At 40.5% G+C, this 60,948-nt stretch overlaps 1 pseudogene and 4 gene segments (V, D, J or C); all 5 read right to left on the reverse strand.

The window, feature by feature from the left end:
* Positions 1-4,301: 4,301 nt before the first annotated feature.
* On the reverse strand, positions 4,302-4,832 carry LOC132656269 (T cell receptor alpha variable 22-like; annotated as a pseudogene).
* A 13,794-nt stretch (positions 4,833-18,626) lies between these two features.
* LOC132656270 (T-cell receptor alpha chain V region 2B4-like) lies at positions 18,627-19,220 on the reverse strand. The segment is given in 2 exon segments: positions 18,627-18,976; positions 19,172-19,220. Coding segments are annotated over 2 exon segments (399 nt in total).
* Positions 19,221-41,149: 21,929 nt separating this feature from the next.
* Positions 41,150-41,663, reverse strand: LOC132656271 (T cell receptor alpha variable 9-2-like). The segment is given in 2 exon segments: positions 41,150-41,490; positions 41,606-41,663. Coding segments are annotated over 2 exon segments (399 nt in total).
* An 8,424-nt stretch (positions 41,664-50,087) lies between these two features.
* On the reverse strand, positions 50,088-50,718 carry LOC110544799 (T cell receptor alpha variable 13-1-like). The segment is given in 2 exon segments: positions 50,088-50,503; positions 50,667-50,718. Coding segments are annotated over 2 exon segments (468 nt in total).
* A 7,342-nt stretch (positions 50,719-58,060) lies between these two features.
* Positions 58,061-58,630, reverse strand: LOC132656272 (T cell receptor alpha variable 22-like). The segment is given in 2 exon segments: positions 58,061-58,407; positions 58,579-58,630. Coding segments are annotated over 2 exon segments (399 nt in total).
* Positions 58,631-60,948: the final 2,318 nt, after the last annotated feature.

The raw sequence follows: 60,948 nt of genomic DNA on the forward strand, positions 1-60,948 counted from the left end.
TGCACCAATATTCCTTCCAATAGAAAAGGCTTTGTCCTTGTTGAGAGCAGAGGTTTTGTGCTTTCTGTCCTGTACTGAGGTGTGCCTCACCGAGATCTGGCATACTTGCTTCGGATACCAGACACACTTGGGACCAACAATGTCTCTGCAGTGTGACATATGCACCACACCTGCCCTGAGGTCTTTGCAGAGCACACAGTGGGCTCTCAAGTTCTATCACTGTCTATGCTCCCTTTCCTCCCATGTTAAAATCAAGTCAGCATGAGCCATTCACACTGACAAAACATGGTCTTATAGAGACTTTAAATTTAGATAATTTTAAGTGATAATTTTAAGCACTCTATATAGTTCTTTTGTCCATGTTTTTTCTTTCAGAAAAATCTAAACAGTAGAAAGATGGCTAGAATTGAGAGGGGTTATATTTTGTTGACCCCTAAAGTAGAGTACCTTTTCAGGCAGTTATTAGTAAGCCACACTCATTATGAAAAAAATTTATCCTTTTCCAAACTGGTTCTTCTTTCTCTTTCAGTGAATTAGAACTTTGTACATATTATATCTAAAGTTATTTGAACAATATATTTCAAATTATTTCTCCTGATTGCTTGTTTGGCATTCTGTTTTCTCAAAGATCCCTATTCCTCTTCCCTCTCCCAAAATTCAAAACAATATTAACTAAAGTTGAACAAAGATAGGTAAATAGAAAGATAAATCACAATAATAAGTTAGAAGATTCAATAGCTTTAGTTTTCCCCAAGGCCTACTAAAAATTCAATGAAATATCAAAAGAATTCCCACAAAATTGTTTTCATAAGAAAATAATTAACTAGAGACTTATGAATAAGAAGGTAGACTAGAGGATTTTTGTTTGTGTGAGCTAGTAAGATAAAGTCAGATTAAGAAAAATGTAGAATTAATCTCAAAGACAAAATCAGAGGAAGAGCTTCAGAATCTACAAAACAATTAAATAGAAGTAGAATAGACAGTGGAAGAGGCAAAGGGGAAGGATCAAGACAGGAGCCTATCATAGCTGTCCTCCAGAGGCACCAACCATCAGTGGATTGAAACAGGTGCCGAGACTCAGAGCCAAACACTAGGCTTTGGGTGAAGCATCGGGAGTCTTATGGAAAATTGAGAGGAAGAAGGATCTGGAGGTGCCAGGATCTCCAGAAGAAGAGCATCAGAGCCAACTAACCAGGGCCCAGAGGGCTTTGTGAAGCACCAATGAAGGAACATGTGTAACAGGACCTAGGACCTCTACAGAGATGTAGCAGATGGGCAGCTCAGGCTTCATGTGGATTCCCTAGTAAGAAGATCAAGGGCTGTCTCTGACAGGACTCTGTTGCCTGCTTTCTGATCATGCCCCCCCACCCCCAGTTGGGGGCTGCCTCACCAGGCCACAGGGAAAGAGGATAAGCTCAATCCTGATCCCATTGAATTGAGCAGAAGTGAGGGAGGGAAGTGAATAAATAAATTAAAATATAAAACGGCTCCCTGCAAAGGGAAAAGGGGAACCCAATTAGGTCACCTGAACAACTTTGTCCATGAAATTCTCTGGTTGGGGTCAAAGGGCCCAGAGCAGGTGTTTATTTTACTTGAATATTTTTTTTCCACAATAAATTCTGATCATGGTTTCCCCTCTCCCAACTCCTCCCCAGAGCAGCTTCTAGAAGGTAAACAGCTCTATCATCTTGGGAAGCCCACAGCAGTAACAAGCCACAAGTACAGCTTATGGATATCCATGAGACAGTGACTCATCCAGTGAACAGGTGGTGGAGAGAAATCCCATTTTGTTATAACTTGGGGTAGAGGTCCAGTACTTCTTTAAAAGAGTCTATGATTTAATAGTGAACTACTTGGGATCATAACTAGCCAAGAAGCCATAATTTGGCCAAATGTTGGGTAAAGAAAGGTCCAGTGAAGAAGTTTTGAAGAGCAGAAAAGTTGGACACCAAGGAGCCAAAATGTGTAGGTGTCAGGAGAATCATAAAATGCATGTGGATTTTGGACCCCCTCTCCATGGCCGAGAAGAGACCTCATCATCTGAGAACAACATGGGGTTTGACAGCTCTAAGACTGGGGATATTCAGACTCTGGAGACACCAATCTATCATTCCTGGATACAGAGATCAAAGATTCTGAAGTTTCAGGAGAGATCAGGAGATCTCCATATGTCCCTCAAGCACGATTATTCTCAGGAGGTCTTGAAAGGACAAGGACCAATCCTGTGGTTGTAGGATCTCAAGGCTGTGCTGTTTCCCATGCTCCTAAGGCACTTGAGACATAGCCCCCAAACTAAACATTACGTGCCCCACATGGCACCCAACATGGGGAGACTTGAGAGAGTAAGAAAATCTGCCTAATCCACAGAACCCGAAGGCTAAATGCATACAGCAGAGGATCCTGGTACACAGAGCAGACCGATACACAAAGAAGCAATGAAGACCCCTCCATTGGGTATCAGACTCTTGCTTGCTCAGTGTGGGATCAGCAGCAGCATAAAGCGTAGGAAAGAGTGTGAGTCCACAAGTTCAGTGACCATCTGCCCATGGATACAACAGTCTCCACCTTTCTGGCTCCTGGAAGAGGCTGCTTCAGCACCTCCTCTTTTTCATCTTTCATTTATTTTAACCCTCATGACTTTCTTTTTCAATGAAACATTTATCAGGATCTTTCTTTATATTTCAAAAAGCTGGTATTTTCATTTCTTTTAAGGATTATTTTGTTATTCCTTGAAAATTTCACATACCTCCCACTTCCTTTTGCCATACCAAACATCTCTCCCTCTGACTTTATTGTTTCTCTTTCTCCTTTTCTTTCCCCCTAAGTCCAGTTCTTTCTGCTGACATTTGATGGGTGTGGGGCCATCCACTGGGACACTGGACATCTGCCGGGACCCATATCCTCAAAGAAGACTCTTCCTCCCTCATCATATATCAACAGACAATAGCTCCTCACTAAGGACTGGGACCTTTTCCCCACTTATGTATACATTTTGGTCGGCTTGGCTTTTCTAGCATCTGTGGAACCCTGGGTTGAATCCTCAGAAAAAAGAAAGAAGGTGATCTATGAGGAAAATGGAATGCTTTTAAACATAAGAACAGTGTTATACAGGGGTCCTAGCCCAGTGAAACTCCAAGAATATGAAGACACAAAGGAGGGAAAAATACACTGTAAGTACTGCTCACATCTGTTTAGCAGCATAGAAACATGTGGGGTGTTTCCGCATCAATAGGCCAGACACATGTGCCTGCCATTGCTGGCCTCCACCATGGTCAGGACTGAATGTGCTTGAGACAGCAGTGTCCACAGCAGAGTTTGCATGGATGACAGCTTTGGATTTTCATTTCTTCTGCTTTGCACATTTTGGGAGGTCAGGGCATTGTGGCTTAAATGTTCACATTGCCCCTGTGGGCTTTTCCCTGTCCAGTTTGGCATGTCCACTGACACCATGCTTGTTTAGCTCATGTTTGAGCACTCATATTGGTGAGACTTTATGTGTTCAGCTTTCTGGTGCTACCAATGCTACTAGAAGACACAGCAACCTTCTTCATCCTCTGGCTCTTGCAATCTTTCTGCCCTCTCTTCCACACTGTTACCTGAGCCTTAGCTGTGAGTGTGTGTGTGTGTGTGTGTGTGTGTGTGTGTGTGTTGTACATATATCCACCAGGGCTGGGCTCTACAGCTCTGTGTTTTAATTGGTTGTGGTCATCTATACTGGTCTCCATTTACTGTAAAGAGAATTTTCTTTGATGGGGGTGAAGAGTACACTTGTCTATGAGTATAAAGACAAATATTTGTAGGTTGAAGCTCAATACTGTGGTTGCCCAGTGCCAAATGATCAACCCTGAAAAGACATATAACATATATACAAACAACATTATATGGACAAAACAGGTTATATTTAGTAATAGACATACATATATACATATATATACATACATAATATACATGTATATTATTTTAAAAGAGGTCATGCCTCTGATGGATAAAAGAGAGGGTTATACGAGAGCCTTTGGAGGGAGGAAAGGGAAAGGAGAAATGTTGAAATTACATTATAATCCCTCCAAAAAGTTCATGTTTGTTTATTCTTCCCATAAGCTTCTCTGTTAGTCCCAAGTTGGACATGTACTTCAGGAGTGAGTATATATTGAGAAATGAAGATTAAGACCAAAGTCCTGAACCAGTGAGGCCAAAAGCTTAACTGAGGATGAAACACTGCCAGAACTGGAAAGAGACATTGAATTAGACAGATGTTCTTTTAGGCTTCCTGATTTCTTGTGAGTGGTAAGGGCCACACCCACCTAGCTGAAGGTTTGCGTACAAGCTGCAGGTGTGTGGGGAGCACTGTGGCTCCACAGCACAGAAATAAGTGCCTGAGTCTGTGGTCTGGGAGGAGGAAATGTACAAAGAGCTGCGAAGTTCCATAGTGACTGTCGTGGATGTTAGTCTTCCACTCTGCTTTGTTCCAGAAGGATTGTAAAACAGGCTGATGAGAGGTCCCCCAGGGCTTTGGTAAAACCACTGCAGCTGGGTTGCTGTGGAGGAAAAGTTGCACTGCAGTGTTGCGTTTTCTCCTTCCTGCAGAGCCAAGGTCGCAGGTCTCTGCTCCACTTGTTGCCCTTTTACCCCTGATTGGAAACAGAGACACAGATGGCTGTCATTGCAGTGTCCCCTGAGCCCTGAAGGCACCCCCATGTCCTCTGAGAAGGTGGGAGCTCTGCAGGACTCCTGAGCTGCTTTCCCCACCTCAGGTGCCCTGAATGTGGACAGCCAGACTCACAGCAAACCTGGGTGCACAGAAGCCCCAGCAGAGAGCACAGCAGCCTCTTCATGGTGCTGGTGGGACTGCTGGAGACAGAAGCAAGCAACCACCCCCTGGCTGTGGGGGCTGTTGAAGTGTCTGTCCTCCTGCAGTCAGCTCCACCCAGAACCCTGCCAAGCCAGACCCTGCTGAGTTCCCTCCCAGCCTTGAGAGTCTGAAGCTCCTCCCACACCAGACCTGCCTGAGAGTCTGGGTGGAACATAGTTGGAGGGGGGTGTGAACATTTGAAATGGCTGAGATTATAAGCATTGTGAATGATCTTTGAGGAAATTTGTCTTAACTGCAAAACAAGGATACTTTACACAAATCCTTAACAGAGTTTACAAAGGAGTAAGTCATTGGATGCAACCTACATGAAATGGAGAGCATTTTAATGGAGAACATTAAAAAGAGGAACAACTAAATTTTTTCACCTGGAAACTGATGCGTGTTCTGAAAGAATCTTTGTGACCTATGAGTTAAATAAAGTGAGGTATATTCCAATCATGCAAAGTAAAATGCTTCTAACCGTTTTTAATGATTCCCAGTCTTGGAAGAGATGAAATGTGTGTTGTGCCAAACACATCTAAAAATATCTCTTACACTCTAAGAGACTGAAACTTTTTCTGGACCTCACACAAGAGTTATTAACATACCTTATGGTTCCTTAAGACTTATAGCTATTATTCTAGAGTGTACTGAGCCTGTTTATTTAACCTCCCTTTAAGAGAACAATGTAACAACCAACATTACTTGCCTTGGATTCCACTGTAATCAAGTTTTACAACCTAAGTTAATGCATAGCTCTGATGTTAATTATGGATACTTCCATGCTTCCAACACAAAATAATGCATGTGTATGCATGTTATAAAAATAAATGCCAGAAACAGCAAACATAGGTTGAAATCAATCTTATAAAATAATAGCTGCCATATATGTTAAAGACAACATACAGATATTGTTTAATAATGTCTGTTTGCTTGTGATCTGGGGCATTTGGTGTAGGTTGGAATCAATGACTTATCCCTTTATAAAACTCTGCTAAAGATTTGTGTAAAGTATCCTTCATTCCTTCTCCATGTGATGCTTTTTGTGCTGTTCAATAAATATAGAACAGAACCCCTTTGTTGGAGACATACCTACACAGACACGAACTCAGGAACAAGCAAGGCAAGAAAGCATCTAGGGATAAACAGGTAGAGACTCATACAACAGACAGATACATGCATTATGGAATGATGGAAGTCACAGGGAGGGAGAAGCAGGGAGTTCAAATCCAGGTCTGGCCTTAAATTACACCATGGGGGTGCTTTTTAAATGTTTTTTCCTTAAGGCAGCATTGAAACATTTTGGGTAATCAGAGGCTATTTTATTAAAGTGTTCAAACAGATGCAATGTTTATCTGAAATGACATTTAACCTTTGCTATAATTTGAGTGTCAATTTGTCAAATGACTCCATAAGGAGGAAGAGGAAAACTAATGCAGGAGTGCTGTGTTCCAGAGTGACATCAGACAGTGCTGCTGTGCTATTGGTGCTTGGTGACTGCAGGGAATAATGTACTGTGCATTCACAGCAATAAAGAAGTATTTTTTAAAGTTCTTACTACAAATGTGATGGCTCAAGAAATGAAACTAATAAAGTAAAGGAAACCCAGAATTTGCTGTGAAACAACTCACAGCCAATCTTACACCATCTCAGCTCATCATTGCCACAAATGGTACTGGGACAACTCATGTGCTCAAGTTCAAAGAGAACTCTGTAGGATAATTGGGGTAGACTTTTGATATGGGTGTAAATGTCCTTCAGGAATAAGATCTTTTCTTTGCAAAATGAGAAAAAAGTAAGGGGCAACTAAGTTCTATCCTGTGGGAAGGAAGCAGTTCCCAAGATCCCAATCTGTCTGTACCGTCGCCCCCAGGGAACATGCCAACTCCCTGGAAGTGCTGATGCTGGTATCCTGGTGTCTTGCTCTGCAGGGGGGCGTTCAGGTGGTTTGCGTCCAGTCCAGGTGGTTGGTGTCCAGTTCTGCAGAGGATCACCTAGCTCTCTCATTCCCACTGTCTGGCGGTCCTCAGGTGGAAAGATTTTCATCCTTCCCGCGCTCAGTCTGAAAGCCCTCCACTACTGAGACAGGCTCACTTCCTGCTGTAAGCTTCAGGAGGCACTGGGGACCCAGGTGAGGTTGTCACACATTCAGGAAAGGATTCTGAGGGGCAAGAAATGAGCAGCTGCCCCTCAGCCCCAGAGCAGCTGCAGCACATGCGCAGATGCAGCCATCAGGTCGGGTAGCCCCTGGGCTCTGCATTCTCCTGCTGCATCAGTGCTGTGTGGACTCAGCCACAGGTGGGTCTCTGTCCTGAGTGAAGCCGCACCATGCTCTTTCTGTGAAGATGAACTACAGCAGAGACATACTCACAGAGCACTCCAAGCCCAGGATGCTCAGCAAGGTCAGCAAGGGGAGCAGGAAGCAGCTCCCTCCTCCTGGGAGAGTCCCAGGAAACAAAGCCAAAGAGTGAGAGAGGAAGACAGAGGGATTTAGATACCTTCTCTGCAGCAACATTGGTTGAACTATTATGAAATGTCATTCTTGGCCAGTCTGAGACCATTCTGTCACTGTTTAATATATGTTTAGTGAAAACAACCATTTGACTTGTACATACATTAGGTTTTGGTGTCTTTGATCTAATCTGCATAAAAGCCCTATCCTCTCCTTAGAATGCAGTGTTCCCTAGGGGCCAAATTGAGAAATACAATTTCACCATTTCTGTGTGTTTCTTTCTCACTGTCTTTCTAGGATTGAATTTCAAAGCTTCTTGATCATAAGCTGAACAAGAGCAGTTCTTTCTATGGCATAAAATCTGTGATTTTTTTTAAAAAAATAGAATATAAAGTTGCAAACTGAAAATGGAACAAACTGTTTTAGTTTGAGACAATTATAACACCTTTACATATTTTAAAGAAACTCTCAGAAAAACCCCAGTATTCAGAAAAATCACATGATGTTATACTGCTAAAGTCGAAATGACATAATCAAGGTGCTCCATGAGTACACAGTTTGACCGAAGCAAATAGAGACAGCATTTTCTCTTTCTCTCCACAGGGAACTTGAAAAAAATGTGTTGCCATAAGAAGAGCCAGCTAGGAACTGCGACAAAATCATTCACCTAAATGTCTCAAGAAAATAACATACTCAGATAGCCTGCCACAGATAATCTGCATTTTTGAGAAACTCAAAGTCAAATTCATCATGTATCAGGATGATTAGACTTATGCAAAATCTTGTTGCCTTTTTTTAATGAAATGTAACCCAATCTCAAGAGGGATGGCTGTCATATCTTAGGTCCTTCCAACTGCAGGAGACTGTGACATGAATGCACACTAGAGGGCAGGCACTGTGAGTATCTCCCTCCAATCTCACTACCACGTTTAGTGTCCTCATTCTTGGGATGTACTTTGAATGTTCCATTGTGCAAAAAAGTACATATATTCTAAGACTTAACAGGTACCTTTCAAATGAGGCAATTTTGTGCCCAAGGAAGAACACAAAGGACAGAATCCTCTTTAGACAGATCAGCGTGCATAGTGAGATAGCAGCGAACAGTGAGAGCAGAAAGAATATTGGAAGTAGGTGGACAGGAGAAAGGTCCCAACACCAAAACTGGAAATAAACCAACATAACTTTGAATTAAGGAACCAAGAAGCAAAAACTTATAATGTAAACCAGAGTTAGCTAAAGGCTGCGAAATCTTGGTGGCAACTCCTAAGTCTACAACAAAGAGGTGGTGAGTTACATGAATAAGTCCAACTCAGCCATTCACCCTGGCCATATCCAAATATGTTTAAGGCTGCTTTATCATCACCTGGCAAATAAAAATGTAATAGAGAGGAATGTGAAGGGGAAAATCCTTCAAAATGTTTCACTTTTTGAGAATGAAAACTTCAGACCATGTGAGCACACTTCTGGGCTCTTCTCAGGCCTTGGACCCTTTTGAGAAAAGGGTCTGATAGCTCACATTGAATGTCCAATCACAAGGAAGTATTCTGGGGAGCTTTTCACCTACATGTCCTAAAAAAGGTACCTTCTTTCATTAAATTAGTGTATTTCATCTATTTCCTTTTACAAAATCATTTAATCAAATATTTTCACATCCATATAAACGTGATTGGATCTAATCAACCCCCATCCTCATCTTTCATATTCCTGTCCTATTTACCACTTTTCCCTTCCAATTTGGCGCATACTCTCTCTCTCTTTCTACCAAGTTCATTTAGTGCTGTCAAGTATGTGCATGGCCATGTGGCCACCTAGTGTCTGAAGAAAAGTGACTTTTACCTTCCCAGTAGCCATTAATTGCCAATAGTTTCTCAAGTAGGGGGAGGCTCCATGAGCCCCACCCCGCTCACACAGGGATTTTGTGCATGAAATCCCAGCCACTGTGAGTTCATGTGAGCAGTTGTACTGTTGTGTGTTGGTATAATGTTCTTTTAAAATGTATATACCTTACCCTTGTTAATTCAAATGCTGATTTCCCCACCCCCAACTCTCTGGTTTCAATCTGGATATTGCATTGTGATACTCACTATAAGCATCCTGTCTCAACTCTTGTGTAAACAGGACACAAATAAAGCAACTAGATACAATGTTGTGCAATGGGAGGAGCCAGAGGACAGGAAAGAGGGGAGGAGCTAGAGAACAGGAAGGGGCGAGAAGGAGGAGGAGCAGGAGGAGAAGAGAGCAGGAGGAGAGCAGAGCTGGAGGAGAGAGCTTGGAGGACTTGGAGCATGAACCAGAACTAAGATTTCACAAAAAGCAAGTATCATGTGGGAAATATAAATGTTAGGAAACTGAGGGCTTGGAGGTTTAGGAGGGAGTAAATATTGCTCAGCATTGTGTTCTAGGTTAACTAAAAACCCAGTCTCTGTGTGGTGATTTGCTTATATAGCTGCTGAGGATTAACAGCAGCATTACTAGAAGATAAACCTATAGTAGATATTGATAATCAACTACAACAGTTGTGTCTTAGAAATAATGTTTCTCTACAGACATCTAATCTTCTGGCTCTTATACTTTTCCTTACTTCTCTGCTATGATACCTGAACTTCTGGGTGAAGTGTATGATACAGTTTCCCATTTACTGCTGAACACTCTACAATCTCTTATTCTATGCACCCCAAAGGACAGCTTGTTTCTGTATTAATAGCAACTACTGAAAAATAGAAGCTTCTCTGGTAAAGGTTGAGAGATGCACTAATCCATAGGTATCAGGTAAGAAGTTAAGGGAGAGTTTATTGCTAAGTCTATTTATAGCAGAATAGTAGTGTCCTAGGATCTCTCCTTGGGCTCTTTTCTGCTACTTTCCCTCCCAATTGCATGCACTGTCTCTCTTCCTAGCAAGTTCATTCAGTGCTGGCAAGTACGTGCATTGCCGGGGGACCACGGCCCCTCAGGGCCTCCATCTCTGAAGACATGACTCACCAAGTCATGGTACCAGGCAGAGATCCCATCTTGTGGATCAGGCTTTAAATGCAATCAGAAACCATCTGATTACTCCCATATAACATATGTGACACGGTGACTATAGTTGTGGTTTCTGGATAGCTAGAGCTGAAGAATCAGCTGTGGTTAACTTAACAAGAAACAAGAAAAAATGAAGTGAAAAATTTGCTTTACTGTGACAATTGATCCTTGTTATCTTGGGCTGCAAAATCAGTTGTGATTTAAAAGAGACCAGCATCACTGAGAAAAATAAAATCTGGGGAGTATTTCCTCTGTATGATGTCCTGGTCCAGAGAAAGCCAAGACCACACTAAAAACCAAACTTAGTAAAGTGTAAGAGCCTTCCATGTGGTGGTGTTTTTGGCAATATGGAAGGTGGTGGATTGAAGAGAAACAGGCTTAGAAAGATGTGGCATGGTTTAGGTCTCTGAAGAGGAAAGGAGAGGACACTGGTGAAGGTGCAGCCTAAGTTTTAGTGAAGACCCCAGTGTATTGGAGATGCCAGGACTGCAGGATGACTGCGGAGAACCAAGGCAGCTGTGTAGTGGAGCAGGCCTGAGCCTAACTGATAAGCTACCTGTATTGTGCATGGCAGAGCAGAACTTTGAGGCTAGCCAGACCCCTGGCAGCCCACGATCATGAGTGAGTCTTAGATACTGAGCACTGAGCTACAGAATTTGATTGTTACTGCTCGGCTTTAGTTCGCCGGCCCGTGTTTGTATCTTCAGCCTCTGTGAGCCCATGTGACCCCTGCTTAGTTGATTCAGTGGGCCATGTTCTCCTGGTGTTCTCCATTTCCTCAGATTCCAACAGTCTCCTCTCCTCCTATTCTGTGGGATTTCCAGAGCTCCTAGGAAAGAAACCTAATAGAGACCACCAATATAGACTCATTCTCTCATTAAAATGTCTGGCTGTGGGTCTTTGCACCCACTTCCATATGCTGCCAGAGGAAGGCCCTCTGATGATGACTAGACAAGGTACCATGGATATATCAGAATATCGTTAGGAATTATGTAATTGATTTTTTTTTTGCCAGTCATGTTTGCTTCTACTCTAGGTCTCTTGTCTATCCAGTCTCCAGTTCCTGGCCTTATACTTAGTGTAGGTCATGGACTCCCTTTCATGTCCTGGGCCTCAAGTCAAATGCAACAAGTAAATTTCTTGAATGTTTGCATCTTGAAAAAATATTCCAAGCAAATAAACCTAAGAAGCAAGACAGTGTAGATATTTTAATATCTGACAAAATAAACTTCAAACCAAAACTAATCAGAAGGGATGGAAGAACACTATATAGTCATCAAAGGAAAAATCCACCAAGAGGCTAGTGCAATTCTAAACACTATGTACCAGACACAAGGGCACCCACGTTCCTTAAAGAAACATCACTACAGTTAGAATCACACATTGACCCTCACATAGTTAGAGTTGGTAATTTCAATACCTCCCTCTCACCAATAGACAGAATAGCCAGACAAAAACTAAACCTAGAAACGCTGGAATTACATGACATTCTAGATCAGGTGGACTAGTAGATATTTACAGAAAACTTCACCTAAACACAAAAGAACATACATTCTTAGTACCTCATGGAATATTCTTCATAAATGACCACATACTTGGATGTGCAAGTCTCAACAGATATAAAAACAATTAAAGTAACACCCTCAATTCTAACTGTCCACCATGGGTTAAAGCTGGATACCAGCAACAGAATGTTTACAAACTCATAGAAACGGAGCAACTCACTACTGAATGAAAAATGGGTCAAGGCAGAAATTAAAATCTTTTAGAATTGAATAAAAATAAAAGCAAAAACCTATGGGACACAGTAAAAATGGTTCTATGAGGCAAGTTCATACCATTACAAATCTATATTAAAAATGATAATTGGGGAAATTTCATATTAGCAGTTTGTTGTCATACCTGAAATCCCTGGAACAAAAAGAAAAAATTACACCTGAAAAGAGTACTTGGCAAGAAATAATCAAAGTCAGTACTGAAGTCCATAAAATAGAAACAAAACAATAGAAAGAATTAACGAAGTGAAGAGTTAGTTTTTTGAGATTGATAGTCTTACCAAACAAACAAAAGACAGAGAAAATCGATCCAAATTAATAGTTTTAGAGGCAATTAAGAAGCATCATAACAGATACCAAGGAAATCCAAAGAAATATGATGACATACTTTAAAAATCTGTACTCCAAGAAGACAACTCAGCCACTCCTGATCAGACCTAATTGACTAGGATCAGAAGGAAGGAAAAGAAGTCCTCCCCTACCATTGGACTTGGGGAGGGGCATGCAGAGGGTGGAGGGAGAGAGCGATTGGGACGGAAGGAGGGAAAGACCCACATGGGGGATACAAAGTGAATAAAGTGTAGTTAATAAAGAAAAAAAAGCAGAAAAAATAAAATAAAATTTGGGGAAATTGTAAAAAAATTATGTACTCCACTAAACAAGAAAAATTAAATACATAAATACATTTCTTGATCTATATTAGATCTCAAAATCAAGATCAGATAAACAATTTAAAAAGACCCAGAACCCTGGTTAGATAGAAGCAGTAATTAAAAGTCTCCCAAACAAAAAAAGGCCTATGCCAGATGGATTCAGGTCAGAATTCTACCAGAGTTTAAAAGAATAATTAAATCCAATATTCCCCCAAATATTCTGTATAATAGAAAATTTTCTTTAAAAGCCCATATTTACCCTGATACCTAAACCACCAAAAGGTCCAACAAAAGAAAATTACAAATCAATATCACTTATAAACATAGATGATAAAAAATTTCAATAACATATTTCCAAACCAAATTCAAAAACGCATCAAGAAGATTATCTACTGTGATGAAGTAGGCTTTATCCAACAGGTGCAGGGATAGCACAACATACATAAATCAATAAACATAAGCACATAAACATGGTGGAAGACAAAAACATATGATCATTTCATTAGATGCAGAAATGGCCTATGACAAAATTCAACACCCTTTCATGATAAAAGTCTTAAAGAATCTAGGGGTACAAGGAACATACCTCAACACAAAAAAAAGCAGTTTACAGCAAGCCCATAACCAATATCAAACCAAAGGAGAGAAACTCAAAAGCATTTCCACTAAAACCTGAAGCAAGACAATGATGTTCACTCTCTTTGTATCTATTCAACATCATACTTGAATTCTTAGCTGGAGCAACAAGACAACTGAAGGAGGGCAAGGAGATAGAAATAGATCAAAGAAGATTTCTACGTATCTTTATTGAGAGATTGAAGGGACTCCAGTCAGCCCAAGTATGGGAAACATGGCTCTGGCAGGCCTTGCCCTTCTCTCCTACTCACTCTGCCTTGCTAAAACCCATTAGATTCCATGGGATGGATCTTAGGATTGGGCCTGGCATTGGTTGGACAGTCCCTCAATCTCTGCTCTATCTGTGCTATCTTTGTGCTAGCTGGTCTTGGAGGTATGGTAAGTTTTGGATTGAGGCTTTTTCCAGTGGGTTGGTGATCTCCTCCATCCATTAGGAGACTTGTCTAGATAAAGGGTGTCTCTTCAGTCTTAGGCACTAGGAGTCTTTGCTAGAATACTCTCATATTCTCCTAGAGGCCTCTTCTGATTTAGGTCTGCAGCTTGTCACAGAGATGCCCCCACCTACCTTTTTTTTTCTCTGCAGGTCCTCTGCCCTCCTGCCCCTATTCTCTCCAGGTCTGATCTCTACCCTTATTTCTCTCTGTGCTACCTTTTCTACCTGTTCCACTCTTTAACCACTACTCCTTTCTATTTTATTTTCCCTTTCTGGGTAAGATTTATGCATCCTCCCTTTGGTCCTCCTTGATACTTGTCTCCTTGGGGCTTGTGCATTGTGAAATGTCTATCCTCTAATATAGGAAAAAAAGCTGCTTATATGTATACATCTCAGTCATAGGCTTCTCCCTCCTCTCCTCCCAGTCCCACTCCCTTATCCCCCTATTCTTTAGAATAGGAGATCCCCCTACCATGTGTATATACAATGTGTGTCTCTCTGGGTCTGCGTTACCTCACTCAGGATGATCTTTTCTAGTTCCATCCATCTGTACTCAAATTTCATGATTTCCTTATTTTTAATGGTTGAGTAATATTCCATTGTATAAATGTACCACAGTTTCTTTAACCATTCTTTGGTTAAGGGACATCTACGTTGTTTCCAGTTTCTGGCTATTACAAATAAAGCTGTCATGAACATGGCTGACCAAATGTCTTTGTTATATCTTTCGGGTATATGCCCAGGAATGGTTAGTTAGGTCTTGAGATATGGCTATTCCCAGTTTTCTGAGAAAGCACCAGATTGATTTCCAAAGTGGTTATACAAGTTTGCACTCCCACAAGCAATGGAGGAGTGTTCTCCCTTTTCCACATCCTTGTCAGCATGTGAAGCCAACGTCTATTACTATTAACGATACTCTGGTATGCCTGCAGACAGGAGCCTACCAGAGTTGTCTTCTTAGAGCCTCCAACCAGCAATGACTCAAAACAGATACTGAGACTCAGAACCAAACATTGGGCAAAGCATGGGAAGTCTACTGGAAAAGAGAGGCGGGGGAGGGTGGGAGGAGAGATGGTCCTACAGGTGACAAAAGCTCCACAAGAGTATCATCAGAGCCAATCAACAGGACCCAGAGGAGCCCATGGAGTCTGAAGCACTAACCAAGTACAGTGCATGGGATGGTCCTAGGTCTTCTATATATAAGCAGCTGATGGGCATCATAGGCTTCATGTGGACCCACTAGTTAGGAGAGTGGGGAGTATCTCTGACATAGACTATGTTGCCTGATTTTTGATCACTTTCCCCTGATGGGAACACCCTACCAGGCCACAGGGGAGGAAGCTAAACTTAATCCTCAGGTTAAGAGATGAGCTGGGGTGTCTGGGTAGGGGGAATCTCCTATTCTAAGGAATAGGGGAGGGGGAATATGAGAAGGAGGGTGGGGCTAGAAGGAGAGGAGGTAGGAGCCTATGACTGAGATGTAAGTTGAATTAATTAATAAAAATGAAAAAAGAGCCATTAGATTACTTTCCTAAAGTTAACCACGAAGGTCCATTCCCTTATTTGGCCACTTTCTGCTCCTGAGGCTGATTACCAAGATCCAGCTATTAATGTATTGAAGTCCATCAGTCAAAAGCCTCCTTTGACTCACCTAATTAACGTGCCTAATTAAAATGAAACACATCATCCTAACATGGAGTTTTCTCTTTATAAACTGTCATTTGCCTATGGGCCAATTCTATTCTCTCTTTATCTAGAGACAGTCCTTTGTCCCCTCCCCCACAATCCCTCATCTGTCCTTTCTTTATCTCTTAATCCCTGATCTTTGTCCCTCTGGTGTAAATAAATCTTCTTTGTGTTCTGAACTTAGTCTTGGGGGTCCTTACAGAGATAATATAATTTTATACATAAAAGACCCTAAGAACTCCACAAACAACAACAACAAAAACTTCTACAGGTGATAAACACAAATGGTGCTGGCCAAATGAATGGCTGCATGTAGAAGAATGCAAATAGATCCATACCCATCACCCTGCACAAAACTCAACTCCACATGGATCAAGAACCTCAGAACCAACATAAAACTGCATATGCTGAACATGATAGAAGAGAAAGTCGGAATAGTCTTGAACTCTGTAGCACAGGAAAAAGACTTTCTGAAGAGGGCATTGATAGCACAGGCACTGAGACCAACCATGTTAATAATACATAAATAATATAAAAAATGGGACCTCATGAAACTGAAAAGCTTCTTAGCAGCAAACGTCTTAGAAATTCAGACAAAGGAGAGTGCCACAGAATGGGAAAATATCTTTACCAATTACACATATGACAGAGACTTAGTATCTAAAATATATAAAGAACTAAAAAGACTGAACATGGAAGAAAACAAATAATTAAATAAAAAAGCTACAGAACTAAACAGAGTTATCAAGAGATCCTTAAAGAAATGTTCAATAACCTTACCAATCATGGAAATGTAAATTAGAAAAATACTTTGAGGTTTCAACTTAGAACAGTTAGAATGGTCAAGGTCAATAAAACAAATGATAGCAAATGTTGTCAAGCAAACGGGGTATGGGGAACAATCATCCATTGGCGGGGGGAGTGCAAACCTTTATGTCTACTACAGAGTCAGTATATTGCTTCCTCTAAAAGCTGGAAACAGATCTTCCTCAAGATCCAGTTATACCACTCTTGATCATATACCCATAGGAATCTACAACTTACTACAGAAACACCTGCTCACCCATGCTCAAGGCTGCTCTATTAGTAATATTCAGAAACTGGAAACAGACTAGATATCCATCAACAGATGTATGGATAATGAAATGTGTTACATTTACACAATGGAATATTCAGCTGTTAACAAAGAACAATGAAATCATAAAATTTGTAAGTAAATGGATGTAGCTAGAAAAATCATCCTGAGTGAGGTAACCTAAATCCTAAATGATAAATGCATGCCTTCTCTTCTATGAGGATGTTAGTTCTTAAGCCTTTGATAGGCATGCTATAATCCACATGACCTCAGCGGTTAGGTACAGGATAAGGGACTAGCAAATAGGGGAAGGTCTGCCAATGAGGAGGAAATAGAATATATAGTTATGGAATATGGGGGTATTGTGGACTAGAGTGGAAGAACTAAATGGGAGGGAGATGAAAGAGAAGGAGAAGGGAGGGAATACAGGTTGGGACAACTAATACTAAGTGTAATTTGAAGAGTTCTATGAAAACCTACTATTGTAAGAGCTTCTTAAAATACATGCTATACAAAAGAAATTGAAATGGAGTCACCAAAAAGGGAGGAGACAAAGCTCCAACTGATGGTTCTTTTTTTCCCTTTAACTAAAACCTCTAATGCTAGGAATGGGTTACATCTAGCTGAACTGTTAAATAAAGAGGCCCCTTGTAAACTCCCAAATACCTCTGACTATTGCCAAGGCAGTTAGTTGCTCCACACAAACTGATAGTAAGGTCCTATTGCCAAAGACAACTATCTAAATATCTCATTGAACATGGAAAAAGGCGAGCTGGTGCCTAACTAGAGCTTTCACCTCCGTGGACTATCATTCAGGATACTGGAAGATACATTGGATACTACCAGAAGAAAAGATAGGCCCTATCAAGCAATAAACCCTCTAATCTTCAGTGCCTGCATAATATACTGCCATAATAGTTGCACAAAAATTGTGGAAGTAACCGACTACACTCTGGAATTAAAGCCCACTCCATGAGATGGAACTCATGCCTGACACTGCTCGGTCAGTGAACCTTAGTTTGGATAGACCATGGGCCCAGGGGAAAACCAAATACTATTGTTCTGCTAATGGAACATAACAACAAAATGACTCTTAATGACACTTTGCTGTTCTCCTAGATCGGTATCTCACTCAGCTATCACCACAGAAACTTCCTCGTAGAGTAGATAGAAAATAATACGGAAATCCACAACTGAAAAATATATGAGACTGAAAGGTTTTTGGAAGACTTAATCTTAAATGGACCATTTTCATCGAATCGCTCCAGCCAGTTCACAGGGAACCCTGTACAAGAGGAAATGGATAGAGCATAAGAGCCATAGCAGATGGATGACAACAGGGCTTGTTCACGTATGAACTCGGGAGACTGCGGCAGCATGTGCAGGGTCTGCACGTGTTCAGGGCTGAGAGTGGGACGTGGACAAAGGCTGCCATCCCTAACCAAGAAGATACCTCGAATTGACATGTGCTTGCAAAGGAAAAATTAAATTTCTCCAACAGAGTCTCACTGGGTACACAAACCACACTTGGTAATACGCTACACTCCTAGCCAACCCAAAACTAACTCAGTGGTAGTTTTGCAGATTTTTTTTTTGTCTCAGATTGCTTTGTTTGGGCATTTAAAAAATATTTTTTGTTCTTTGCTTGTATATTACAGTTTCCAAATTTGTGTTTTTATGGTTTTTGTTTTTATTTGTGTTTGTGTGTTTCTCCTTTCTTCTAAAATTTTTATTTTCCTGTTTGTCATCTAAAGACAGAGAGAGATAGCAAGTGTAGTATTTCTTGTGTGGGGAGGTGGGAAGGATCTGGAAGAAAATGGGGGAAGGAAAAACCATAATCAGAAGATTGTATATGAAATGGTTTCAATTAAATTTAAGTGAAAAATATTTCAGCCACACCAGTATGTGTATCACACATTCTCAGAATAATAAAGTATTTCCCCTATAAGTCAAACTCTCCTACTGTGGCTCTTAATTCCCATTGTATATGGGGGACAAGGAGAATAATCGGAATTTCTCCACCTTATGTTTGTTCTGCATTCTAGCTCAGACCTTGCTGTGGCCCAGTATGTTTGTGTGCAGGCTGCAGGTGCCTGGGGAGCACTGTGTGCTCACTGCACAGAGGTAGACAGCAGAGTCACTGGGCTGGGAGTCTCTGATGTGCAGGGAAACATGCAGACTGGCTCTATTGAGGTGAGCTGCGAATCTGCCTTCTTCCTTGTCACCATTGGAGAAGATGGACATCACCGCCTGGGGGCCTTTCCCGGAATGTTGTCTGTACCACCAGAAGGTCTGAGAAGCACTATCACTGAAAGTGCAGTTGAGAGAGGCCATGGCTCCCTCTGGGACACTGAGGAATTCTGGGTTCTGCTGCACCTTCTGTTGGCCGCTCACCCCTGTGCAGAAAGACAAAGGTCAGACAAACAGGACTGGAGGCATAGGGATGCTAACACTCCAGAATGCCTTTCCCTAGGCCTCCTGCCTACTTTTGTTACAGTATGAGAACACCAATATTTCTACTCTCCAGCCTCAAATAGGCAACATCTTCATATATTATATTTTTATGTTCCCATAAGCATAGTCAAACTCACCACTCAGTTGAAGCCAGAGGACCACTAGTGAAACCCTTAAAGGGGACATTATTGTTTCTGCAGAAGATTCTTACTTCAAGCATCACAGAAAAAGTGGCATTCAGGCAGTTTAAATTCTTATGCTCAAAGATGCATAAAAAGAAAAACCTCAGATGGTTCATCCAATTAGAAAGAAGGAGGGCTACATCAAAAGTCCTCTTCCTCCCTCTGAGCCCCACCCAAGCCCCACCAACACCCAAAGAACCACATGACAAATCACCTCTGGGTCTTTGAGAGGAGACTGCCATCCCGTGGATTCACCTTAGTGTCAAAGAAATATTGTAAGCACAGACTCTTCTTACCATCTGAAACCGAGTTGATGGTAGAGGGGAAGAGAGGAAATATTTTCTAGTTTAATCTCTCTGAACACATTAGAATACCCTTCAAGGATGGTTATTGAACAAACAGAAAGTTTGTTGCACCAGTCTGTACTTCTAACTACTGTGGTATATTTAGATAAAGATCTAGAAAAAGATCATCCTGAGTGAGGTATCCCAGAGGCAGAAACACACACATGGTATATACTCACTTATAGTGGATATTAGATATATAATATAGGATAAACTACTAAAATCTATACACTTAAAGAAGCTAAGCAAGAAGGAGGACCCTGGGTAAGATGACCAATCCTCCCTCAGAGAGGCAAATGGGATAGACTTCGGGAAAGGGAGAAAACAGGGAACAGGACAGGAGCCTACCACAGAGGGACTCTAAAAGACTCTACCCAAAAAGGTATCAAAGTAGATGCTGAGACTCATAGCCCAACTTTGAGCAGAGTGCAGGGAATTTTATAAAAGAATGAGGAGATAGAAAGACCTGGAGAGGACAGGAGCTCCACAAGAAGAGCAACAGAACCAGGAAATCTGGGCCCAGGGGTCTTTTCTGAGACTTAATGTGTTGGTATAATGTTCTTTTAAAATGTATATGCCTTACCCTTATTAATTCAAATGCTTATTTCCCCCCCCCCCAACTCTCTGGTTTCAATCTGGATATTGCATTGTGATACTCACTATAAGCATCCGGTCTCAACTCTTGTATAAACAGGACACAAATAAAGCAACTAGATACAATGTTGTGCAATGGGAGGAGCCAGAGGACAGGAAAGAGGGGAGGAGCTAGAGAGCAGGAAGGAGTGGGAGGAGGAGGAGTGAGAGAGGATCTTGAGGAGAGCAGACCAGGAGGAGAGAGCTTCGAGGACTTGAAGCATGAACCAGACTCAAGATTTCACAAAAACCAAGTATAATGTGGGAAATCTAAATGTTAGGAAACTGAGGGCTTGGAGGTTTAGGAGGGAGTAAATATTGCCCAGCATTGTGTTCTAGGTTAACTAAAAACCCAGTCTCTGTGTGGTGATTTGGTTATACAGCTGCAGAGGATTAACAGCAGCATTACAAGAAGATAAAACAATAGAAATATTAATAGTCGCCTACAACACTTGTGCTCCAGCCAAGAACCATTCATGGAGATAACCTAAAACCCCTGCACAAATGTAGCTCAGAGCAGCTCAGTATCCAAGTGGGTACCCTATGAAGGGGAACAGGGACTGTCTCTGACATGAACTCAGTGGCTGGCTCTTTGATCACCTCCCTCTGATGGGGGAGCAGCCTTACCAGGCCACAGAGGAAGACAATGCAGCCAGTCCTGATTAGATCTGATAGGCTAGGGTCAGAAGGAGGGGAGGAGAACCTCCTCTAGCAGTGGACTTGGAGAGAGGCATGGGAGGAGATGAGGAAGGGAGGGTAAGATTGGGAGGGATTCAGGGAGGGGACTACAGCTGGGATCCAGAGTGAATAAACTGTAGTTAATATGAAAATAAAAATTAAAAAGATAAAGATTGAACTTTGATAATACATGCATTTTTGTTCTTTAAGATGGTCCTCATAGTTGTTGTGGAAAGTAGACAAATAACTCTATTGATTTAAGCCAACAATATGTTGAACTTTGACCTTTTTCATACATCTTAAAATTTGCTTAGACCCTTGTAAATTGCTTACGATTTCCAGTTTCCTTTCTAGTCATTTCTGTTCCATCTTATTTTGTAAAATAACAGTAATAAATGAACAGTCAACAGGCCTAGCTGTGATGATCTTTTCAGGGTAGGCACAGCTGATGTCCAAGTCATTTGGCCTGGAAGATAGTACTATTAACATCAGCTTTATAAGAGATGGTTGAATCTAAAAATAATACAACCTGTGTAGATCCTGTCATAGTATGTGGTTTGAGAAGTTCCAAGGTTAACCTTATAGAAAACACAGGACAGGACAGACCACAGTATGCGGAACAATCTACTGTATCAGTGCTTTTGGTTTTGAATGTGCAGATAGAAATAGAGCTTTATACCATGAAATCAATAACACTCACAATGCCTATACCCTTCGACTGGTTTGTTGTTGTTGTTCTATTTTCTCCATGTTAGAGAGTTGGAAAACAAGCCTCATTCAGGAAAGAGAGCTTGAGATAACATTTTGAGATAAATATGCTTGTATCTGAAGTGGGAGGGCCAATTTCCATCTTCAGAGCCTACTTCTCAATGAGCTCAAACAGCACAGGACAATTTAATGTCCATGTATAAGGCATCTGTTTCTCTCCAAACTGAACCCAGCAGTTTCTTGTCAAGTATTGAGTTGAGCACTGGGAATAGGAATTGGCAAGTGCAGAAGGTTCTGGGTAGGTGAAAGTGAACACCTGTGACTTTGGAGGATCAAGCCAACAGAAATCTTGCACGCTCTCTCTCTCTCTAACTGATGTCTAATCTTGGATCTTCCCTACCTAGGCTTGTAATGATCAAGTGGGAAGACTGTAATCAATTTGTGCCGCCAAAAGGGGCAGAAAATGTGAAAATCTTAAAATTCTATGTTTTTCTTTAGGGTAGGCTAATGAAAAGGCTCAAGAACATAGGTGGGTCCAAACTCTTCTTCCCTCTCCTGCATGAAAAGCATCCCAGAGGATATTATGACCATGCTCTTTGGCAAAAGAAAATCAGCCACAGATGCCAAGAAAGGCATCACAAGCCCCATTTACTGAGTTTACTGCACCCAGAAAAATGCTTATAGTGATTAGTAACTTATCCATGTTCACAGAGATGATGAGAGAGCCAGATGGAGAATGGAAGCTGGTAGGCTTCAGTCTATTAGCCACCCCCCTTCGCAAATGATTTTAATTAACTCATTATCAGACACAGTTTTGCTCTCTTTAACAATTCACTGTATTATGTGAATATGTTTTTGTTTTACCCCCAAGTGTGGGATATGGGGCTGCTTTCAGTTTGTTCATACCTGTTAACTATGATTGCCTCTTATGGGCTCAGAGAGGGTGGTGTTCTTTGCCAGCTACAGAGAATTTAATTGTGAAAACTCTGAGAGGGTATAAATGCTAGAGCACTGAGAGAAAATGGAGTCCAAGGAGGAAAAAGGCTGCTGCTTCGTTTGCTGTTTGCTGGCTTGCTGGTTAGCTGAACTGCTGTATACCCTGGCTACGAAGATTGGAGTTGCCCTAAGGAACTAAGTGTGAAGAGGTCTACATTCCTTTCCCTGCTCATTCTCTCCTACATAGGGTTAGGGATTGGAAGGAAGGTAGAGGCTTAAGGAACGCAAATAAAATAGTTTAAAAAATAGCGCCTACACTGATGGGCAGGGTTGGCCTTCCCTCACAGGTTTGCTTCTGATGCCTACAATGTTCCCAGCTGGTTCCCAGACGAGTGTTTAAGGGATACAAACTGCACAACTGTGACTTGCTTCTGGGTCTACACTCATCCAACTGAAACAGGTCACAGGACACTTAGATGTTCAGACTCACTCAACAAGGTTCCAGATCCTCCCTGGGCCTGCATTCATACCATTGCTATTTTCTCAGTATTTGCACATTTTTCAGCAAGAACTAGACATTAATATCTACTTTCTTAACTACATCTACAAAGCTGTCTCAGAAAGACTGAATCCTCAATAGGGAGAAACCTGAAGTTACCCCTGGTAAGACAGGGGGGTTCAAATTGAGAATAAAAGGTGCTCATTGTCCCAGGATAGAAGGTCCACAGTGGGACCAGTGGACATCTACAACAATATTCTTGGCTACTAGGATAATAATATCCTCCTGAGATCCTTTAGCCATTGTAATCAGAAGAGGCAGGCTAAGGATGTGCTATCTAAGGTGGAAAAAGTAGCACTGTGAAGGGTAGGAAGTGACACTAGAAACTGGACCACCTTCTTACCCTTAGAAAATGAAAACCATGCATGGAGAGGACCTAGACCCCCTGCTCAGATGTAGCCCATGGGCAGCTCAGACTCCATGTGTAATTCCCTAGTAATGGGAAGAGGTGAAGTCTCTGGCATGAACTCTTTGCCTGCTCTTTGATCACCTCTCTCTGGCTAGGTGGCCTTACTAGGCCACAGAGAAAGAGGATCCAAGCAGTCCTGATGAGACCTGATAGGCTAGAGTCAGAGAGTAGGGAAGGAGAACCTCCCCTATCAGTGAACCAGGGAAGGGACACAGGGGGGAGAGAACAGGGAGGTAGGAATGGGAGGAAATGTTTGAGGAGGCTACAGGTGGGATACAAAGTGAATAAACCGTAATAATATTTTTTTAAAAAGATTTATCCATCAAAAAGCCAGGCTACTCAAATCTCAACTAAAGCAATGTCTGCTCATAGATGCAGAGACTTTCTACATTCTTGCTTTCTGTATACTCTGATGGGAATCTCCAAGCAGAGTCCACATTTTACCTTCTACTTTTTATTTAAGCAAAACCCAATGTGCAGAAAAATTTCTTGTAAAACATGCCCACTGGATCTGATTGAATTTAAGGAAGATAGAACCATACCTGTAACTCTCAATGAGGTCAAGAACATGTAACGAGGTAGGTCATAGTACCTGGAGAGAATCTAGTAGTATTACTAACTAAGTGGACTTGGCCTTTTTGAGGCTTAATGACATGTTGCTCTATCATGTTGGTACAAATCAGTACATCTCAGAACCTCATTAGAGAAGGTTCTCACAGTAGATAGCAATTAACATAGAGATCCACAAGTGGTCAATGTGCAGAAAATAAAAGACTTTGGGGTGCTCAGTCCCAAAAAGAACATCTATATCCTACAGTGTTCCATAAAGGCTCAGGGTTCTACACTGAGAAGGGAATGGAAGGATTGCCAGAGATGGTGTTTTCAGGAAACAGTGTTTTCTGAACAAAGTAAGGCTCATTTGAACTTACAGCAGTCGTGGTAGCATGCATAAAACGTGTGCCAGCTCAATACAGACAAAGATGAGAAGGGGCACTGATTACCATCCCTAGCTGAGAGAAACTAGCATGTCATAGCTGCTGGGAGAGGAGTTATTTTTCTTGACAAACACTAAATATTCTAAATTCTATTGTTCCTCTCCTTCTATGAAAAAGCCCCAGTCTCTGAAAGTTATGAATGCATACATCTCCCCTTGAGCTTTTCTTCATGTCTCTAATTGTAACCTAACTGGCAAAGTATCAGAGGCTCATCTAAACCAAAAGCTTAAATGGGTATTCAGAGAACTACGCACAGGAAATTTGTGTTCTTCCTTTGTCCTACAACATACTTCACATCTTTGCACATACTGGTAGCTGAGAGCCAGCATTCTATCAGACCTTTCTACCCAAAAGACATGAAATCAGCATTCACTAAATATTATCTCATCAGACTCTTCCCTTGCCCACTGACAACTGCATAAGGAATAGAATGCATGGGAAAATGCAAACAGATAAATCATGATCTTCAAAGGTACAGTGCACTTGACACAGCATAACAGCTGTTTCTTAGTACATTTGAAAACCAGAGGAGGCATGGCAGGAGCACACGATGGCAGCAACACCTCCTTGGCAAATATTTGGCAGCGAAGAAGAAAGCTTAAAGCAGTATGCTGGCCCAAAGCATGGCTTTGTAGGGCATACTTTCCCAGGTGGGTCTAGAGTCCACTGAATTGACAACTTTATACTAACCATCAAAGTGCTATTCCATTTCAGCTCAGAAGAACAAAGCAGCTTTTGTAGGGATTATCCTTAAGTAATGGGCACCCTTTTATCTCTTGAAATACCCTGTTTTATCCTTTAGAAAAAAGTTTAAAAATATAGAAACATTTATTGACACTTTCTGATTTGTCAGTGTTCATTCCTCTTCTAAAATTTTATTTTATCTGTTTTTTCATATATTCATAATATATTTAGATCATATCCACACCATGCTTCCTCCATCAAATTTTCTCAGATCTCACTTCTTGATGCTCTTCTGCATTTCTATTCTCTCCTTTTTGTTTTTTCCTTTGTAATACTCCGGAATCAATTACAGCTGCCCTTATACACATAAGTATAGGACCATTGACTGGAGGACAGACAACCTGCCAGGACACACATTCATGGAGAAAACTGACTCTGTCTTTCCCTTCATTTCTTGATGATCTATATCTCCCAGCTACTACTGGTGTCATATCAGCAGCTCTTTCACCCATCCTAGAATGCTCATTGGCTTGATCATGTTCGGGCAACTCCACCTGCTATGAGGTCATCAGTGCAACAACCCTCTCATACCCAGAAGACCCTATTTCATGGCAGTCTTCTCGGACTTCTGGCTCTTTCAAATTTCCATCACTTTATTCAGTGTTTGGAGCTGAGATTGCCATAGCCATTTTATTCTTTGACCCTTGACAAATAGTGAGTCTCTATGTTAACTCTTTCCCCTTAATAACAAGAAGTGTCTCTGATTAAGGATGAGAGATGCAATAATATGAAGGTATAAGGGTATTTGGGTGCTATGTCTACTTAGGAAAATAGTGGGGTCTTCCCTGAGGTGTACGACCTTCACAGCCACGGGGTTTTAGCCAGGTTTATAATACAAGATATGACACACCTCTTTTGGAGAGGGACTTAAATCCTGTTAAAAAGCTCTTGGTTACCCCCATTACACTGATGTGGCAACTGAACCAATAAGCACATCTTTCCAGGCTGGTGATTACAGATTTCAATGTTCACAGAAGGTTAATAATATTGATAACCATTGTCCACCAGCAGCTTTCAAAGACCTTTCAGAAATCTTAAAAGATAACCAGCAAGGTAGAAGAATTCAGGTCAGTACCAGCTTGATTTCTCCATGTCCTGTGACCTGAGCATGTGGTAGACAGTCAGGTCTTGCCAACAAGTTTTGGCAGTTGGTCAAGAGAAACAGCAATAGCCTCTATTATTTGCTGGGATCACTGGGATTCACCTGACCAACTAACTGAAGGGAGTTAGACCATACTTGACAATGATAACTTTATAGTTTGATCAACTATACATATAAACTATATATAGAGAGATAAACAACATATATGAACCTCATAAAATACTAGATTTCATGTGTTTTTAAACATACTCATTCCGTACTGTCTCATGCCCTTCCCTTCCATTTCTTTCCTCACATAAGGTTACCCCTTCTTTACATTCCTTTTTCATACCACCTGTGTTATATTGTACCCATCCTCAAGCTCTTTCTCCATTGCCTAATGGCTACTTTCTTTTTTCTTGGCTTCCATATATGTCACAAGACAAGCTCACAAATCTAAAGGTTTGATACTAGGATAAACATATAAGCTGAGATGCATGCTGCATTTATTTTTCTGGATCTGGTTTACAACATTCATTGTAATTTTTTTCAGTTTGGCCCATTTTTCTTCAAATTTCATGATTTAAATTTTTACTTTAGAACCTATTAAGTGTGTATAGACATTTTGCCTGCATGTGTGTCTGTGGTTCACATATGTTCAGTGCCCATGGAGGCCAGAGGAGAGCCTCAAATTCTCTAGAGGTGGAGTTACAGACAAGTTTTTAGCTGACTTTGCAAACAGAACTCCAAGTCATCTGCAAGAGAAGATACTGTTCTTACCTGCTAAGCCACCTCTCTAGCCCCAATTTCGTTACTCTTTAGAGCAGAAGAAAAAAATTCCATTATGTACTGTACCACACCATTATCCATTCATCAGTTGGTAATCACCGAGGCTGTTTCCATTTCCGAGGCATTATGATTGAAACGTCAGTGAACTGGAAGAGCAACTATCTTTAACAGGATGGATATAGAGTCTTTTAGGCAAATATCCCTGAGTTGTGTGTCTGTGTAATGTGTTGGATTAATTTTTTTAGCTTTCTGGGGATCCTAGATTCTAATTCTACTGCTACATGTGCCAGTATGGTGGTTTTGTTTTGTTAAGTTGAAACAAGTTAGGGTTATTTGGAAAGAGGAACCTTAATTTATAAAGTGTGGCCATCAGATTGACATGTCTACTTTCACAACATTGACATGATGACATGATTTCATTACTGTGACTGTAGTATAGCTTAGTGTTAGATATGGCGATCCCTCTTGTCATTATTCTTTTGCTTCAGAACCGTTTTGGGTATTGAAGTATGGGTTTCATCTTAAGGAGAAGGAGTTAAATCAAGTAGGAAAGTGTCTAATTACTCTCAATATGTTTGTGCTAATACTGAACCAGTGGACATCTCTTGCCAGGCAGTCACTGTTGTAGCTCCCAGGGTTGGGGTTGCAGTTAAGTAATATTGATGATTTCTTTTCCACTCCAGTAGCATTAATAGCCCCTTCCAGCACTGTGAAAGCTAGCCAGTAGGGATGAAGTTTCCAGGTCAGTGCCATATTGATTTCTCCATGTTCCATGACTTAAGTTTGGTATGTTCAGGAGTAGAGTTTTATTGCTAAGTTCTGGAATGTAACCAAGAGCATTGGCAATTGTCTGTACTCTGTGAGAGTCTTTGGGACCTCAGCGGACAACAAGTCCAGGATAACCCATTCTTTTAAAAATTTTATTATTATTATTATCATTTATTACAATTTATTCATTTTGTATCCGGGCTGTGTCCCCCTTTTTTCTCCTCCCAATCCTACCTTCCCTCCCTCTTCTCCCCCTATGCCCTTCCCATAGTCCAGAGGTAGGGGAGGTCTTCCTCCTCTTCTATTTGACCCTAGCCTATCAGGTCTCATCAGGACTGGTTGCATTGTCTTCCTCTGTGGCCTGGCAAGGCTGCACCTCCCCCAGGGGGAGGTGATCAGAGAGCCTGCACTGAGTTCATGCCAGAGAAAACCTCTGCTTTCCTTATTAGGGACCCCAGTTGGAGACTGAGCCTATGGGCTATTTCTGAGCCGGGTTTTAAGTCCTCTCCATGCATTGTCCTTGGTTGTGGTATCAGTGGGAACTAGAAAAGGTCATCTTGAGTGAGGTAACTAACAAAGCCAAAAAAAAAAAAAAAAGGAAAAAGAAAAACCTGAGCCCTGGGGGCCCTACAGAGACTGACACCCCAACCAAAGATAGCCCATTCTTACCACGGGGCTTTTAATTTATTAGCCTGCACTGCCTAGTAGTGCACTTATATGGTAACTCCATCTTAACTTTTTTTTGGTGCGTGGGTATGCAGATTTTTGGGAAGTTTCTACAGTAGTATATTTCTAGGTAACTTCTGGTGAAAAGCATTAAAAATTAAACATTTTAATTACCTATGAATTAAAATTCATTTTAATTTACCTACGAATAAATCCGCTGAATTTTTATTCAGTTTTTAAGCTTTTTACATCTAGCTTCAATTAATTTTAAAAAATAGGTTCTTCCTAAGGAGAGCAACAGAACAAGAAAATTTGAACACAGGGAACTTCCCAGAGACTCATACTCCAACCAAGGACTTTTCATGGAGATAACCTAGAACTCTGACAATGCAGCCATTTCTGATGAGAACTGATAGACTAAGATCAGAAAGGAGAGGAGGACCTCCCCTCTTGGGGAGGGGCATGGACTTGGGGAGGGACATGCATGCAGAAAGGGGGGGGAGGGTGGGACCAGGAGGAGAGGAGGGAGGGACTTATACAAAATGAATAAAGTGTAATTAATAAAAGTTAAATAAAAAAATTTCAAAAAATAGGTTCTTAATTAAAATAAAATTATACGACTTCACTCTCCTTTTCATCTCTCAAGCTTCTCAAATTTGAACTTTCTCAAACCTCTCCTGTGTCCTCCAACTCTCAAATTCACAGCATTTTCTTTTATTATTATTGTTACAAACATTTCATGTGTGTGCTTTCTATGTGTCACATGTGTAAACAAGCATATAGAAATAAAACATGCTGAGTCTATTTTGTTGTTTTTATGTGAGGAATGACCATCCTGCACTTGAAAACCAATAAAGGTTTTGTTCTTAATTCTCCTCTCCCAGCAACCTTTAGTTGTTTGTTTTCTATTTGAGGTGGGACCATGAGAAAATCTTCCCCATCTATGTTAACACATCTTTGATTCTGGCATCAGTCAGGTGTTGTTTATGCAGCCATTTCTAGGCAAAACTGTTCCAGAGCAGACTTTCTGGTACTCTGCCTCTTACAATCTTTCAGCCCCTCTTTGTTTATGTTCCCTAAACTATAGGGAACTGTGATGTAGGTGCATCTATTGGGACTGGACATACCACAATCCTTTGATCGTTGCTTTGTGTTCAGTTGTGGGTTTTGTTTGTTTGTTTACAATGGTCTCCATTTTCTTTAGAGAGGGGTTTCTTTGATGAAAAGAAGTAACTACACTTAGCTGTGAGTATAAAGATAAGATTTAGATTGTAGTAAGAACTTATGCTCATCTGGTAAAGCAGTGGTAATAAACTATTTTCTAAGGTCTATGATACCATCAGTCCCAGGAAGCTGGCTACGTTTCCGGTACTAGGCATGATTTTCCTCAAGAGTGGACCTTAACTTCAAAATAGACAGCAACTGGTTGCCAGTCACCTGTGAGTGCCATTTATTTCATCTTTATGGTTTTCTTGTCGTACTGGTAATTGTCATGGTTCACAGATGTTGCCCTGGGTAAGCAGGTTTGTCTCTTGGAAGCTTGCATAGTATTTTCTAAACTCAAAAGAGCTAGACCACAGGAAAGGGCTCTTCAGGTCAGATCCAGGAAGAATCTTTCAAGTTCCGAGTACAAAGTATAGGGTGGCTTTAGCAATAGCTCATCCTCAAACTTGAGAGGCAACCAAGGTCTACATCAATAATCTATATTGTTTTGGAAGTCACATGAACAAACTACCCTGGTAAGCAATTCAAACAGAGGTTTCTCATGCCTGATACTGTTGTTTTTCTTAGACTATGGCTCTTATGGGGAGAACTGTCAGCCCAAGTGGCTTAATGTCCTTTAAAATAAGGGTATCTTTAGATATAAAGGACTACATATCTTATTCCTTTACTGATAAGTATCATTGTATTAATATACATATTATATATTATCTTATTAAGATATCTTTATTACTAAAATAATAATATATTATTATCTATATTATTAAGATAATAATATAGATTGCTTAATAAGATAATGTATTAATTTAAGATATCTGTAACTAAAATATGTATATATTATAAATATATAATGCATATGCATATATTATATATTATTATTTTAGGTAAATTATAATTCCTTGAGCCATTATCAAACTATTTTGGTGTTGATGTTTCTCTTTTTTTAACATTATATTATTATTATTATTAATTACACTTTATTCATTTTATATCCCCCCATAAACCCCTCCCTACTCCCCTCCCTACCCCACCCTTCCCCCACTTTCTGCATGCATGCTCCTCCCCAAGTCCACTGATAGGGGAGGTCCTCCTCTCCTTCCTTCTGATCTTAGTCTATCAGATCACATCAGGAATGACTGCATTGTCTTTTTCTGTGGCCTGGTAAGGCTGCTCGCCCCTCAGGGGGAGGTAATCAAAGAGCAGGCCAATCAGTTTATGTCAGAGGCAGTCCTTCCCATCACTATGTAACCCACTTGGACACTAAACTGCCATGGGCTACATCTGTGCAGGGGTTCTAGGTTATCTCCATGAATAGTCCTTGGTTGGAGTATGAGTCTCTGGGAAGTTCCCTGTGTTCAAATTTTCTTGTTTAGTTGCTCTCCTTGTGGAGTTCCTGTCCTCTCCAGCTCTTGCTATTTCCCACTTCTTACATAAAATTGCATTCAATTTGCCCAACAGTTGGCCATCAGGCTCAGCATCTGCTTTGATAGTCTGCAGGGCAGAGGCTTTCAGAGGCCCTCTGTGGTAGGTTCCTAGGTTGTTTCCTGTTTTCTTCTTCTTCTGATGTCCATCCTCTTTGCCTTTCAGGATGGGGATTGAGCGTTTTAGGTAGGGTCCTCTCTTTTGCTTAGTTTGTTTAAATGTAACGATTTTAGTGGGTTCATCCTTTATTGTATGTTTATATGAGTGCATATATACCCTGTGTTTTTTTGCGTCTAGGAGAACTTACTCAGGATGATCCTTTCCAGGTCCCACCATTTACCTGCAAATTTCATGATTACCTTATTTTTCATTGCTGAGTAATACTCCATTGTATAGATGTACCACAATTTCTACATCCATTCGTCAGTTGAGGGGCATCTGGGCTGTTTCCAGCTTCTGGCTATTACAAATAAAGCTGCTACAAACATGGTTGAGCCAATGTCCTTTTGTGTACTTGAGCCTCTTTTGGATATATGCTTAGGAGCGGTATGGGTGGATCTTGAGGAAGCGCTATTCCTAGTTGTCTGAGAAAGCACCAGATTGATTTCCAGAGTGGTTGCACAAGTTTACATTCCCACCAGCAGTGGAGAAGGGTTCTGCTTTCTCCACAACCTCTCCAGCATGTGTTGTCACTTGAGTTTTTGACCTTGGCCATTCTGATGAGTGTAAGGTGAAATCTCAGGGTTGTTTTGATTTGCATTTCCCTAATGGCTAATAAGGTTGAACATTTCTTTAAAAGCTTCTCTGTCATTAGATATTCCTCTACAGAGAGTTCTCTGTTTAGCTCTGTTCCCCATTTTTAAGTGGATTACTTGGTTTGTTGCTTTTCAGCTTCTTTAGTTCTTTATATATACTGGATATTAGCCCTCTGTCAGATAGAGGGTTGGTAAAGATTCTTTCCCAATCTGTAGGCAGTCACTTTGTTTTGATGACAGTATCCTTTGCTTTACAGAAGCTTTTCAGTTTCATGAGGTCCCATTTATTGATTGTTACTCTTAGAGCCTGTGCTGTTGGTGTTCTGTTCAGGAAGTTCTCTACTTTTCTAGCCAATTTAATGTGTCTGGTTTTATGTTGAGGTCTTTGATCCACTTGGACTTCAGTTTTGTGCAGGGTGATAAGTATGGATCTATTTGCATTTTTCTGCATGTGCACATCCAGTTAGACTAGCACCATTTGATGAACATGCTATCTTTTTTCCATTGTATGGTTTTGGCATCTTTGTCAAAAATCAGGTGTCCATAAGTGTGCTATTTCTGGGTTTATTTCTGGGTCTTCTGTTCAGTTCCATTGATCCACCATTCTGTTTCTATGCCAGTACCATGCAGTTTTTATAACTGTTGCTCTATAGTACAGCTTGAGATCAGGGATGGAGATACCTCCAGAGGATCTTTTATTGTAGAGGATTGTTTTAGCAATTCTGGGTTTCTTGTTATTCCATATGAAGTTGAGAATTTTTCTTTCCAGGTCTGTAAAGAATTGTGTTGGCAATTGATGGGAATTGCATTAAATCTGTAGATTGCTTTTGGTAAGATGGCCATTTTTACTATGTTAATCCTGCCAAGCCATGAGCATGGGAGATCTTTCCATCTTCTGATATCTTCTAATTCTTTCTTCAGAGACTTGAAATTTTTTTCATACAAGTCTTTGACTTGCTTGGTTAGGGTTACACCAAGGTACTTTATGTCATTTGTGGCTATTGTGAAGGGTGTTGTTTCCCTAATTTCTTTCTCAGCCCTTTTGTCTTTTGTATACAGGAGTGCGACTGATTTTTTTGAGTTAATTTTGTATCTGGCCACTTTGCTGAAGGTGGTTATCAGCTGTAGGAATTCCCTGGTAGAGTTTTTGGTGTCACTCACGTATACTATCATATCATCTGCAAATAGCGATAATTTGACTTCATCTTTTCCAATCTGTATCCCCTTGATCTCCTTCAACTGTCGTATTGCTCTAGCAAGGACTTCCAGCACTGTGTTGAAGAGATATGGAGAGAGTGGGCAGCCTTGTCTTGTCCCTGATTTTTGTGGGATTGCTTTAAGTTTCACTCCGTTCAGTTTGATGTTGGCTATAGGCTTGCTTTATATCACCTTTACTATGTTTAGATATGTGCCTTGTATCCCTGATCTCTCTAATACTTTAAACATGAATGGATGTTGGATTTTGTCAGATGCTTTTTCAGCATCTAGGGAGATTATCATGTGATTTTTTTTCTTTCAGTTTGTTAAAATGGTGTATCACATTGATGGATTTCTGTATATTGAAATACCCCTGCATACCTGGGATGAAGCCTACTTGGTCATAGTGGATAATATCTTTGATGTGTTCTTGTATTCGTTTTGCAAGTATTTTGTTAAATATTTTTGCATCAATGTTCATAACCGAGATTGGCCTGAAATTCACTTTCTTTGATGGGTCTTTGTGAGGTTTAGGTACCAAGGTGACTGTGGCTTCATAGAATGAGTTTGGTAATGTTCCTTTTGTTTCTATTTTGTGGAATAGTTTGAAAAGAATTGGAATTAGCTCTTCTTTGAAGGTCTGGTAGAATTCTGCCCTGAAGCCATCTGGTCCTGGGCTTTTTTTGGATGGGAGACTTTTGATGAACGCTTCTATTTCCCTGGGGGATATAGGACTATTTAATTGATTAACCTGGTCCTGATTCAGCTTTGCTAAGTCAAATCTATCAAGAAAATTGTCCATTTCATTTAGATTTTCAAATTTTGTGGCATATAGACTTTTGAAGTAAGTCCTAATGATTGTTTGGATTTCCTCAGTGTCTGTAGTTATGTCCCCCTTTTCATTTCTGATTTTGTTTATTTGGATGGTGTCTCTCTGCCTTTTAGTTAGCTTGGCTAAGGGTTTGTCTATCTTGTTTTCTCAAAGAACCAGCTCTTGGTTTCATTGATTCTTTGAATTGTTTTATTTGTTTCCAATTGATTGATTTCAGCCATGCAGCCGTCTACTCCTTCTTGGTTTGTCTGTTTCTTATTTTTCTAGGGTTTTTAAGTGAGCTATTAAGTTGCTTGAATGAGCTGTCTTGAATTTCTTCTTGAAGGCAATTAGTGCTATGAACTTTCCTCTTAGCACTGCTTTCATTGTGTCCCACAAGTTTGGGTATGTTGTATCTTCATTTTCATTGATTTTTAGAAAGACTTTAATTTCTTTCTTTATTTCTTCCCTGACCCAGCTGTCATTTAGTAAAAAGTTGTTCAGTTTCCATGTGTGTGTAGGCTTTTTGCTATTTCTGTTATTATTGAGGTCCAGCTTTATTCCATGATGATCAGACAAGATACAAGGGATTATTTCAATCTTCTTGTATCTGTTGAGGCTTGCTTTGTGACATCTATATGTTCTATTTTAGGGAAGGTTCCATGAGGTGCTGAGAAGAACATAAATTCTTTCGTGTTTGGGTGTAAAATTCTGTAAATGTCTGTTAGGTCCATTTGATTCATGACCTCTGTCAGAGACATTGTTTCTTTGTTTAATTTCTGTTTTGTTGACCTGTCCTTTGTTGAGAATGGGGTATTGAAGTCTCCCACTATTATTATGTGGGGATCTATATGTGGTTTAAATTTTTTCAATGTTTCTTTAATAAATGTGGGTGCTCTTGTATTCGGGGCATAGATGTTCAGGATTGTGATGTCTTTCTCGTGGAATTTTCCTTTGATGAGTATGAAGTGTCCTTCCCCATCTTTTTTAATTCATTTTGGTTGAAAGTATATTTTATCAGATATTAGAATTGCTACTCTTTGCTTCTTGGGTCCGTTTGCTTGGAAAGTCATCTTCCAACCCTTTACCCTCAGGTAATGTCTATATTTGTGACTTAGGTGTGTTTCTTTTTTTTTCAATGCAGTTTATTCAGGAACCTTGAACAATCATCTGACCCTGGGGAAAGCCAGCCCACAGCTTAAATAGCCTCTGGGTAGCCAACCCCAGCATGCCACGTGGGAAATGCAGATAGGTCCACATACATGGAAGCAAGCCAGATCCTCCCCCGTAGCCAAATGTGGAGTTGTTCGTGACAGAGAGCACTCACCATCGGGAAGGTGGAAGGCAGAAAACAGCTCCATCTTTAAGGCGTGGCATTACGCAGCTCTCTACAGTTCCCCCTTTTTGTTTTAGACACATCAGGCAAGAGTAGAGGTCTGATCTTTGATATTAGAAATAAATTGGGATGTTCATTTAGATGTCATCCACCCAAAGAGCATTAGACCCGTCTGATACCTTTTTCTCAGAGGCAGGACCTGGGGCATCAACCCGCATGCAATCAGACATGCTCTTCTCTGGGTCGAAAGCAGCTGACCCTGAGTGCAGTGCTTAGACTCGCATCCTGAGGGTAACATTTTAGCTTTTTATGGTAGCCAACCATGCTTGGAGAGACTGTCCTGCTTCAATGGCTGTAAAGGCCTGAATGGTCATGGGTGCATTATGCTGTTGTGAGACTCTAATCTTGCATATACACCATAGGCAAACGAAGGAGACCAACACCAGAAGGCCTGCTAACACTCCCATGCCCACCCATTCCTTCAGATGATTCATGGCTGCAGCAATCCATGATGATAATCCTGTGGCTAGTCCTGCGTCCACTCTGGTAGAATTTACCATGACAATGGCCACTCTCAGCTGCTCCATCATAGTATCGAATTCTCCAGTCCAGTTACCTAAAATATAGCTAGACAATTATTTAGACAGATTTGCAGCACAGGAAAAATTCTCATGTTAGTTGTTTTTCTTGTATGCAACAGATTGCTGGGTTTGTTTACGTATCCATTCTGTTAATCTCTGTCTCTTTATTGGAGAGTTGAGTCCATTGATGTTGAGAGAGGTTAATGATCAGTGGCTGTTAGATCCTTTGATTTTGATGTTGGCTGTGGTCATCAGGTTGTGTGCTTGGTTGCTTTTTGTTTTACTGTAGTAAGGTTAATTATTTTCTGTGTTTTCTTGAAAGGAGCTAATTTTTTTGGGTTGTATTTTCCCTTCCAGTGTCTTCTGTAATGCTGGATTTGTGTGTAGGTATTGTTGAAATTTGTTTTTGCCATTGAATATCTTGTTTTCTCCATCTATGAGGACTGATAGCTCTGCAGGGTATAGTAGCCTGGGCTGACATTTGTGTTCTCTTAGGGTCTGCATGATATCTGTCCAGGCCCTTCTGGCTTTCATAGTCTCTGTTGAAAAGTCAGGTGTGATTCTAATGGGTTTGCTCTTATATGTTACTTGGCCTTTTTCCCTTGCAGCTTTTAGTATTTTTTCTTTTTTCTGTATACTTACTGTTTTGATTATTATGTGGCGGGAGGATTTTCTTTTCTGGTCAAATTTGTTGGGTGTTCTGTAGGCTTCATGTATTCTTATTGGCCTCTCCTTTAACTTGGGGAAATTTTCTTCAATGATTTTGTTGAAAATATTTTCTGGGCCTTGGAGAAGGAAATCTTCTTTTTCCTCTATACCTATTATTCTTAGGTTTTGTCTTTTCATATTGTCTTGCATTTCTTGGACAGTAAGTGTCAGGAATTTTTTGGATTTAATGTTTTCTTTGACAGATACATTGATTTCTTCCATTGTATCTTCTACACCTGAGATTCTTTCTTCCATCTCTTGTAGTCTGTTGTTTATGCTTACCTCTGTAGTTCCTGTTTTCTTCCCTAGGTTCTTCCTCTCCATTATTTCCTCCATTTGTGTTTTCTTAATTTTCCAATTCTATCTTCAGGTCTTGAGTTGTTTTGTTTACTTCCTTCACTTGTCTGATTGTACTTTCCTGTTTTTCTTTTAGTTCCTTCAATTCTGTTTCTTTTATTTCATTCAGTGATTTAAGCATTTCCTTTCTAAAGGCCATAAACTGTTTGGCTTCAGCTTCCTCTATTTCTTTACTGATGGCAATATTCTGTTTGAGTTTATCTTCCTCTATGTCTTTACGTATCTTATTTGTTTCCTGTGTTATCATCTTCTTGAACATAGTTGTTAGGTCATCTTCTTGGATTTCAGTTATGCTGGGGTGTCCAGGGCTACTTGCCCCTGGGTAACTGGGTTCTGTAGATGCCATATTGCTCTGTCTTTTTTTGCTTGAGCTTTTACACTGTCCTCTACCCATTGTGCTATCTTAGGTGTTTGGGGTTATTTTCTGGTGGTTCCTGGGGACCCTGTGGTAGAGAGAATCCCCTTTGCAGAAAGCTGGTTTTTCCTGAAGGATGTCTTCTCAGCTTTTTGGGTATAGTCCCTGGATGGCTGGCGTTTTTTCAAGAGTTGCTGCTGCTCACCTCAGGGATAGAGACCTGAGTGGTAACTGTGGTCTTTGTTAGTCGAGAGGGTTCTCCTCTCACCCAGGGAAGTCCTGAGGACAGCTGCCCTGTTTCTGGGTTTCTTGCTGTAAATTTAATGATCAGCTGCTGTGACTCAGTTGGACATCTGGTGCACAGCAACTGTTTGTGCCTGTGTCTGGAGCACAGCTGAGTGATGGTGGCTCGGCCCCGCTGGTCTGCTAGGCTTTTTCCAAGGAAGGATTGGGTGATTTAAGTCAGTACAGTTTCCTTCCTTTACTGTGGATTCTTTGGAGACAGGGACTCCCAGTCTTTTTGCCCTGGTGCGCACTGCTCAGTCTTCGCCCGCGGGCTGGCCATAGAAACTGCCTGTGTCTGGACCACAGCTGAGTGATGGTGGCTCAGTCTCTGCCAGCTGTCTGGTGTGCAGAAACTGCCTGTGTCTGTCTTTCTGGCCTTTGGGAGCCAGGGTGTTTCCCTAAGCTGGGTAATTTTCTGGGGACCTTTTCAGGCTGGGGGTGTCGGCTGAGTGCTCTGAGATCAGACCAGCTGTTTCCCTCCCTGTTTGTTTGCACTGGACAGTGAAACTCATTCACTGGTGCCCTGGTGCCCACAGTTCTATCTCAGGTGGTGAATCAGGCGCACAGGCAAGGCTCTGTGCAGAAGCCTGGGTCCCAGGCTCTGGCTCCGGGCTGGCACCTGGGGCGCCCTTGGAACCTGAGTCTTTTCCGGGGGAAGTCTGTGTGACCTAAGGTTGATCCCAATCGTTTCCTGCACTGTGAGGTTATCTCTCGACGGAAAATTCCAGTCTCTAATAGTGTGGTGCACACGGTTCAGTCTGGGACCGTGACCAGAGACACTGGCTTGTGGCTCTGGGCTGGGGCTGGTGCTGGCAGCAGGAAGACAAGTGTCAGGTGGAACCGGGATCTCTTCCGAGGTTTAGCCGGGTGAGTTAAAAGCTGATTGAATCCCCTAACGTGGGGTATCCTCTCACCTGGGAAACACAATCACAGTGTTTTATGGCCGTGAGTTCTGATTGCTGGTCACTATGCTGATCCTGCTGTGCTGCTGGTCAGAATGAGAGTCCTTCCGGTGCCGCCATCTTGCCCTGCCTCTTGATGTTTCTTATTATTTATTGAGTTCAAATCCTGGCTAGTCCACAGTATTTCATTCAGCCACTTATTTGTGTTTTCTTGAATCAATCAAGATTTCGTTTATGTCCACCATGAATTTTTTCAGTGTGTTTTCAGGAATTTGTAGATTCCTCTGTCATCTTCACTGTTATTTTTTGATTCAGTGTCTCCAGTTTCACATAAATTCCTCTCACTGGGGATGACTAGGACAAGTTGGTGATTTGGGGAGGCAGCATACTGTGCTGGGTTTTATTATTATTGTGTTTTGCCTATGAGATCTTCCATCTAGAATTAGGGTGATGGTTGTGTCTTTGATATAAGATTTTAGCTCACTGAATGCTGTATCCTGAGTTGAAGCTACAAGGTGATGAATTGGAGAGTTGAGAAATCACATAGGAATCACATAGGAGTGGAATCACATAGGAGCTTGCTCACTCTTACTGAGGAAGACCACAGGGACTGAGACTTTGAAGACAGAGTTCCTGGGTGGAAGGTGATGGGCTTGTGTGGTGTCTGGCTCTCCTATCCTGAGACCAACCCAGTGGACTGGGGCCCTGGCAGTAAAGGTCTTGCGATGTGAGCAGAAAGATACACTGGAAATATTGAACTGAAAGAGTTAAGGCTCTCAAGAGTGGTCTGCCTGGCCTGTTCATGAAGGTTAGAATATGTATTCACTTATGGACATTGCTTATCACTTTTGTTGACACACGTGTATAAACCTATGATTTACTACAATAATACAAACTCCTGTGAAATTAGTCCTGCACATTCAGATGACTAGTGAGTGTGGAAAGAGCCTAATATTCACAGCAGAGAGAGAGAGAGAGAGAGAGAGAGAGAGAGAAAAGAAGATAGTTTTAATCAGCCCACCTGCCATAATAGTAACCTTTAACCAAATACTTTTAAAATCATATCGCTAGAGTGAGGTTTTATGATCATTTGTAGGAGACACAATTTCATATCAACTTTCCTGGTCCTCTGGTGTCTTCAGTCCTTACACTTCGTCTTCCGTGCTGTTTCCTGAGACTTAAGCAAAGGAGTTAAGTTGGAAAGGTATTGATGATGACTGGGCACCTCACTTGTTTTCTGAACCTAAAAAAGACCTGAAGAAGTGCAACATCAATAGACTAGCTAACATGGAAAGGGGAATTCTCACGAAGCCCCAACCATAAACAAACAACTCCAGGCAAGTAAGAAGTGCTGAGAGTAAGAAACAAACCTCCACTGTATGGATCCCCTAATTGGTTACCATCAGCAAATAATCAGTCCTGAACCAGCTGCCCCCTTTGCTGGGATTAGACCTCTTTCAGATGTAAGGTGGGTGAAGATCTTTTCCCAGTCTGTAGGTTGTCATTTTGTTCTGATGACAGTGTCCTTTGCCTTATAGAAGCATTTCAGTTTTATGAGGTCCCATTTATTGATTGTTGATCTTAGAGCCTGTGCTGTTGTTATTTTGTTCAGGAAGTTGTCTCCTGTGCCAATGAGGTCAAGACTCTTCCTCACTTTTTCTTCTAACAAATTTAGTGTAATTGTTTTTATGTTACAGTCTTTGACCCAGTTGGAGTTTAGTTTTGTGCAGGGTGATAAATATGGGTCTATTTGCATTTTCTACATGTAGAACAGCACCATTTGTTGAAGATGCTGTTTTTTTTTTCCATTGTATGTTTTTTTTTTTTGTCAAAATTAAGTTTCTGTAGGTATGTGGGTTTATTTCTGGGTCTACAATTTTATACCATTGATCCACCAGTCTGTTTCTATGCCAGTACCATACTGTTTTAATTACTGTTGCTCTCTAGTACAGCTTGAGATCAGGGATGGAGATAACCTCCAGAAGATCTTTTATTGTACAGGATTGTTTTATCAATTCTGGGGATTTTGTTTTTCCATATGAAATTGAGCATTGTTTTTTCAAGGTCTGAAAATATGTTTGCCCTCCCCCAAGCACTGAAACTCTTCTGAGGCAAGCCAGAGAACCAGCTGCCCCCTTTGCTGCACAGAGTTCAACTTCCATTCCACCTATGTTCTCCTGTTCCAACTTTGCTTCTCCTCTTGTGTTTGAGCCTCAGCCTGATCCTATTAACAACAGAAAAGTGCTATTTTTATGCCCTGCAAGCCCCTTTGTTCTGCGTGCTTGCGCTACAGGCCTGGCTCTGTCCTCCTTTCTTCTTTTCCTTCCTTCTCAATAGGAATCCCAGGACTGAGGACACTGGGCTCTCCTGTCACTTCTCCCTCCATAGTTTCAGAAGAAATTATTTAGAAGCCTCTTTTCCTGGCACAAATAAAATACAGATAGTTCTACCAAAGAGCTGTGGAAGAACACATGGAGGACAAGCTTCCTTACCCACAGCTTTGCTGTGAGGCATGAGGCACATGCTCTTGCATCAGATTTTGGGTCAGTTCCAGTCTAGACTTGAATATGGAAGAGCCTACTTCTTGCTCTTCTGCTGTAGATATTTGTGTGATGTTTGTGCCAATTAGAGAAACATAGAGGCACACAACACAATGAAGAAACAAAGCGATTGGAGAGGCAGGAGCCCAGCATTCAGCTGCTGAGTTTGTGCTCAGCTCCCCCTGCAGTGTCTGCCACTGTGTCACCCAGAGCACAGTAGTACACAGCCGAGTCTGACTCCTGCACCGAGGCTTTCTGCAAGTGGAAGGAGGTGGTTCCTCTATCATATGTGGCTTCAAACCCTCTGCTGCTTCCCTTCTCACCAGCTGTGATGACTTTCAGGAGGAGCTGGGGGCCTTCTCCAGGATACTGCACATACCAGAACAGGGCTGGGTAACCTGAGGCTGAATAGTTGCAGTGTATAGTAAGAAATTCGTCTTCTGAGAGGACCATTTGACCTTCTGTCTGAGTCACTGAGTCTCCGTGGGTCCTTGCTGGGAAAAAAACAAAAAGAAAAACAAAACAGATATATGGATATATTCAGGGCTCCAGATTTTTTTTTTTTTTTCTGATATAAAAAAGGAAAAGGTTTAAGGTCACTTTACTTACTGAGCATGAGAAGTACCACAGTCACGAAGCCCGGAGAAGAGTTCAACTTTAGTGCCATCTCCTCAATGTTCTCAATTTGTGAAAACACTGAGAAACAGTCTAAACTTAAGTTCTCACAGGAAATGCTATAGCGTTAGGATGCTGCGCCCTCTGGTGGCCAGAGAGTAACCTAAGTTAAATGTAGCAAAATTTGCTGGAAGACACTAGAAAGAAGGAACAATTAGTTTGGGTTGAGGGATCTCTGGTAGGTCAACAGTCATATTTTCTCTGTTCTAAGAGAATGACAATTTTAAGAAAATTCTTATTAATGTTTTTTCAGAAAAGAAATCACACACTCCCCCCCCAAAAAAAAAATAGTCAATATTTCTAAATTTCAGGAAAAGTGAAGAAACACATAAGTTATTGAACTCTATGGAGTGACCTGAATTTTTGAAAATCGTTCTGCTTCATGATTTCCTTGTTTTTAATAGCCGAGTAGTATTCCACTGTGTAAATATGCCACAATTTCCGTATCCATTCATCCTTTGTGGGACATCTGGTTGCTTCCAGATTCTGTGCATTACAAATACAGCTGCTACGAACATAGTTGAGCAAAGGTCCTTGATGAATGGTGGGGCATCTTTTGGGCATATGTCCAGGAGTGATATAGCTAGATATTGAGGTAATTTGGGCAGAGCGTGGGGAAATGGATAGAAGCACATGGAGAGGGCAGGAGCCCCACAAGGAGACCAAAAAGGCTAAAAAACCTGAGCCCAGGGGAGACCTGCAGAGAATGATGCACCAACCAAGGACCATGCATGGAGAGGATCTTGACTTCCTGTTCAGATTGGCAGCTCAGTCTGCATGTGGGTTCCTGAGTAAGGAGAGCAGGGGTTGCCTCTGCCATGAACTCAGTTGCCTTCTTTTTGATCACTTGGCCCTGGTGACGCAGCCTTGGGAGACAACAGAGGAAGAGGATCTAGGCACTCCTGATGAGACTTGATAAGCTATGGGCAGAAGGCAGAGGAAGAGAACACTCCCTTTCAGTGGACTAGAGGAAGGGAATAGGAGATAAGAGGAAGAAAGGGTGGGACTGAGGAGTTAAGGGATGAGGCTTCAATCGGGATATATAATGAACAAACTTTAAAATTAAAAAAAAAAATTTAAATAGTTCTGCTTCTCCCTTAGAACATTTCCTGCTAGCATAAACTGACTTGCTCTCTGAGCTAAGTTTACATAACAGACTTCACTTTCTGTCTTCACTCACACTGAGCTTCTCCCAGTGTTCAGATTAAGCTCCATGTATTTAAAATATAAATCTCTTTCCTTGCTACTACTAAGAACATTCTGGGATTCAATGCAATAACAATACACATTCTTCCAGTTTCTTGTTACCATTTTTACAATTGTTTGCATATGATTGTTTAAACATCATTTGTGGCCATTGTTTTAATTGTCCTTATGGGTCATTTTATATCCTAAAACAGAACTAAATAACAAAATCTTTGTTACACATCACTTACATTTTCAACTTCTTTCAACATCACAGTGAAGTATACCAGGTAATGCCCATGAACATTACAACCTCTCTGCTTTAATAGAGAAATGGATTTAAGAAGTAAGCCATGTTTCTCTCTCATGGCATTATCAGTTGTGTGTGGGGAATGGACCATTCAGAATGGACTTGCTCTTTTAGGGCACGGGTACACAGAACCCCAGGGGAATAGGAAAAAAAAATTGCAGCTTGAGCTACCATCCTGGTCTTTCTAGTTCCGAATTTGGTTTGTTTGCTTATTGGTGTTTTGAGATTATTATGTAATCACAATAGGTCTCCCTTTCCATTCTTCCCTCCAAACACTCCCATGTGCCTACTCTTTCCACTCTCCTTCAAATCTGCAGCCTCTTTTTTTTCTTTTTTTAAAAAACTAATTGTTGTTGCATGCATTGTTGTAAGCGGTGATTAATATTTACTATTGGTTTATCTTCTAGTAATGCTGCTGTTAATCCTCAGCAGCTGTATAACCAAATCACCACACAGAGACTGGGTTTTTAGTTAACCTAGAACACAATGCTGGGCAATATTTACTCCCTCCTAAACTTCCAAGCCCTCAGTTTCCTAACATTTAGATTTCCCACATTATACTTGCTTTTTGTGAAATCTTAGTTCTGGTTTATGTTCAACATCCTCCAAGATCTCTCCTCCAGCTCTGCTCTCCTCACTCTCCCCTGCTCCTCCCACTCCTTTCCTGCTCTCTAGCTCCTCCCCTCTTTCCTATCCTCTGGCTCCTCCCATTGCACAACATTGTATCTAGTTGCTTTATTTTGTCCTGTTTACACAAGAGTTGAGACAGGATGCTTATAATGAGTATCACAATGTGATATCCGGATTGAAACCGGAGAGTTGGGGGTGGGGAAATCAGCATTTGAATTAACAAGGGTAAGGCATATACGTTTTAAAAGAACATTTTACCAACAATGCATATAAGGAGCTATTCCTAAATACAATATATGTTTGGTCCATCTAATGTTACGTGTGTGTATGTATGTTTTCAGAGGTGACTGTAAGACCTGGGGTCTCACAGCCCAGGAGTTCAATCGCGCCCTTCCCAGAAACTCCCCCAGACCAAGACTCGTTGCAAAAGCAAGAGGTTTATTAACCGTTGTACAACGGGGTCACCCCTGCTGGTCAGCAAAGAGTGGCACCGGGAGACAAAGGCCTTTAGGTTTTTAAAAGAAAAATTGCGGGAGATTTGAAGTTCTATTTTTGGCAATTTAGGATTGGATGAGGAAGCTATAAAGTAAGATAATTGGTTAGTCTTAGGTGTTCAAGCTTGGCCAGTCCTGCCAAGTATGGATGCAGCTGCAATTGAAGGTGGGGGTGGTTAGCTCATCCTTGAAAATTAGGGCTGCGGGCTCTTGGCTGGAGGTCAAAAGCTAATCATAAGAAGTCTAGGTTCGTTGCTAAGAAACGCTATCTCAAGGACAAGGGTCTGGTCCTTCTTTTGGTGAGTGAAGGACCATTGTTTGCTTGCCCTTTTTTTATATCTGTCCTCACGGATAGGGTCACATTTCTTCACTCTCTGGAAAGGTACTAAGAGGCTTTAGCTTAACCTGGACCTAAAACTCAAAACTATAGGCTTTAGAAGACATATAGGTTACAAAGTTAGCCTAACCCTTTCAGTGACCATTTGGCACTGGACAACCAAGTAGTGTGGTCTTCCTTGGGTAAGACCATCTCTCTCATTCTCAGCTTTCCTCAGTTACCTCTGCCTCTTTGTGTTGGGTTCAGTCTTCATGTGCTATTCCGTGTTGACTTTGGCATGTTCCTTAGTGTCACTCTTTTTCAGCTCACATTTCAATGGCCATGTTGATGAGATGTTACATGTTTAACTTCTGATATTAGTAGGACACAATTTTCAGCAAACTCCTGATTGTCATTTTCACAGTCATTCTATTTCCTCCTCTGCAATGTTCCCTGAGGCTCAGGTGCAGAGGTGGTTTTAGATGTATCCATTGGGACTGGGCTCCTCAACTCTTCATTTTCAATGGTGGTGGTATTCTTTAGTGGTTTCTATCTATGGGGTGAAGGCCACAACTCTAAGTGGATATAGGACAATTGTTTATAGATTACTGTTAGTAATTATGCTGGTTTCATAAAACAATGGTCATAGATTCTCCACTACTAACCACGACTTCACTTGCACTGAATAAGTTTCTAGTGCCAGATGCGGCTTCCTTATGGTGGAGTGGGTCTTCAGTCCAATTAGAGATCTTTTGGATCCTGCTAATGTGTGTACCATTACTGCAGTTGTAGGATCACTGTGCCATATTGATTGCTGATATGGCTCATAGGCATCATAGCTGAGTAGGACTCTTGGTTGCCTTTCTCCTCTGGAATCTTGAATGGAACTTTCTTGTACCAAGAAAAATAGTCCTCTGGAGAGGGCATTCAGGTCAGTTTTAGCTTAGTGGTTTCTGGAACCTGTGTGTGAAGTGACTGGTCTCTTCAGCAATAGGCACTCACTACCTTTGGGGGTAACCAAGGTCAACAGCAATGGGCTGTATGTTTTAGGAGTCCCTTGAAAATCCCTGGGCACCAACTTAAAACAGGGTTCTTATGTATGGCATTGGAGTTTTCCTTAGGTGGTGTTTGGCTCTTGAAGGAGGCACCATCAAACTATGTGGAAACAATTATTAAAACCATGTATATGCATGTTTATGTATATATAATACATTTTATATATTTATAATATATAATTATATAATATATGGACATCATAATTATATATTAAGTATATAAACATGTGTGAATATATATAGAATCATATATATATATATATATTACAGGGGTGATTTTTTTAGGCAAGTAGTTAATAATATCATTCCTTCTGGTATTTTCAGACAGTTTGCCTTTCTGGGTCTGAATTTCCTTAGTCAATATAATCTTTTTTTTTTCTTCTATTTACCTACAAAGTTCCTGATTTCATTTTTTCTTTACAGAGTGTCCCATAGTATTTTTGTACCACATGATCATTATCATTCGTGTGTTGTATATTTAGATTGTTTTCATTTTCTGCCTATTGTGAATAAAGCAACAATGAACATGACAGAATAAGTGTATGAGTGTATGTGGAGTGGTACATGAAGTCCTTTGGCACAAGCTGAAGCGTAGTGTGGCTGGGTCATATGAGATATTAATTTTCAGCCTTTTGATAATCATCCACACTGATTTTAATGGTGGATGCACCAATTTGCAATCCCATCCACAGTGAACAAGGATTGCCTTTTTCCAGTATCCACTCCAGCACTTGTTTTCAGTGTTTCCATGGATATTTGTTGAAATCTCAAAATTGTTTTGATTTGTCTTGCTGTGATTTCTAGGGGCGATTAACAGTCTTTTTTCTGGATAGTTTTAGTAATATTTTTGTTGTTTCTTTTGCGAAGTCCCTATTCAGGTTCCAGGTCCATTTTTCAAATATGTCTTTTGGGGAGGTTCCTTTGTATATTCTGGATATACAGCCTGTTAAATGTATATCTGGCAAAGATTCATTCCCATTTTATGTGGTGCCTCTTTACCCTGTTGGTTGTTTCTTAACTGTGCAGAAGCTTTTTAGTTTCACAAATTCCTACTTTTCAGTTGTAGGCTTTAATTCTTGGACAACTGGCATCATATCAGAAAGTCCTTTCCCCTACATCATGTAGGTACTGGCTATATTTTCTTCTAGCATTTTCAATATTTTGCTTTGCCATTTATGTCTTTGATCAATTTAGAACTTTTTTTTGTGCTAGGTGGTTTCATACAGGTCTACTTTCATTCTTCTGCATGTAGACATCCAATTTTACCAGCACCATTTGTTGAAGATGTCTCCTCCTCTGCATCAAGTGTTTTTGGCATCTTCATCAAACATCAAGTGGCTGAAGTTACATAGTCTCAGGAAGGACTTCAGTTTTGTTCCATTGGTCTACATATCTGTTTTTATGACACTACCATACTGTTTTTGTTACTATTGCTCTCTAATATATCTTAAGATCTGAAATTGTAATGTCCACCAGCATTTTTCTTTTTCCTCATGCTTGTTTTGAATCAGTTCTTTTATGATTCTATATGAATTTGAGGATAGTTTTTTACCTTTCTCTACAGAATGAGATGAGAATACTGACTGGGGAAACCTTGAATGTCTAAATAGGTTTTGATATAATAGTCACTATAACAATGTCATTTTTTTTCTTAAAATTATTTATTCATTTATTTAATTTTAAAATTTTTTTCTGTTTTCTTTAAATATTTTTTAACATCAAAGCAATTTTTTCTACTTTTTCAAAAGTGTATAATTAATTATTTTACTCGTTTTTCTTAATTTAATTTAATTTTATTAATTATACTTTATTCAGTTTGTATTCCCCATAAGCCCCTCCCTCCTCCCCTCCCCCTTCTTCATGCACGCCCCTCCCTTCCTGAGACAATGTCAGTTTTACCAATCCAGAAGCATGGGTGTCTTTCCACTTTCTAATGATTTTTTTTTCCTATCTCCTTTTCAGAGGTTTAAAATTTCCTTTGTAGAGTTCATTCACTTTCTCAGTTAGGTTTATTCACAGATACTTTATTTCTTTAAAGTTATTGTGAATTGGAGTATGGCCATGACTTTTTTTGCATGTTTGAGGGTGGCTTATAAAAATCTATTAATTTGTGCAAATTGATGTTGGATTTTTTTATAATTTCTTTAAGTTTTCTGGTAGAATTTTGTGATATCTAATATATAGTATCCTGTCCTTGGCAAATATAGTTTGACTTCTTCTTTCCATATTTGTATCTCTTTAATTTCCTTCATTTGACTTATTGCTTCAACTAGTACTTTAAGCACAATATTGAAAAAGAATAGGGCTAGTAGACATCCTTGACATTTCTGACATCAGTGGGATTAGTTCAAGGTTCTCTTCATTTAGGACAGTGGTTCTCAACTTTTCTAATACAGTGACCCTTTAACACAAATCCTCATGTTGTGGTGAGCTACCCCCATCATAAAATCAAAATTATAGCTTCATAAACTGTAATTTTGCTACTGTTATGCATCATAATGCAAATCTCTGTGTTTTCTTCGTCTTAGGCAAGACCGAGAGGTCAAGAGTCCATAGGTCAAAAGCTGCTAATTTGAGGTGTTGGCTGTGGGTTTCTCCTATAAAGCTTTTATTATGTTGAAGTATGCTCCTTCTAGCCCTACATTCTCTATGACTTTTATCATGAAGTCATGTTGGATTTGGTCAAAGGCATTTTTCTGCATCTCTTGAGACAATCATGGAATTTTTGTCTTTTAGTCTATTTGTGTGTTGAATTGACTTCTGTATATAAAAACTTCCCTGCATTTCAGAGATAAAAGCAATGTGCTTGTGGTATATAATCTTTTTTATACGTACCTGTATTCTGTTTACAATTGTTTTATTGAGTTTTTGAGTCTGTGTTCACCAGGGATATTGTCTTATAATTTTACATTTTGTTGTTGTGTCCATACCTGGTTTGGGCATTAGAATGATAGTGGCATCAGAAAAGTTTGGGAGTACTCCTTCTCTTTCTATTTTCTTTAATTTGTTTAAGAAAAACTAGCTTTAGATCTTTAAATGTGTGATGAAATTCTGCTATCAGTATATCTGGTCCTGGACTTGTTTCTAATCTTGAAGGTTTTTCATTACTATTTCAAATTCTTCATTCCTCTTTGGGTCTGTTTGGATTTGTTCTTTCTTAGTTAATTTTGCTGGTTTGGATAATCTAGAAATTCATGCATTTCTTTTATGTTTTCCAGCTTAACAGAGTATACATTTTAAAAAATATTTCCTTAAACTACTGTGAATTTCTTTGGTGTCTGTTGTAATGTTTTCCTGTTCATTTCTGATCTTGATAATTTAGGTTATCTCTTTATTTCCTTTGCTAATTAAGCCAAAGATCTCAGAGAACCATCTTTTAGATTCATTGATTTTTTTTAAAAAAACATTGTTTGCTTTGTTTCTATTTCAGTGATTTCTGGTCCTTTTTTTGCTATTTCTTGCCATCAATTGTTTTTAGATTTTGCTTGTGCTTACCATCTTTTTGAGTTCTATCAGTAAGCAATTTACTTGTGCTTAAAAATTTTAATGTAGGTAATTAGGGGTATAAATTTACCTCATAGGACTGCTTTCAAGGTGTCTCAAAAGGCTTTGTTGTACTGTGTTTCACTTTAATTTAGTTCAAGAAATTCTTTTATTTGTTTCTTGATTCTCCCTGATCCCTTCATCATTTAGCGATGAACTGTTAATCTCCATGAGTTTGTGTATTAGTAGAGGTGTTTTTTTTTCTTGTGTGTGTGTGTGTGTGTGTGTGTGTGTGTGTGTGTGCATGTGTCAGATTTTAGGATAGAAATGGCGGCTTACTTCCTTTTCCCATTTGACCAGAATAGTTTTGTCCATTTACTCTACAGTAGCGTCTAACTTTAAAACTAAGATGTTTCTTGTTGACAGAAGACAGATGGATTTTTGTCTCTTGATGCATTCAGTTACATTGTGTATTTTGAGTGAATAACTGAGCCCAGTTACATAATAATGAACTCGGGAGATGAAATACCAACAAACAAAATAACCCAATTAAAAATGTGGCACAGAACTAAACGGAGAGTTATCAACAAAGGAATCTCGAGTGGCCAAGAAGCCCTTTAAGAAATGCTCAAATACCTTAGTCATGAGGTAAATGTGAACCAGGACGACTCTGACATTCCATCTTACACCAGTCACAATAACTGAGAACAAGATGTCGGGCAACAGCACATGTTGATGAGTAAAGAAAAGGAAACACTGTTCAATTGCTGGTGGGATTGTAAACTTGTACAACCATTTTGGAAATCAATGTTTTTTTTTTCTCAGAAAATTGAGTATATTTTAATTTTTAAAAGAAATTTAGGGAGAAAAAAAAGAAAGAGAAAACTATCCTAAATTGTCTGAGGGAGTTGAAGCTAACTTTCTTATTTCGTGTTTTTAATGTCTACATTATACTTGGCACTTGCAAACTAGCAATTGGCAAATGCTGCCTTGAAAGGCCTGTGACACAGGATGTGGACACAGCCCCATGGTTTGAGGACAGGCTGCAGGTGCCAGTGGAGCAGTGTGTACTCGCGGCACAGAAGTACATAGCTGAGTCTCCAGGCTGAGTGTCTGTGATGTGCAGGGAGAAGTGCTTGGCTTTCTTATCCAGTAAAACTGTGAGCCTTTGGTTCTGCTTTCTGTCCACATTTCCACGAATGTCCATGATGTACTGAGGACCCTTCTCAGGTTCTTGTTTGTACCAAGGGAAGTAGACTGAGGCACTGTCTGTGTACGTGCAGTTGATGACAGCTCTGGCTCCCTCCTGGACTCTCAGGATGGAAGGGTGCTGCTCTATCTGTTCTCCTTGGCTCATCCCTGTGCAGAAAGATGGAGAGAAAGGAGAAAGGTTGTCAGGTCATCACTTTCCAGGATTCTCTTTTTCCACAGCAACTAGAGAAAACTTGAATAAAACATAGATTCCCCTAGATGACTCAGAAATGCCCACTGGTTATTCTGAGGCCCTAAAATATTAACTCACCATCCTTCTGCAGCCACAGAAACATGAATAAAGTAGGAACACATGTCTTCATTGTTCTTATCAATGAAATTGAAATCCAGTGTTAACCGTGATGGCCGGAAGGTCAGCTATAGCTGCCAGGGTGTTGTTCTTTCTCAGTAACAATTCTAGCTCTGGAGTCTTCCCCTCACCAATGAGAAAAAGGCTGTGCATGTGCTTTAAGCCTACAGAGCCCACATACAAAGAAGCGAATTCTCTGCATCCTCCCCAGCATTTGGGATCTACTGCCACCTTGTGGTTGTATCTCTAACCAGTAAGGTTAAGTGTTTTCTGACCCTATGAAGGATTCAGACACAGTGAACAGCATTATGCCATATCAAGTGGGTTCTAGTACTGAGAAATCAAGAATGGTATTTGTACTCACTAGTTAAGCTGTTTCTTTTCTTTAAATGTAGTATAGGATATGTATAATGCTTCTTACATAAATGTATATGCATAATACATACACACACATATATGTATATATATATGTATGTATACATGTGATGTGTTCCTATATAAGGCTGTGTGACAGAGGGTGAGGAGAGAGACGTTTATTATGTCTAGAGCTGTATTTACTAAGCCCCTGTCATACTTCAGAATGCACAGATCATTTGTCAAGCATTCTGCCTTATCTTGGAGATAGATACTTAGGTCTATCTTTGTCCTCGTGAGTTAGTTCACTCATAAGAATGTTTTTTTCAGGTCTCTTGTGGGCTTTCAGTTACAAGGGGACAATGTTCTTTTATTTCAGTGAGTTCCTGTTGACAATACTGATATGCTATTTCTATGCTTGCATCTTTCCTTCCAAAGAAGTCAGCCTGGAATCACAAATACATTCAGCTACTCTTTGAAAAGTTCTCAGAAGACATTTGGTCTTGAGGATGGCAACATCTATGTGGCTCACAGCATCCAGTGTTGTAGACTGAATTACTGATAGAAAAGTAGTGTGGATCCTGGAGAATTGGCCAAGCCTTGAAAAAAAAAAAACACCTCAGGTTTCCTCCTTCCTGTGTACCCTCCCAGCATACCCCAAGGCCTGTCTAAGAGATTTCCTTCTCTTTGTGTCAACTGTGAGTTGATACCCCCTGAGAACCCTGTGTCCACACAGGCTTAGAAGCCTGTAGGCTACCCTCACTGTCACTCTTGTCCATCATTTAGGTTTCTCTAGTACCATCCACATCTCCTTAACAGAAGAGTTGAGGGGCCTAACCTCTTATTCCTCCTCCATTTACTAGAAACTCAATCGTACCTTGCTGCATTTTCTTTTCGTTCTCAACCACATTCCTTTGTGTCAAAAGCCAATAAAGACACACTCCACCTGGGAACCTGGTAGCCACACCCACCTGGAAAGAAAATGGTCCATTTTCACTCACCTCCATGTCCTACAGTGCAGTTTCTCTGGTTTCACTGTAAGCCCTGCAGCAGAGCACCTCAGGGCCCTGTCCTTCCTCTTTGCTTCCATCACATAGGGTCTCCACCAAGCCTTGCAGAGAACCTAGCTTCCCTAGTTCCTGCATAACCTATCAGTAACCCCTCTAGCACATCAACTTTTCATCCTGTCACTTTTCAATGTAGAAAAACACTTTCTGCCCATACTGGCAGGGACACAAGCAGGTTACTCACACTGTCCTTCCTGCTCTCTGTCACACTCTCTCTATTCTGACCCGAAGCCTGATAATAACCTGCTTAGAGAGGAAAAGTTACCCCTGATTCCACCATCCTCCCTGTCTTTTTAACTATCTATTCTATTTTTCCCCATTCAGGAAACCCTTCCCTTTCCTTTAGCTACCTACTCCGTATCTATCTTCTGTAGGTATACAGATTGTAGCAAGCCTATAGAAGGCTTAAAATCTAACATCCAAAGGTAAGAGAATACACACCATATTTGTCTTTGTGAGTTTAGTTTTTACCAACAGAGTCTCACGTAGAGAAGGCCTCATTCTCAGTAGTAGACGGCCAACTCAATGGTGTATTTCAGGATTTTTATTTTTTGTATCATAATGCTTTGTCTGGGCATAGTTTGCCATATCAGCCATTTACCTACAGATTATGTTTTCCAATTTCGTGTTCTTATGGATTTTCTGTGTGCACATGTCTCTGTGTGTGTATGTGCTTCACATTTTATTTGTCTTGTTTTGTTTTTCTATTTGCTATGTTTGGTTTGCTTATTTGCCTGTTTTTTTCTAGAAGAAAGGGAGAGAGAGAGAGAGAGAGAGAGAGAGAGAGAGAGAGAGAGAGAGAGAGACTAAAGAATGAAATTGGATGTGTGGAGATGGGGAGGATCTGGAAGGAGATGAGGGAGGGGATACAGAGACTAGAATATATTGTGTGGAGAAAATCCATTTTCAATTTAAAACCAAAAGGGAACAGCAGTGCTGCAGCCTGATTAGTTCTTGCTCAAAGTGCCAGTGTTTACACAGATTGGAGCTGTTGATTTTTGTTATTACACAGACTGGCCCATGTCCTTTACAGCCCCCACATGCTGAGCTGCAAGGGTTGATTTCCCTTGAGGTGATTGTTTCTGCCTGACTGAGGCAGAGACACAATGTAAAGGAAGATATCTGGAAACAGAGTTTCTACCTAGTCATGTTCATTTATCACCTAATCATTTTATAATGGCAGCTTGCACATACTTTCTGCTTTGTAATGATATTGTACGAGGGACATGCATAAATTCTTAATTCTTCTGGCATTGAATTTTTTTGCTACTTACTGAACACAGAAAATATCTGTGAGCATTTTTGGGCATAATGAGACTGGGAACAATTGTTTTCAGCCTATGGAAACCTAAGACCATTCATATTCTCAGGCATCTAACATGCCTGCCGTTTCTCTGACAGATCCTAGGGCTTTAGAGAAATTAAATAGGATCTTATCAGTGTTTCCATACATCCCATAACACAATGAATTGGTAGTGGATCATGGTGAAGATTACACTTAAAGTCAAATAACATAAAATTGGACTTTGCTCAATATAGTGATCATTTGTGGTGTGATACTGTTGTATACTGGACAGCCTAGGCAGAGATAGGCAGGATACTCCTTTTTTGAGGCTCTCCTTTTAATCATTAAATATAGCACTCCTTTCTTGTAAGAAATATATATACACTGTAACTTGGAGAAACTGAGAATGGCCAGTGGTTTCTTAAGATATGAAGCAAAAGTCACATTGACAGCTTCATCTTGATGGATTTCTGGAGTTAAGAGTTACTCTCTTTCAGGGGTAACTAGAAAACTCAAATTCTCAACAGAGGTTGTGATACATTTTGTGAAACCTGACATAAAAAAGAAAATTGTTTCTCTCCCCAGATGTAAAAACAGTGCCCTCGATGACTTGAAAACACAACAGAGTTTTCACTGTTGTGATTTATATAAAAATATCAAGACACAAAGTGGTGTCACCTAGAAGTTACCATTATTGGGCTTGTTCAGGAAGAGCTGGTGGGAGCCTGGGTTTGTGAGGAAGGCTGTAGGAGAGAGAGGCCGGGCCAGGGATGAACAGGTTGGTGGTTGCTACAGATAAGCGATTGCCACTGCTTGCAAGGCTTAGGAGGTATAAGACAGTGAGCAAATTTAAGAAGCCACCTAAAGTAAACTGGACAGAATTAATCAAAGTTGATCCAGTTGACCTGCCACTTCAAGAAGCATTGGGAGATAATTTATGGATTTCCTCATCAAAGGTGGAAATAAGTGAAGTAAAAGGTGAACATGAAGAAAGCATGGTAAATTTATTCAGAGTTTCACAGATGTTGAAGAAGGTGACAGCTGAAGGTCAATGGAAGTATGCTGGACTTTGTGTCACTAGCATACAATATGAGAATTTTTCCCGTGCTGCAAATCTGTCTAAACAATTGTCGAGCTATATTTTAGGTAATTGGACTGGAGAATTCGATACTACGATGGAGCAGCTCAGAGTGGCCATTGTCACGGTAAATTCTACCAGAGTGGACGAAGGACTAGCCACAGGATTATCATCATGGATTGCTGCAGCCATGAATCATCTGAAGGAATGGGTGGGCATGGGAGCATTAGCAGGCCTTCTGGTGTTGGTCTCCTTGGTTTGCCTGTGGTGTATATGCAAGATTAGAGTCTCACAACAGCGTAATGCAGCCATGATCATTCAGGCCTTACAGCCATTGAAGCAGGACATTCTCCCCAAGCATGGTTGGCTACCATAAAAAGCTAAAATGTTATGCTCAGGATGCGAGGCTAAGCACTGCACTCAGGGTCAGCCGCTTTGGACCCAGAGAAGAGCATGTCTGATTGCATGCGGGTTGATGCCCCAGGTCCCGCCTTTGAGAAAAAGGTATCGGACGGGTCTGATGCTCTTTGAGTGGATGACACCTAAATGAACATCGGTACAAAGTCCCAATTTATTTGTAATATCAAAGATCAGACCTCTACTCTTGCCTGATGCGTCTAAAACAAAAAGGGGGAACTGTAGAGAGCTGCGTAATGCCGCGCCTTAAAGATGGAGCTGGTTTCTGCCTTCCACCTTCCTGATGGTGAGTGCTCTCTGTCCCGAACAACTCCACATTTGGCTAAGGCTGAGGATCTGGCTTGCTTCCATGTATGTGGACCTATCTGCATTGCCCACGAGGCACGATGGGGTTGGCTACCCAGAGGCTATTTTAAGCTGTGGGCTGGCTTTACCCAGGGTCAGAAGATTGTTCAATGTTCCTGAATAAACTGCATTGAGAAGAAAAAAAAAAAAAAGATCAGAAAGAAGGAGTGGAGGACCTCCCTTATCAGTGGACTTGGGGAGAGGCATACATGCAGAAAGGGGGGGGGAGGGTGGGATTGGGAGGGGAGGAGGGATGGGCTTATGGGGGGATACAAAAGGAATAAATGTAATTAATAAAAGTTAAATAAAAAATTAAAAAAAAATTAGAACATGAATTAAAACAAAACCCCAGTTTTCTTTTTAAAGATGGCTGTCAAGATGATTCTTTAGGTAAAGGCATTTGCCACTAAGCCTGACAACATGAGTTTCAGCTGCAGGTTTGAAGGACAGAACTGATTCCACAAGTTGCTTTTCGACTGCCACAGAAAGTGTAGCTTGCATGCATGTAAAAACACACAAATAGCCAATAAATTCACTAAAAGTTATTAAAACTCTTTTCAAAAAAAAAAAAGAAGAAGAAGTAGGCCTGGCTTTGGAAGAAATTGAAAAAGCTGGAGAAGGGCAAGCAAAATGTGAAAATCAACTAAGAACAAAAGTAAAGAAACTGGAAGATGAACTGGCAATGGTTCAGCAGTCTGTAGGTGGACAGGATACTCATTATATGGGACAAAATTCACCAGCTTGAAAACCAATTGGAACAAAAAATCATAAAGAATTAGAGAATGTGGATGGCATTTGGATAAAGAGAAGAAAGTTAATAAAAAAAATTGGCTCTTTGAATGAGGAGGCAGAACACTAAAACGGCAAATTAAGAAGAGAATGAACAGCTTTGTCAGGATATTACTGATAGCCAGAAACAAATAGATTCACAAAAGTAACCACTTTGATTACGATGAGGAAACAGTGGCAACTGATCACATCTGTCTTAAAAGAACTGTGAACTTGTTCAATATCTGGATGAAATTCAGACTTTAACATAAGCTAATAAAAACACTGAAGTTTAGAATCAAAAAATGAGGGAAAAAATCTCCAGAAGAGTCTTACAGGAAATGGAGCAGAAGCCTGATGACTGTAACAAGATGAAGTGTATTGTCCATCACACAGATACTATTGTGGACCAGACCTAAAGAGAATGAGCATTGTCACCCTCAAGTGTGACAGCTCACAGACCTTGTGAGGGCATGAGGTGAAGATGATCCAGCCATGATGCCTGTCAGTGCAAATGGAAAAGAATGCAAGGTGCTTTCCTCAATCGATACAACTTTTATCCTTTTGCATTTTGAGTTAACTTTAATTGTGATTTTGATTTTAAGGATTTATATCAAACAATATTGTTGATACTGCTTTTTTGTTTATTGTCTGTTTTAGCTAGAAAACTTCTAAAATTGCTTGCTAACTGTAGTCCTCAAGCTCATTTGTTTTTTTAAACAAGTGCATTCAAGTCCAGATTAATCAGGATTGGGGTTAGAAGAAAGATCTATCAGTATTGGTTACAAAGCCTTTTCGGAGTAACCTCTGTCTGTATCTAATTGCCATGTTCCATTCTCACCTAATTCCATAGCCCCACCCTACTGAGAAGCTAGAATTAGGATGGTTGCCATTTGTGAACCCTCTGAGATGAATTAATTCTTCCTGTAAATGCTCTCACTTGAGTGACACCAGTTCTAGACATGCTGAAGTAAATCTTCCTGGCAATCGGGAAATATTATCTGGGAAGCTGGGCAATCTATGCTGTAAGCAAGCGTAGGTGCAAAGGGGATGAATCACAAGATGGTCAGTTAATTTTGTGAAGCTTAGAAAGAAAATGTTTTAGCCTGTCCAGTGGCTGCTGTAACCACTCAGCTGCTGTATCAAAATGTCAATGGACAGACATTACATGGATGAATGACGTGGCTACCTTCTAGTTCTATGCAGAAACAAGTGACAGGCCACAGTTTTGCAGCTGCGGAATATAATCTGTCCACTCTTGGAGAAAAAGAGTTGTTTGGTTCACATTTAAATATAAATAATATAAATGTAAACATATATAAAATGAGTTAGTCCCCTATTGTATGGTAGTTAGGAAGTTTTCAGTTTTGTGGGATTTTTTTTTCTTTTTGAAAACAGTGTTTTAATGAGAAATTTTGTCTGTATACCTTGCAGATATATAAATATATCAGAAGAAACAACTGCTGTAATATTGTTTGACAGACTACAAAACTATCTATTCAGTCATTTATCTTTTGACTTTTATAATTTTTGATGTGAAATATTGGTTTCACATTTCATAATTAAATGTATAACACTTTTAAAAATATCAAGATATTGTTGAAATGATGTTTGGATTTAATAATGAGATTTGTTTGTCTTGAGTTTCTTCAACTTAATTTATTAGGTTTTCCAAATTTATCCTTTCTTTAACTTCATATTTAGCCAATTAGCTAAAAGTGTGGTCAGGTGCTCTCTGAACAAAGGATGAAAACAGTTGCTCTCAGTTTCCGATTTTGAGAAATGGCCCAAACAATTCTGGATTGTGTAAGAGGGGTTTTATTTTATGGCATTAGCATAAGCATTTAATAAATTAAATGTGTATTTTAATATTGTGATCTGATGTTTCTTAGCATTTAACATTCTAGAAGTCAGTGTCAGGTCAGTCTGAATTTAAGTGTGAACTTCTTGAGGTATTTTTATGTCTCCTCACACTTCCTTTGTAATTGGTGGAGATCTGATAAAGCCACAGCTGTGCAAAGCCTCCTGCAGTCTCCTTGTGTCAGGGGCTGGAGCTGCACACCCCGCTGCAGTTTGGGGCCAGGCTGCAAGCTTGCTGGGAGCACTGTGCCTCAGCAGCACAGAGGTAGGTGCCTGAGTCCTCCAGCTGGGTGTCCCTAATGTGCAGAGCGCTGTAGCTCTCCTTAGAATGAAATGTTGACTTTAACCTCCCATTCTCCTTTGTTCCTGCAGCCACGTAAAGCAGACTGATGAGGCTGCCCTGGGGATTCTGTCTGAACCACTGCATGCCCCTCATGGTGGTGGAAAAGTTGCATCTCAGAGCAGAACTGGTTCCCTCCTGGAGACTCAGGACTGAAGGACTCTGCTCCACCTCAGCTCCTCTCACACCTGCTTGGAAATAGAAAAACAAATGAGAATCAGACAAAGGTTTTCACCCACACCTGTCAGATATCCCAGGAGACTCCCATGAGGATGAATGCACAGGAGCTGTGTGTTGGCTTTCTCTCACTCCACCATTTCTGGAGAATGCCTAAAGCAACTTAGCTGAGCCCAACTCACAGCAAATCTGCACCCACAGAATCCCCAGCACAGCTCCCAGGTTCCTCTCCATGGCCCCTGTCCAGTTGCTGGGATTCTTCTCTCCAGGTCTGATGGGGTCGAGTCTTATGCACAGACACACTATGCTTACAGAGGACAGGTTCTCAGAATCATTGAGCTTCATCCTTCATCTGAACAGGAAACCCCGCCCACCTCTGTGTCATGATATTGCACTCCAACCACCTCCATGTCCTGATTGCGAACTGTACTTGCTTTAGGACTGTGCAGGAAATACCAGTCACAGTAGGGTCCAGGACACTGTATTTTCTTTGTAGCCCATCACGTAAGGGAGTCTGGGGAAATGTGTGAAGAAGTTGGGGTGGGGTGCATGAATGCAGAATGAGGGGGGAAAACTAGTGACTCCCATAGGATAAGCCGAGCCTTGCAGAACCTTTGCACGGCTTTTTGTTGTTCTTTAAATAGATCTATAGACAATTGGGATCCACTGACCAGGTTCTAGATATTTGTGCTTTTCCATAAGAACAACTGGGAGCTAAAGATCCACATGAACTCCACACCATCACTCCTGCTCTTTGCGTTGCGGATGTTATGTCCTGATGTCCTCTCAGCTCTTCAACCTCTAGAAAACTTAAGAAAAGCCTATTTCCAGGACACCTGCAGGGCCGCCTAGTGTACTGACAGCACAGACAACAAGAGTGACTTCAGGCCATCTCCACAAACCTCATTAAACCAGCCTTATTCATTCCATCAGTTCTAGTGATCAGTTCCTATAAATTACAAAGAAATGCAGATGGTCAGAAAACACTAGTGCCTAGATAGAGTTCTTAAAAGAAAAATAAAATGGCTGAGAAATAACTCAAAATTGTTATTAATCATCACAAGAAAATTAGACAAGTTACAGATTTTTTCTCACCTGTGTCTAAAACTCAATAAAACAACTGACCACAAATGCTGTGTGTGTGTGTGTGTGTGTGTGTGTGTGTACGTGTGTAACCTGCATTCACTATAGGGAGGAATGAAGAATGGCATTGTAAACTTTTCAGGTAGATGGGTGGAACTGGAAAAGACTGCTTTGAATGAGTTGACTGAGACACAGAAAGACAGATGGCACATGTTCTGCTGCTGGACTCCTAGTTCCAACGGAAAGTGTAGAGCCTCCTAAATAAAAATCTTCAGATGGACACGAATAACCTGGAGTAAGCACAGAGGTCAGAAAGGTACAAAAGGGAACATGAGGTTGTGGAGAAGCACTAAAGAAGGAAATAGCAAAGTAACCATAATTTAATATAAAAAATAGGAAAATGAAGGGAGGGTAGTTGGGATGGGAAAAGAGCTCAACACAGAAGGAAGGAAAGGGGGAGGGTGAAATAAAGTGACCATGGCTAAAAAAGTTATAAGGAATCATATTAGTATCTATTTACCTAAAATATGTATATACATATACACACATAGTTTAAATTAAACTATTTGGGCTGACAATGCTTCCCCAAGAGCTGCACACAGCTAACAAAATCCTCAATACCAGTCATGGAAATCCCTCATTCAAGCTGTTAGTGGGGAAATTAAAAAAGACTCCTAAAACATTATAGACTCTTATCTTCAAATACTATTCTTCACCACAAGTTCTCAGTGAGTACCTATTGCTGATGACATGATGCATTTTGACCAGATGATACAGATGAAGCCAGCTTGACCTGAATTGATGTCTTCCTCCTTGATGAGAGGAGACAAGCAGACAATTATCCTTCCCAGCTATGATGCCTATAAACTACAGTGGCCAATATTGTACTAAAATCTAAGGTTACAATAATGGTACTCATATTTTGGTGGCAACCAATAGCTCTCAAATTGGACACAAGAAATAACTCAACAAGAGGAAAATCTTGCCTGGTTCTGGAAACCTAGCCAAAGTATGCAGGACTAGTGAGGTTATAGATCTTTGAGATGAACCTGTAACTACCGTCTTACACAGCACAATCCCTAATTACATTCTAAATATCAATCATTGTTCCCAGGGATAAGTATATTTTTCTGTCCTCATCAAACACTTTCTTCTTTTCAAAAGACAGAGAACCATTCAGAAAACTACAACTAATCAAAATGCAGAGAAAAAGTGATCATGCAGTGTTCTGCCTGAACTGATCCATGCGCCTACAGCTCAGGGAGCACTGGGGAAGAGGGCACAGAAAATGTCTAAGCTCCAGAGGAACAGGAAGGTTTCTGTGAGATTGCATCTCTTAAACATGGCATAGAATACATACCTAAGAATTCTCAAGGTCATGGTTGCCTAAACAACACCTGAACATTGATGCACCAGTAGAATACTATCCTGGAAAAAGGAAATCTGATAGAGCTTCAAATCTAGACAGA

The sequence above is a fragment of the Meriones unguiculatus genome, chromosome 9, assembly GCF_030254825.1.
Source record: "Meriones unguiculatus strain TT.TT164.6M chromosome 9, Bangor_MerUng_6.1, whole genome shotgun sequence".
NCBI classification, from domain to species: Eukaryota; Metazoa; Chordata; class Mammalia; order Rodentia; family Muridae; genus Meriones; species Meriones unguiculatus.